At 37.2% G+C, this 72,089-nt stretch overlaps 3 protein-coding genes across 3 annotated transcripts; 1 reads left to right on the forward strand and 2 right to left on the reverse strand.

Moving 5' to 3' along the window:
- Window positions 1-37,726: 37,726 nt before the first annotated feature.
- Window positions 37,727-38,038, reverse strand: LOC137960096 (glutaredoxin-C1-like). Its single transcript, XM_068807576.1, has one exon. The coding sequence runs from the start codon at window positions 38,036-38,038 to the stop codon at window positions 37,727-37,729; it is 312 nt and encodes a 103-aa protein (XP_068663677.1).
- A 12,014-nt stretch (window positions 38,039-50,052) lies between these two features.
- LOC137960237 (glutaredoxin-C1-like) lies at window positions 50,053-50,495 on the reverse strand. Its single transcript, XM_068807794.1, has one exon. It carries the CDS (start codon window positions 50,362-50,364, stop codon window positions 50,053-50,055), a length of 312 nt encoding a protein of 103 aa, XP_068663895.1. The 5' UTR covers window positions 50,365-50,495.
- Window positions 50,496-53,647: 3,152 nt separating this feature from the next.
- On the forward strand, window positions 53,648-53,959 carry LOC137960188 (glutaredoxin-C1-like). Its single transcript, XM_068807715.1, has one exon. It carries the CDS (start codon window positions 53,648-53,650, stop codon window positions 53,957-53,959), a length of 312 nt encoding a protein of 103 aa, XP_068663816.1.
- The last annotated feature ends 18,130 nt before the right edge of the window (window positions 53,960-72,089 follow it).

Here is a 72,089-nt window from a genome sequence, read left to right on the forward strand (position 1 = left end):
CATAGATATTTGGTCAGACCATAGTTGGTAATTTTTTACCTTATGGGATGAACTACATTGACTCTAAGATTTCATTTGTGGTGCCATAGGAAAATAAAATGATGATTTTTTTTTCATTTGAATAAGTTTCCTGTGGAAATCTTTTCTTATGGGGAAAAATTCCTTTAAATAATTTTTCTATGTTAGTGTTGCCATAGAAAACAATAAGAAATTTAATTGTAGTGTTTAGGTTTACACTAGAAAATAAATAAAATATTTTGAAAATAATAACTTGGTGGAGGTTAGAGGTAAGAGGTCTTTAATGCTTCTTACCTTAGTTTTCCCATGGTTTCCAATAGGAAACTCATTTCCTTATCCACTTAACATTTTGAAGGACAAGAGCAATCAAGTAGAAAAAATTTCCATCCTAAAAAGTCAGCACATATACAAGAAAAAAAATTTAATCAAATAGATTTTTTTTTTTTTTTTGTAAGGTCTCACAGGGATAAACCCAAAGATATGTGTGTGTGAGTGTGGGTAGAGGGGGGGAGGGGGGGTGTTTGTGGGGATTAAGTTGCTTTATCAAAATTTTCTATGGGAGCACTTGGGACCTTTGAAATCCGTGTATACAAGGGCATCTTAAAGTTTGGAACAATTTTGATATATATAACACATTTTCTAACATTATAAAAACTAGTCATTATGAACGGATAAGGTTATTTTTGGCATTTTGTAAAAAATGGTAAAAACTAGGTAAAAAATTATGAAAAATTGATAAATCATTCTTTTCTATTGAACATGTTGGTAGGTCACTTAAATTTTTTTAAGACCAACAACATCTAGATTTGGGTCTAACATTCTGAAATTTTGAATTTGTGCTCCATGGGGTTGAATCTTGTCTGCTGGGTTTGACTCCATTTCTTTCAACTATATGATTTTATAGTTGAATCCTCCCCTGGGTTTAAGTCTTTTTGCTTCCTTAAAGGGGTTGAATCCTTTGTTTTGTGCCAAAACTTTTTGTTAGTTGGGCTCACTTCCTTTCTACTATTTTTACCTAGGTGATGAGCTTGACTCCTATAATGTGCTTCTTTAGTATAAGGGTTGAATCTACTTTTAATTTTAAAGGTTTTTGTAACTAGGGTTGGACTCTTTTTATCTTCTACTTGCCTTAAGGGTTCGATTCTTGTCACATTTTCTTCAGTCCTTGGATTCAAGTACTCCATGATGGGTTCAAATTCTAGGAAGCTTCAAAGCCACTTTTGAATTCTAAAGCTTATTGTATCTAGGCCATGACTTTTTCCCCCTATACAAATGGATTCAAATCCATGCATGGATTGGAATCCGTTTTCAAAAACTTCAGGAGGCTCTTTTATGTATGCAAAATTGTCATTCAAGAGTTAATGTAAAACAACGAAGTTTGTTGTCAACAAAATTTGGGTACTTAGAGGTGATTTGAGCCTCATTTTCCATATTCTTCCCCCTTTTTATGATGGCCAATACAATTCAAGTGCTAGATGCAAATGCCATGCCAACTAGATTTAAAATATCATTTGTTTTGAGACTAACTCCCCTTGAATTTATTTTTCTATGTTTCAATGTGTTTTGGCTCCCTTCACTAATCCTTTTAGTTCTCTTCCATTATTTGTGTTCTTTAAGGTTATTTAACTCCCTATACGTCTCTCCCCCCTTTGGCATCATCAAAATCCAAACATAACAGTGTTTTGAGGCAAAGTGAGTAGTGACAAAGTAAATCGATGTATTCATTAAACGTGATATGTTCAAATTACAATAGAAGTATAGGCAACAGTCTCTCAATGCATCTAAATAAATAAAGTGATTCCACCTAAAAAGGCATAGCTACTCGAAGGGAAAATCAAATGGTGGCTGGCAGATTTTGAAGACAAGCTCCTTGAAGATAGTCCGAAGGTGCGACTATCTTCGTCCATTGGTTCAGGCTCCCCAGGCCTATCTAACTGATGTTAAGGCAGATGACTGGCCTCACTTTGCTGGTCTTCTACACGAGGATGATATGAGGTCTCCTCTATCAGTGGGAGGAGCCCAAAGTGCTGCTGAAGAGAAGTCATTCAAGACTCAAGAGACTACTTTTTGGGTGATAGAGTCTGTGAGCTGTTTAAACTTGGAGGTGACCTGGGTAGGCAGCCTCACCACGCATACCTTGGTAGGAGCTTGGAACTCATCGATGGCGGCTTCATGAAGAAGAGAGTTAACTATATTCGAATTTCTTGATACTCTTCCTCAATGTCGTCTTCACTATCACTTCGACTATTGGTCCCATTTGGCTGAGTGGGTTGACGGCCACAGGTAGGGTGATGGGCAACTATACAACTCCATGTTACCATACTGACATACTCCATGCCCTCCCTGATGGAGTAGCTAGGAAGCATATGAGCTCTCCTCAATAGAGCTTTGATGATCCAGGTTCATATCCTTTCTCAGCCGACATCCATGGGTAGCATCTAAGAGATATGCTCCAAGGTCTAACTTATGAGCGTGCTTGAACAATAAATGAGGATGATGTCGAAAAAACTGATCTTTTTAGCTAATTTGCTCCTAATAATGTACCCCATCACGAGTGAGATCATCCTATCTTGTACTCACATGATATTGAGGTCAATGAGACAACCGGTCCATAAAGGTCTTCAATGATTTTTTGCTATGGTGAGTCTAATTGTATTATCATGGAGGTTGTCTAGATGTGGGGTTTTCCCACCATTTTCTCTACCAAGAAGCTCATTGATGACTGCACTCGAAATTTTAATAGATCTAGGGGAATCACTGAGTGTATATCCAATTCCTTAGGGTGGTTTTGAGTATTCTACCCACATATGGAGTAAAAATACTGGACTTCAACATTACTTATAGGGTATATTCTCTTTTCATAGAACACCTTCATTTCTTGAACCACTAACGTCTGTTTGAACTCAGGCACCTCTTCCAATGGTTCAGGCTCTATTAATCTTTCGCGGAAGTCCAAATTTTGCTGATAAAAGTTCTTCTACAGAAAAAATCACTGGTAGAATTCGCTTCATATCTTGGGGAGTAGAACTCCTGCCAATGAATTTGTAAATTCATTGCTAGAGATGTTCAACTGTAGTAAAGAATCTGTAAATTCACTACTAGAGAGTATAATTCTTCCCACATATAAATGTAGACTTAAATTCAAAGTAGGCATTTGAGAAAATAGACTTAATTGCTGGTTAGCCTAAGAGATGCCTCAATTTCTTTTAGAAGTCAAGTATTTTGGGTTCTCAACTTGTCCACTGAGTAGGATCAAAAAGTCAAACAGAGCCGGTGAATGACTAGAACCTTCGTAGTTGGAGGAGGTTGTCTAGGATGAGATGGGGGCATGCCATTTTTTTAGGAGCCTTGAGCTTGTGTAGTGGTGGTTGAGTATGTGGGGAATCTTCCTCTTCTGGACCACCAATTGGCTGGGATAGTGTGGTAGGGATTTTATCCTTTGAATGCTCAGAATTTGAGTTTGGCACTAGTTGTGTCTTGGCAAGGTGTGAAGATGGTTTTTTTTTAGAGGGAGAGGATGATATTTTAGCCTTCTTTGGTGCCATTGGACTCAGATTTGTGTTTGGGATGGAGATTAGAGTGAGAAATTTTTCTTTGGTCGAGGAAACATCATGCAAGGAGGGGAGATTTGAATTTTTTTTGGTTTTGGCTGCGTGCTAGTTAAACCTCGATAGGAGGGTTCAAATCCATATAGTGAATGTAGCTCTAATTTTGAATCCTCTAAGTGTTCTACAACTCAGTAGGAATCCATAGGGTTCGACTCCTTAGGTAGGATTCAACTCTTCATATAGGATTCAATTCCTTTCTTGAAAGGATTCGACTCCACATTCTTGGATTCGATTCCTCCCTACTGGATTTGACTCCATAAAGTGGAGTCAACTCCTTTCTCATCATTCTCAAGAAACCTAACATTCTTAGATTCGACAATTCTTGTCGAACGAGATGGTCAATAAAATCAGTATCCTATAGATTTTCTATATAGCCAATGAAATGTCCATTGACTATTCTAGAGTCTAACTTTGTCTCATGTAGATTGTAGATCCGAACTTCAACTGGACAACCCTAAAAATATATATACCTTAAACTAGGTTTCCACCCTTTCCATAACTCGAATGACATTTTATGAACCACCTTGGTTGGAACCCTATTCAGGACATAGATTACACTTTTGAGAGCTTCACTCCACAAAGACAATGGGAGATCGGAGTTACGAATCATACTCCTCACCATGTCCATTAATGTTCGATTTCTTCTTTCAACCACACCATTTCGAGACGGTGAGCCAGACATTGTGTATTGTGGCACAATACCTTATTCCTCAAGAAACCTTGCAAAAGGACCAGACAATTGTCCTCTTGGAGTGTACCTTCCATAACATTCACTACCTCTATCTCACCCACGATTTTGATTTATTTGCTTAATTGTTTCTCTACTTCTGGTTTATAGACTTTAAAAGTGCTTCACTTTTATCATAAAGCAGATAGAGATACATATATAGTGTATGATCATCAATAAAGGTAATGAAATACTTCTGACCAATGAAACATGCATCATAAGGACCTGAAATATCAATGTGTATGATTTCTAAGACATCAGAAGTCCTCCTAGCACATTTCTTGTACTTGTTGGTTTGCTTTCCTTTAATGAAATCCACACATGTACTAAAATCAGTAAAATCAAGAGCCTCAAAGACTCCATTAGTAACTAATCTTTTAATTCTATCAATGGAAATATGACCTAATCTCCTATACCACAACATGGAGGATTTCTCATTTATAACACTTCTCTTAATGCCAACATTAATACCATGCACAATGGTAAGACTGCAATCAAATGTAGGGTTTAAAAGAAGTTTGAACAATCCTTCTTCCAAAATGCAATTTCCATCAAGAACATGGTCTTTATACAATTGAAGGGAATTTCCAAGGATATTAAAATTGAATCCAAAAGGTGAAAGTCTGGAAACTGAGATAAGGTTTCTAGAAAAAAATGGAACATAGAATGTCCTTTCAAGTTCTAAGACAAAACCAATATTTAGGACAAGTCTGAAAGTTCTAACTGCCTCCACATGTGAGCCCATCTTGTTTCTTGAATAGATGGAGCATTCACTTGGCGTCGATTTTTGTTAGTTCAAGAAACCCTACATGGTGTTGGCAACATGGATTGTAGTACTGGAATCAATCCACCAAGTGTTATAAGAAGCATGGGTCATATTAGATTCAAAACACACTAGGGAACAAATTTGGGTTATCAAGGTGCTTGCTAATACCTTATGGGAATTCTCAAACTGTTCCTGAATAGCTTCAAGATAGTCCTTGGCTTTGGCACATTCAGGAATAGATCCACGAATACACTTCCCAATATGAGACTTAATAAACATCAAACTTAATCGATTGGATCTCTCCCAAAGTTCAAATGATGTTTTCTCAATTTGGGTTATGGATTCTGTGGGTTTCAAAGGTTCATCCACTCTAAGTGCCAAGTCAAGATCCATGCACCCTAAAAATAGGAGAAGTTTCTCCTTCCACTCAATATGATTTTTTCCATTTAGGTGAACAATAGAGGAATCATAGGTTGGGACAAACAAAGTTTGAAGAGCTACAAAAAGTAGACAACAAGCTTACTAAACATTTAATGAAGCTAAATTTTTTGAATCTTTACCCATGTAAATAATTCAAACAAATAAATCAGCGTGTCATTATAATCTTTCCTGTCGGATTAGATTATAACACATATGCGATTTATGTCTCTTTATGATGGGACCCAAAAATTTGTTCGTAAAGGAATATTCTAGGCCTATAGGCAATCTAGAATTTTTTATTTTTTATTTTTTAAAATATTTCTTTCCCATCTTGATTAATCACTTAAATAGAACATTTACCATGTAGGGTTAAATGATTATATCTCCATGATTAATCACAATTTTTTTATGTCATTAACTTTATGTGACTAAACTTAATGTCATTAGACATTTACATAATTAAGAATGTTGTAGCAATTACTCAATTATTCAAACGTATACAAAAAATATGACAAAAAATAATTGACTAAAATGAATGTCAATTAATAATCCTTATATTTAGGTCAACATAACATATGCATAAAAAAATGAAGAATGCATAGAACCTAAACAAAATTTGCACAATTATTGAAATTGAATAAAAACAAATTACTGTAATTTAAATATATATATTTTATGTGTATCCAACAATAACACATAAAGCTAATCGGGCTTAGTGGTTACGAGCACCAGAACTTATTTCCAGTGGACGGGTTCAAATCCCCGCTAGCGCAAAAAAATTGATTTTGAAAACCGAGTTAGCTTGAACTTCACTCGGGTGACTCGCTTCAACGAGTTGGAACGGGCGAGCCTATTCAAGTTGACCCAACCCATCTGACTTGTCGCAACCCTCTTGAACCAGTTCGATCCTGTTTAACCAGTCGAGTCGACTCTTAACCCATCTGAGTTGACTCGTTATTTAAATGAAACTTAACAATCTAAGTTTCAATTTTTTTTTATTTCTGCGCGTACTCGTCTTCAACCTCCAGCCGAGTTGCTCCACAACCACCGCCCCCCACCCACCCCCCCCCCCCCCCCCCTCTGGATGTCGGCCTCCGTTGTTCGATGGTGACACCGGCCAGCGGCTCTCCACAGAGGCCCAAGAATGGACACCAAAGAGTGTACACAGAGTGCCGCCCCCCCCCCCCCCCCCTCTGGATGTCGGCCTCCGTTGTTCGATGGTGACACCGGCCAGCGGCTCTCCACAGAGGCCCAAGAATGGACACCAAAGAGTGTACACAGAGTGTCGCTCTTCACGCAATGTCGCCAAATCATAGGGGAGCTCTGATACCACAAGTAGGATCTTTATATCATGAATTTCTCAATAAAAACATAAATGAAACTTATGAACATGCCTCCTGACATGATGTCAATTTCCGGCGTTCGACGTCTTCATCTTCGACGAACAGAGTGAACGACGTTGTCTCGTTTATCGTAGAGGCTCATCAATGGCAACGTTCAGGCATTCTTTTGCTAGACCGGACCCCCTCTTATAGTATCGTCTCCATCAAAGGAGACCACCATACCGATGGGAAACTGTAAGGTTGTAACCGGCGACCACCTTTATTAGAAAACAGACGACGGACGGGTCACTTAAGTGATGGTTCGTGAACCGTCTTACAGAGTCAACTCCTTTCTCCTTGAAATTTTCAATATCTACCAAAGTTCCATATTTACCATCTCCATTTCACTTTTAATTTTTGAGAAACTTTCAGAGAGAAGCGATTTTGTAAAAATATTAGCAATTTGGTCATTTGTAGCAATAAAATTTAAAATTATTACCCCTTTATTAACACAATCCCAAAGAAAATGATGCTTAATTTCTATATGCTTTCTCTACTATGGTGCACAAAATTCAAAGATAAAATTAATTGTAGATGTGTTATCACAATAGATAGGAAGGGAATCAAACCTTACATTGTAGTTTTGAAGAGTTTGCTTCATCCATAGAATTTGAGTGTAAATATAAAGCAGTTGATTATATTTAGCTTTGGTAGTCGGTTGAGAGTGCCACACAATTTTGCTTATTTGAAAACCAAAAGACTAGGCAACTCCCCAAAAAGTGCAATGTTAAGAAGTACTCTTCCTATCATCAAGACTTTTTGCAAAATTGAAATCCAAATAGCTGAAAAAAGAAAAAGCACCTGTTTGGGATAAATAAGCCTTAATGAAGAATTCCCCTTAGATATTTAAAAATCTTTTTTAAAATCACTACATGAGATTCCTTAGGCTATATGAAAAGAACATATTAAATGTTTTGTCTGCTTGTTGTCAAGTAAAAAAAACTTCCAATCATGTTTTGATCCACACTTTTACCAGCCACATTGTTGCATAATTTGGTTCTTGGTTTATAGGTTCAACACATAAACACAAGAGATCTCAAGGGAGGGAAATAAGAGAGGAACTCTAGCTCTCAGGAGAGAGGAGAGAAGAAATCAAGAGAGAGAAAGAATAGGAAAAGAAAGGTGTAAACACGAATTTTAGCCAAGAGGAAGAGGCTTGAATGCTCTACCCTGTTGAAGAGCAGGTATAAAAGAGCCTTACATGACTCACACAACAAGAAGTTTCATAGAGGCATAATTAATATGGTGGAGTCTAATACGAGTCTCATGAAAGGAGGTCTCATAGAAGAGTCTCAATTAAATGTGTTTTAGTTATGTTTGTCTTCTATTTATGTTCAATTATTCAATTGTTTTAGGACTTATATTTTAGTGTTTAACAGTGGATATGACTGGGACAAGGGTAGTTTAATTCTAATTGGATTCTACTTGTTTCCTCTATTATAAAAAGAAACTCATTCTACTCAAATTACAACATGTCAGTGGAGTATTTTTTTTTTCTAGAAATTTAACATGGTATCAGAGTGGGTTCTATGAGTTGACTAGGTCAACCCACAGAGATAATATGATCTTTTTCTGATTTATCATCTCTAATTGTTTAACTTTGTATTTGTTATGATCTTGGGGTTAATTACTTGGCTTTCCGCTACCTACCAGGTTAGTCTTTTGGGTAGTATTGGCTAGGTGCTTAACATTTGGTATCAGAGTTGTACCGCTATTGCGAGTTCGAATTCCGAAGGGGGCGACCTAGAGGGGGTGACCTAGAGACCTGTGTAGCACAAAAAGGTGGTCCGGGTCGCTAGAGTGGGCCACCATGGACGTCGGCTCATAACGGTGGGAGTATTGTTATGATCTTGGGGTTAGGTACTTGGCTTTTCGCTACCTACCAGGCCAATTTTTTGGGTAGTATAGGCTAGGTGCTTAACAGTATTCTACCTTTTTTCTTCATTTATTATCCATATAACCATTCTTTCCTTGTCATTTGTACCTTCAATATGAATTTTTTATATTTCAAATTATATGTTTATGGAAATATATTTGAGTCTACTTTTAAATTCAAGAAGAATTTTAGCAATCTGACTTTTTTACAAAGAGAAATTAATATTCGAAGTAGCAAAGGTTAGATAACAAGAGAGGATTGAGTACTACCAGAAGCTTCAAGTTTTTAAGCATTTTCTGCTATTAGCAATGACTTTATATGGAGAACTATATTATAAAAGGAATATCCACAAGTCTTTTTTTTTTTTATCTATCAAACCAATTTTCAATCTAAGTTTTCTAGATGGAAATATCATTCTTGAAAGAGTCAATGGTCATGCTGGACAAAGAAGAAAGAGTATTCAGTTCGACCAGATTACAAAGTTAGAAATCTATTAGATTCTTCCTATCAAAAGAAATATATTTTATGAAGAAGTATATCAGATCCATACTATTTTTATTCATGATTATCATGATCTTAGCTTGATGTTCTATCAGTTTTTGAATTGTTAAAATCGGTTATCCGTTGCTCCTCTTATTGCTTCATAAAGAGCTCGAAAGAGGGTTATTTTTGTAGAGGCTGCCGAGATCAAGTTTTTTTTGAAAGAGTTGCTGGTACTTGCAAAAATTTTTTTTCTTTCCATTGGCTTGTTACTCTCTTGGGAATCTTACATGAAAAAATCTAGAAACAAGGGGTAAGAATAAGTTGTGATTCAATCATAAAGTTGGCGCATGTTTATAGAAGGAAAATTTCCTTCTTCAAGAGCTTGCCGAGAGGATTTTTTTTAAAGAAAGAAAGTGCTAGATTTTACTTATTTGAAGCTTTCCTCTATTAGAATATTCTTTGAAATTTCTTTCGTAAATGATTTAAGGAAAGAAGGAAGCAAAGATTATGATATTTATTTGCTAAGGTGGCGCAAGTAACAAAGAAGGCAAGTTTCCTTCTTTAGAAGCTACTCGAGGTGTCCTCCTTTGAAAGTTTTCCTTGTTGGTATGATTAATCCATTGATGATTATTTACTTGCTTTAAAGCATGAGAAGCTAGGATATTTGCTGCGTTCAAGTTGCTTTTCTGGTTTTATATTCCCATGTTTGATCCTTCCTCATTTGAAGGTACTATTTTAAGACATTTGAGATTTGATGTCTTCAAGATCAACTCGGATTTGAGGAAGGTTATAAGACAACTTTGAAATATTTGGTAAATTTATATTCATATTGGGTAGATATATGTTTGATGATGAATGCCTATTTGGCTCGGGTTGGTCTATTCTCTCTTGGTTGGACTATGTTTAGTTGCCCTGGCTTGTTTGAAAATTGAGTCAATTTGCAATATTGCATATAAGTGAGTTTCTTGAGCATTACATGATAGTTGAAGATTACATGGAAAGTAAAAGTGATCTTCTTAAGATCACCACCATACTCTTAAGAGGGTTATCTAACTATCTGAGCTAGTCACAATCGGTTAGGAGGATTCTCATCACTTTAGACCTCTTAGGACATCTAACAAAACCAGCTCCACCAATTGATGAGGACGATACTTTTTATGTTAAATAACTCAAGAATGACACTTTGGTTATCAGTTGGTTAATTAATAGCATGGAGGAGCATGTAGCCAATAATGTTGTTCACCTTGAGAGTGCAAAGCAGATTTGGGACACTTGTGTCAAGTTGTACTCTAGTACAGAGAACTTACATAAGTTATATGTTATTTTTCAAAACATGTTTAATACCAAACAAGAGGAAAATCTACATTAGTTAGCTCAATTTAGAGGGCTGATTTAGGAATGAAAAATTGTTCAGCCTTCATCTATATATCAGTTCAAGAAAAGCAATGGGAGGCCTTATCAACTACTATTTGTTTGGCCAATATCAAGCTCATACCTAGAGGTAGCCAAATCTCAACTTCTCAGCTCCTCAACACTTCCATCCTTTGATGACATGAGTGCTACACTACTTAGGATACAAGATCCCTCTTCCACCTCCCAAATTGAGGTATCATCTGCTATGTACTCAGGTAATAGGGGTACAAAATTTTCCACCATAGGGTGCGGTAGAAATTATAGGGGAGGCTGATGAAGAGGTGGTAGGACTAGGTTTGGTCCTTCGAGGACTAATAACCAGGTATGCACTCACTGTGGTGGATTGAATCATCTAGTAGATACTTATTGGAAGCTTCATAACAAGACAGATTGAGCTATTGTCAATCAGGACAAGTTTAATAATGTCAAACGTCTAGCCAATACAACTCAACAGACTAGTCTGTTAAGTGCGGAAAGCCAAGTACCTAACCCAGGTGGACCAGGGGTGGACGGAACCTAACCCAGGTGGACTAGAACCACCTAGCTCCTGCACCCACTGTTCCCATTCCCCATCGCTTTTGCTGAGATTCGAACATGGAATGTGGTGCCCAGCTCTGATACCATGTCAAACGCCTAGCCAATACAACTCAACAAACCGGTCTTTTGGGTTGTATTGGCTAGGCGTTAAACATGGTATTAGAGCTGAGCACCGAGTTCCATGAACTACCTAGCTTTGACACCCACCATTCCCATTCCCTACCGCTTCCGCTGGGATTCGAACGTAGAATGTGGTGCCCAACTTTGATACCATGTCAAACGCCTAGCCAATGCAACCCAAAAGACTGGTTTGTTAAGTGCAGAAAGTCAAATACCTAACCCAGGTGGACCGGAACCACCTAGCACTGACACCCATCGTTCCCGTTCCCTACCGCTTCCGCCGGGATTCGAACGTTGAATGTGGTGCCCAATTCTGATACCATGTCAAACGCCTAGCCAATACAACTCAACAGACCGGTCTGTTAAGTGCGGAAAGCCAAGTACCTAAGCCAGGTGGACCAGAACCACCTAGCTCTGACACCCACTTTTCCCGTTCCCTACCGCTTCCACCGGGATTCGAACGTGGAACGTGGTACCCAAATCTGATACCATGTCAAACACCTAGCCAATACAACTCAACAGACTGGTCTTTTTGGCTAGGCGTTTGACAAATAGCAATGACAAAAATGAAGAAAAACCTGAGTTACAGAAAGGCAAGAAAACTATCTCAGATGATGATTATGAATTATTATAGAGAATGAAAACCTTGATGATATCTTCTCCTACATCTTCTACTACTACTGTTACCACCATTGCATCATGTATGATCTCTGCTACTTCTTATTCTTCATCCTGGATCATTGACTCAGAAGCCTCCGAGCACCTTACAGGCAATAAGAATCTATTACATTCTATGTCTCCATATTTACGAAACAAGTTTGTTATCATAACAAATGGATCCTAAACCAAAGTTCTTGGAAAAATATCCTCCTCTGCTACATGCACACTTCCACTTACTGGTGTTTTATTTGTTCCCTATTTCCCATTAAATTTGTTGTTTGTTAGCTAGTTAACAAGTAGGTTTAATTGCTCAATCACCTTCTCACCTTCTTCTCGTGTTTTCTAGGATCTAACAACAAAACAAGTGATTGGTGGAGGCTATGAATAGGGGGGCCTCTATTACTTAGACTTGCCTCTAGTGACTGCAGTTTCCACCTCTCCAACAGAGGCAAAATTATGGCACAATAGATTTGAACATCCGTCAGCAACATCACTTCAACACTTGTTTCCTTTTTTGAAACCCTTGTCTGGTCTAAATTGTGAAGTATGTTAGTTGAGCAAACACTAGAGATTACATATTCTCCTAGAGTTGAACTTAAAGGTGTTGCTCCCTTTTCATTGATTCACTCGGATGTATGGGGACCCTTGAGTGTCTTGAATATTTCTCAAGTTAAGTATTTCGTTGCATTTGTTCTTGACTGTACTCAAGTTACATGGTTATTTTTATTCAAAGATAGGACTGAAATCCTTTATATTTTTAAACCATTCTATGCTGAGGTTTCCACTCAATTTGGTAAAAAGATAAAAGTCATTCATTCTGATAATGTCAAAGAATACCTATCAGGAGACTTTCAATCATTTTGTAAGATAATAACATTATCCATCAGACATCTTATGCCTACATCCCTCAATAAAATGGTGTAGTCGTAATGAAAAATTGACATCTCCTTGAGATAGCATGTGCCCTACTCTGCTCTATGAATATGCCCTATGTTTACTGGCCTCATGCAATTTTTATACCTTGTTTCCTCATTAATAGGCTACCATATTCAATACTTAGTCATAAGTAGGGGTGTCTTCGAACCGAGCCGGCTTGAGCTCGGCTCGATTCCGACTTGGTTTGATTTGGTATACTCGAATCTCGAGCCGAGTTCGAGATCCGGGATCGGCTCATTCAAATTAACGAGCTGAGCTCAACCAAATCAAGGTTCAACTTGAAAGCTCGCGAACAGGCTCGTTTATTGAAAGTGCGACTCGGGATTCTGGGGAGTCGGGACCGGAGCACCGAGCGGAGCGGGAACAAGAGCGAGGTGGGAAAAATTCTTCCTCCCCTCGTCATCGCCGAGCCCCTCCGGCCACTACTGTGGCCGCCTTTGTCACCGTCAACAACTGCCTTGCAGGCCGCCTTCTGTCTTTCCGTCGCCGTTGATTCTCTAGCCGTCGCTTGATTTCTTCACCCACGTGCATCTTTCGCTCGTGCGAGATCATAAAGTGAAATTTTTTTTACTTAAACTCTCCTTCCTCATGTCTCTTGAAGAAATTGAAAATACCTTTTAGTAGAAATAAGTTTCTAGGGACTATTAGTGTCTCATGTTTTTGTAAACATTTTTCTAATTGAAAATTCTTATTAAAAATCATATAATTTTCTAAGTAAGATTTTCCTGCCAAGATGGGATAGAAAACCGTATAGAAAATTTTTGAATAAGTATTTGACAGTTGATGCTATAATACTTTTAGCACGAGGCAATTTTCATAGCAATTTTGTGTTTGACATTTTATTTGATTAAATTTTTATCTATAAGTATAGTAGTATATTAGATTGATTATTAATTTTTATTTATTTCCCTAAAAGAGGCAATAAGAGGTCCATTTAACTTTCCTAAGAAAATTTTAAAATATTTCTTGTAATTTTCTAATAAGTCACTAATAGTAATAAGATTTTATTTAAAGGTTTTTTTGGAAATATGTATTCTAGGAAAAACATTTCTAATTTTTCCTAGAATATAAATTTTCAACTAGGGGCACTAAGGAGGCCATAGTAAATTTATGACCAAATTAAAAAATTAAAAAATAAGTTAGACAACATTTTGAGTAAAAAAGATTAATATTGGTGCGTTCTAGTCCATTATTGAAATTCGATCCTGAACCTCCCCTATCATTCTTTTTTTAAAATGTATGTATAATTTTATATATAATTTATTTGACATATATTTTATATAGAATATTAAATGTAGGTTAAGCTCAAACTTAGCTAGAGCTCGAGCTCGATTAAAATTATTAGGCTTGAATTCGATTAAAATTTTAGGTTCGAGGCTAGGGTCGGCTGAGATTGAGTTCAAAATATTTAAATCAAGCTCTACTTGAACAAGGTTCAGACTTTGCTGGATTCGATGCCGCCCTTGTGCCCAATTTTAAGTAGAGGTTATTCCCAATTTTATGTAAAATGTATGCGTAATTTTATATACAATTTATTTGACAAGTTTTTTTTTGAAAAATTTTAAATGTATGTTGGAGCACGAACTCGAGACTTGTATTTTTTGAAAAAATTAAATGAATGTTGAAGCTTGAGCTCGGCTTGAACTCGGTTAAAATTATTAGGCTCGAGCTGGATAACAATTTTAGGCTCGAGCTTGAGTTTGAAATATTTAAATCAAGCTCGGCTCGAACATAGGTAGGTTCGGGCTCGGCTCGGCTCGATGCCACCCCTAGTCATAAGTGCCCATATTCAATGTTATTTCCAGATGAGGACTCCTTCTCCGTTCCTTTGAAGGTCTTTGGTTGCACATGTTTCGTTCATGTCACATCCCCACAAAAGAGTAAGTTGGACCCAAGGCTCTTAAGTGTATCTTTTCGGGTTACTCTAGTACCCAAAAAGGACATGTTTGCTATAATTCTTCTTTTTGAAGTTAGTTGTCTCCAAGGATATCAAGTTTTTAAGGACACATCATTTTATTCTTCAAATGATGCTCCTCTAGGACTTTCATCTATTCAGGAAGCTCTGAAGCCTGTTATGCTACTTGATGCAGATTTCTCTATTCAGCTCCCAGAAGTATCAATCGATACCACACCTATGGAGTTTACAAATCCCTCTGAGGTAAGTCCATCTGTCCCTATTGCATTTGGTCTACAATTTGATACTAGGCCCATAGCTTTTCGGAAGGAACCTAGAACTTGTACTAGGCCCTCTACTTCTCATCCTATATTCAATTTTGTTTCTCACCATCATTTGTCTTCTTCTTGACGACAATTTCTTGCATCTATTTCTTCCATCTCTGTCCCACTGTCATATCAGGAGGCTCTAAGGCATCCAGGATGGAAGACAACAATGGAAGAAGAAATGAATGCATTATATGAGAATCAGACTTGGGACCTAGTTCCACTTCCTCCTGACAAGAAATCTATGAGTTGTAAATGGGTTTTTACTATCAAACACAATCTAGATGGTTTAGTGGCTCTTATCAAGGTCCGTCTAGTTGCAAAAGGGGTATACTCAGTGATATGGAGTAGATTATGAGGAAAATTTCTCCCTAGTGGCTAAGTTAAACTTGGTAAGAATCTTATTATCACTTATTGCTAAATACTCTTGGCCAACATATCAATTGGATGTGAATAATGCAGTTTTGAATGCTAATATCAAGGAAGAAATATATATGCATCAATCACCTGGCTGTGTGGTTGAGGGGGAGTCAGTATGTACTTGGTTTGACAAATTTAATCAAGCATTATTGTGCTTTGGATTCAATCGATGCTTAATCGATCATTCTGTCTTTGTTAAGAATGCCTTAAAGGAAGAGTATTATTGGTGGTTTATGTGGATGATAGCATCTTAATTGGTAGTGATGCAGACAATATAAAAGAAGTAAAAGAGAAGATATGAAAAAAACTTAAAGATGTTGAACTTCTGAAATATTTCTTCGGTATTGAGGTCTTCCAATCAAAGTATGAGATTGAATTATCTCGGATATAGTATGTTCTTGATCTACTTGAGGACACGAGGATGATGGGATGTAGACCAACAGATAGTCCTATGGATGCTAACACAAAGCTATGTGCAAGCTCTGGTGAAGATGTTGATATAGGTAAATATCAAGGACTTGTGAAAAAGCTGACCAGACTAGAACTATCATAAGCAGTAAGTGTGGTTAGTCAATATATGCATAAACCAAAAATTACCCATTGGAAAACTCTGGAGAGGATACCGAGGTATTTAAAAGGAGCTCCAAGGAAGGGACTTCTCTATAAAAATCATGGTTACTTCAACATTGAAAGTTTTGCAGATGCAGATTGGGCTGGATCACCTGATGACAAGAAGACCATTTATGGGTATTGTACCTTAGTTGGAGGAAACCTAGTTAGATTGAGAAGCAAAAAATAGAATGTTGTTGCTAGATCCAGTGTAGAAGTAAAATATAGAGCTATGGCCCATGCAGTTAGTGGGCTTCTATGGGGATCTATAAACAAGCCTTTATGGAATTGTATTGGGACAACCAGGTAGCCATTCATATTGCTTCAAATCCAATCTTTCATGAGAGAACAAAACATATTAAGGTAGATTGCCATTTTATACGGGAGAAATTTTGAGTCGGTATCTTATCTCTAAGACATGTTTCATCTCCAGGACAAGTGTCAAACATACAAGACTAATCACATCTGCTGGGTATCTACAATGTTTTCTCCCCCTAGCTTGAAGGGGTGTGTTGGAAGCTATGATCAAAGTATACTGGCATGATGTAATCTACCTTTTCCTTTCTCTCCCTTCTTAGAGAAAAGAGTAATGATGTATTTATTGTTTCTCTCAGTAATATAAATAAATTGAGGGGGACGATTAGGAAGTCACTTAACCTAATCCTCTTTCCCTCCTCCTCTCTCAAACTCTCTCAACATCAGTTTCTCTCTTTTTCTCTCTTTCACTTTTCTTCTCTCGTTCTTCTTCTCCCTCTCCACTTCATCTTCGGTTTCTTCTCTCCCTTGTGTTGATTATCTATAATATTATCATGGGATCCTAAATCCAACATTGTGCATGTAGGCAAGGATGTGTTGAAGTTTGGCATGAATTTGAGATATATAACACAATTCTTAATGTTTTACAAACTAGCTGTTATGAATGGATAAAGTTATTTTTGGCATTTTATAAAAATAGGTGAAAAATAGGTCAAAAAATTATGAAAAATAATTAATTAATCCTATTTTTGTTGCTAAATATGTTGGTAGGTCAATTACAAAATTTGAAGACCTACAAAATCTGGATTTGGGGTTGACATTTTGAAAATCTAAATTTCTATAGCATGGGTTTGAATCCTATGCCATGAGTTTGACTCTTTCTTCCAATAGTACTGATTTTGTAGTCGAATCATCCCCTGAGTTTGACTCTTTTAACTTCTCTTTCCTATAGGGGTCGAATCCTTTGTTTGTGGCAAAGTTTTCTTCTAGCTGGATTTGCATCCTTTTTTATGTTTTTTATCCAAATGGGGTCAAATTCTCCCATGTGTATGATTCTTACATTGTGCTACTTTTGTAGAGGTGTCGAATCCACTTTTAATTCCAAAAGTTTTTGTAGCTAGGATGCTACTCCTTTTTCTCTTTGGCTTGCATTAAGTGCTCGACTCTTGTCAATTGTGGTCAAATAGTTCCTTCTTTTCACAATACCCATGGTTCTTGGATTCAAGTCCTGCTCCTTGATAGGTTCGAATCCTACGGAGGGTTTGACACAATTTTTAATTTTGAAACTTACTATAACTGATGTTTGACTATTTTTTTCCTTTTTTTTTCAATGCTGATAGATACAAATCCATGCATGTATTTTTGAATCCTTTTTCAAAAACTTCTAGAGGCTCTCTCTTTTTGAAAAATTCTCATTCAAGAGCCAATGCAAAGTACCAGAGTTTGTCATCATAAAAATTAAGGTACTTAGAGGTGTCTTGAGCCTCATTTTCACATTTCCATGGTTTCCTATTGTATAAATAACTTAATTATATGCCAGAGAATGAGAATCAAGGCAAACCAAGAGGCAAAATGAATCTCTGAGTGCATCTTTCACTTCCATATATAAAAGGAAAAAGGGCAGAGAATTTCATTGAGAAATTGTTCATCAACAAGGAGAGAGAGCTTGTTATAAGTCAAGTAGGACATTTTTGATCCTTAATGGAGGATACAAGATTCAAATCAATTTCTAGTTAGCTTTGACTTACCAATAAATAATTTACATATTTCCTTTTAGGTAATACTGTCATTTGGTGTTTGACCCCTAAATTGTTTCAAATCAATCCAATGAGATTGAATATGACTTGGTTGATTCATGATTCGATACTTAGTACAAGCCACCAACTTTGAAATGGTGTTATAATGAAACACACTTATGTGATAAGGGATATATAATGATGGATAGTAATAGGTAATGGACAAAACCGATAAACGATATTTTATTACTTCAATTATCCAAAGCCTCCTCTATTACCCACTTTATTTGGAATAGGTGAAAGAGGTTTTATTATTGATTTATTTACCTAATTACTCAAGGGTAATAGAATAAATAGAAAAATAAAACTTCTAAATTAATATAAAAACATGATATAATTACAAAAGCTATTAAAAAAACATAAGATAATACAAAACATATAAAAATAGTAATTAAATATATAATTATGTTACTTTTAATGAAACATTAATCTCTGAATAATTAATTCAATCTCCTTGTAAAAATATTTTTTTTTTACTACAATTAGGGGTTAGAATTTACAAAGTTCCCTCTCTCTCTAAATTGGATATGAAAACAGTAATGAGTCATTTATACTGGAATAACATATGCTTAGCCTGAAATTGCTATGAGATATGGTTGATGTTGATCATGAAATAAGCTTATGTGACTCTACATAATTGAATATAGTATCAAAGATGTAGCATGATTCTTACAAAAAGGCCAAACCAAAGTCCACTAAGAACACCTTTGAAATTATAATAGGTAGAAAGTCAGATTCATTTGTTCATAGATAATGATTGTGTACCTTGGAAAAATGAAACTCCATGATGTGGAGATTGATCTCACCATTATTTGTCAAGTTGTTAAATATCCAAAGACAAGCTTAACTTCAACTCAAATTGCACAAATTTGAAGGCTTATCCCAAGATACGGAACTCAGTAGCTTATAACAGCTAAATGATTTGTGATAAATTAGAGATGTTGGAAGGGTTTTTCTTATGGACCAACTCTCACCATTGATACCCTGGAAACCGAGAAAAGATAAATATTCCTGGTTCCTCTGTACCAAAAGCATCTCATACTGATCGGTGAATATCCAGGTGAACAAGTCTTACTTAGATGATCAATCAGGTGCATTTGGTACAGAGGAAAATTTTGACTCTGAAAACGAGTTAACTGGTCAGTCTACACTTCTAAACCCTAATCGAGTTGAAACTATTAAACCAGTCTGGTTTCGTAAATAGAGATGCATTCAGGCCTGACGCCATAGTTTTTCAAGGTGCCAGACAAATGCTACTAACAAGTAATAAAGACGCATTCAAGAAAAAGACGACGGTTGAGGGAGGAGCTCGGGAGCTTCGTCTTGATCAAAGATTTCGAACTATAGAGACCTATAAGGGGTACACATATAGCTTCAAAAAAACCCTCTTACGTACGAATCCTAATTCCGGGAGAGTTCAGTGGCATCCTTGATCATAGGGATGAGGGAGCCCCTGAGATGGAGAGTCATGACTTTGTCCATGGTGCCTACGAGTTGGCCGTTGATGAAGACCACTGGCACAGGCGGACTCCGGTCACCCAGAAGCTTGATGAGCGCCGTCTCCATCTCTCTTCCGTTGGGGTCTTCATCCAGTTCGTGAATCCCAGGATTAGCTCCCAGCTCGATGAACAGTCTCTTCATTACATGGCACATGCAACAAGACGTCGTGCTGAAAATCAGTATCGGATATGTCGAAGCCAATGACATCACCCTCTCCATCCTCTCTGCGCAGAAATGAGTTAGACAAAGAGCTCTTCTCTCTGCGAGATAAAAATTAAGAAACGAGATGGATAAAGAAGCCGACCTGCTTCTCTTTGGATTTTCCTTTTCTGATCTACAGCAGTTGTGGCGGCCGCGATCTACGGCCGCCAACCAGGAACGGAAACAGTCGGGTACCAGCCTTGATTTGTCGGATCTGGGTTTGTTGGATTTGAGGAAATTGCTGTAAAAGGAGATAAAGATGGGGAAGAAGAGAGATGCTTTGGTGGCGATGAACTTGAGCTCGCCATGTGACTCATTTATACGCGCATCGAAGGTGGAACGGAATGACTTTTCGTAGTGGAATATGTAGAAAGATAACGATGTTTCTCCCATATTTCAATGGAGGAGCAATTACAGTCGTTATCGTTTCTTCATTCCTTTATTCCTTATTCTTCTTTGATCGTGACAAAAAAAGCTTCCTATTCGATCAAAGAGGAATTCCGCCAACTTGTTAGAGATTATTAGATAACCTCCAGTCTCCACCAAGCCCTGCTCAGGGGATTTGCCACACGAAGCCAAACGTGCCCTCAACAGGGATTCAGAGCCATCTCTAAGTTTGGAATCAAATAAAAGCAACTGGGACGGAATGGCTGATGCTGTAATGCAGCATGGAATTTCAGGTAACAGGGAATCCCGTCTCTAATGGAGGGGAACAGAAATGTTATGTGTTATGGGGAACGGAAATGTGCTGCACAATCATTCATGGAAAGGAAAATTGAGTTTCACCAAAAGTGCACATGGAATAAAGGCTGAGCCTGTGAACGGCCATGATAGCAGGTTCATCGATCATATGAGAGTAGAAAACTGAAAAAGAAGAATAGGGAAATCGAATCCTAGGGACGTGAGATTTTGGCCACAGGGAAAAGGATTCCGACTTTGTCAAAGGGAAAGGAGATTGATCCTCTGGCTTGAGGTGACATCCACTTATCTTCCCACTTTGCACTGTGGAGGACCATCCATCCTTTACTAAACGTGTGAACGTTGGAACTCAATCGAGTGAGTTTCATTATGATAAACACTTACAGCCGTTACAAAGATTTCGTTGCTTGTCTTAAGATACTTATTCCATATTCAGAGAATTTTCTTCACAATCCCTGTTCAAGAGAATCACTGATCTCTCCTATCTTGAAGAAGCATTGTTCAGGTAAATTAAAACCAGGTAAGGTGGCCTAACTTTGACGAATATTATGAACTTTGCACTTGCTATGTGGACAGATAACCTGATACAAGGTTCATATCCTAACTTGGATGAATATTATGAACTTTGACTTGAAATATACAACACACGCACAAGGACAGATAAACTGAAACAATTTTTCTACTGGTAAAAATTAAATGGTTCAGTTTTTACTTTTTCTTATGGTTTCTTACTAGAACAAATACACCTTAGATTGCATTATTTAATGCCATATCTCACTCAATAGGGTAAGAGGTAATCACAAGTTCCTGTGCAAATAGACCCAATAGAATAGGCTGAAGATAAGTTAACCAAAGTTACCAAAAATAAAAGAACCAATTGAGTTAGCCAAAAAAGAAAGAAGAGCTTATAGCTTAACAAAGTCTTATTTGATTCAATAACCATATAGACAACCACACTCATATCCAACTTTTAGAGAAATTTGGATTAATCTTTTTTGTGAATTTATGTTAACTCTCACAAGGTTAATTGCTCATGGAGTATCCAACTATGAGAAACAGCATTTCCTTGCCTTCTAATTTGATACCAATTTTTTTTTTTTTTGTTAAAGAGTTAATATCTTGTTTGGTTTTGAGGAAGAAGAAGCTTAATATTTCTCTTACCCAGATTTTGATGATAACAAATGTAGGAATTTGATTATTTTGCTCTTGAGTGGTTTATGTACAAAGAGCAGGTTTTTTTAGCTGAACTTGGAAAAGGAGTCGAGTCCATATTATAGGAGTTGAGAACATATGCAAGAAGAGGCCAGTCGAATTGCAAATTTCAATATCTACCACTTTAAGAAGCAAAAGGAATCTAGCACAAATGCAAGAGGCAAGAAAAAGAGTTTGAAAATTTAATAGTTAAGCACAAGTCATAAGGAGTCGTGCACAAATGCAAGAGGCAACAAATAGAATTGAAAATTGTTACAAACAACTACTGAAAGAAAAGGAGTCAAGTTCATGCACATGGAGTCCAACTAAAAAAATAAGAATTTTAAATCGAATCCATGCTGAATAGTAAAAGAAGTTGACCTCATAGAGAAGGAGGTGACCCCATACAAACAAGCATCAAGGAACAAAGAGCCTAATCCAAGAAACTATAAGGTTAGACTTATTTAAGGAGGAAATAGCAGTGTATAAGAGTTGACTACATCAAGAGGAAACGACCCAAGTTGAAGATAAAGAACATGGAGGATTCAACTCCTATAGAAAGGAGCCAGCCCCTTTATAAAGTTGAAGACAAATGATTCCAGTTATACAAAGAATTTGACCCCATGTAAAGGATTCAACCCCAAGTTGTAGATATAGAAATCTAAGATTTTCCAACAACCATAACTTTGGTTGAAGGTCTTCAATTTGTGTAAGTGACCTACCAAAATGATAAGCAACACAAGAAGAATTCAATAAGTATTTTTTAAAAAAAAAATTGGAATATTTTCACTGATTTTTTACAAGAGTTGAAAACATGCCTAATATTGTGTAATAGCTAGTTTTTGAAACTGAAAGTCTTTTCTAGCCTAAAATAATTCCCTACATGAATTTTTCAAAGTTATCTAGTCAATTTTAGTGTGATTCAAGTTCTTGATTTTTAAAACCCTAGGAGGAAGCACCTACTCAAATTTTTGGTTTCCAAAAAGTTTATTCTTGTATTGAGTTTTACACCTATAGAATACTTATCTATTGACAAAAAAATTTCTGCTTTTAATTGTCTACACTATTATATCTATAAGAACTTTTCTTTAGCTAACCTATTCAAATTTAGTTTTAATTAACCTATGAACTTAGTGTAACTAAACTTTATTTTTATTTTGACATCGGCCTATTAAAAGACACACATAATTTTCATTGTAAAGCAAATAATCCTTGCTCATGGGTCAATCTGATTAAATTGATAAATTGTTTTAAAAAATCCCTACTGGGTTTAGGTGCATGTACTTAGCAATGCTGACCGTAAGTCCTGAGGTATTTGGATGGGTGCTGTATTGAACCAATTTTGGTTCTATGTTGTAGATGTCGTTTGATAAGCTATAGTGGAATCTTTAAATCTAGGGCAAGGGTTCCCTGGGAGTATAGTTATATGAAATAATAATTATGAACCACTATTAAAATTGATGTGTAGTAGATGTTCTATTTGAACAATTTTTTATTGTTACAATGTGGGACCCACCATGGCTACACGAGCTGGTGGGACCCACCATGAGGTCGAGAGATGTCAACAAGGGCCCTCATACAAGTTGGCTCGAGCTAGGAGATAAGGAACATGAGCTGGAATTAAATAGAAGATTTGAAGATCAAATGGGACCCACAAAGATACCACGACCTGGTATCTCTATCAACATGAGCTGGAAGATCATATGGGACCCACAAAGATAAGACCACGAACTAGCTTTCTACCTTGGTTCACATGATTAAAGAAGAGTTAGAAGTTGAGTTAAATTAGTCTCTTAAATAGATAATGTAATCTTATCATGATAGGCTTATCTTAGAGAGTTCTAGTTGGAATGTAATTAAGAGCCCTAAGATTACTTGTATATAAACTCTATCACCTCCTCAACTATAAATAGAGGTGATTTTAACTCTTAAATTAATCAAGCAAGCCTCTTGGTTTCTCTTCTCTCGTGTGAAGCTCTCTCTCTCTAAACCTCTTGTATTTTTTCTTCTTCTCTCTCAACCCGAGAGTCTTTCTTATTTTTTTTATTTTCTTTCTCTCTCCCCTTGCTCGAGGTATAATTCATGGGGTCCTAAATTAAACATGGTATCAGAGCTACCAATTTAGGATCCCCATATTCTCTTTGAAGATATGATTAAAAGTTGCTCATAGAAGGTTCCTTATGAAGCAAGATTGAAGCTCATGAGATAAGTATTTATTTATGATATTATTGATTTTATGCTACTGGTTTTCGGTATTAGGAGGTGGTTTAGAGAGGTCCTTATGCATGTTTTCATCTTATGAAAATATATGCATCTCGGATTATCTTTGATTATCAGAAAGTATCAAGGCAATTTTTTGTCGTTTTGCACAAGACTTTGACCGAGACCAGAGCATATTGATTTTTTTTATGAATCTGTGGGAACAAGATTCCTGGATAAAGAAGGATGATGTTGAGTCTTTTATGAGTCATTGCCCATGAAAATTAATTACTTAGCTTTTATGCTAAGCATCTCCATTAACCGAGTTGGTTAAAGCCTTCCACTTGATCATATTTTGATTACTTGATTGGAGAACTATTTTACAAATCGATTTGCCTACTATGGCTGAAGATAATATGCGTCACAAGAGTGACATACTCAGAATCACCACTGTACCCTTACGGGGGAATCAAATTTTATGAACTGGTCCACATCAGTTTCTTATCACAAAGGACCTACTTGGTCATCTCACCTACCGTGGACCACATATTGATGAAGATGATATATTATATACCAAATGGTTAAAGGAGGATACGTTGGTTATTAGTTGGCTTTTCAACAGTATGGAAGAACATGTCTCCAATAATTTCATTCACCTAGAGACAATTTGGGAGACATGCGCCAAGTTGTATTCAAGCTCCAACAACTTACAAAGGCCATATAATATTTTACAACGGATGCTTACCACAAAAAAAAGGAGACAATATACATGAATATTTGGCCTATTTTGAGGCTTTCTTAGAGAATGGAAGCTTGCCCAGCCAACCTCTACAAATATCTTTGTCCAAGATAAACAGAAAAAGGCCTTGATAACTGCCATATGCCTTGCTAACATTAAACCGTATTTTGATGTTTCTAAGACTCACCTTCTTGGCTCTTCCGCGGTTCCCACTTTTGATAATGTATGTGCTACACTTCTCTGTATTCCAAATGCTTCTCCCTCTACTACTGAAATACTATCCACTATGTACTCTGGACATAGGGGAACACCATCTGACCAAGGTCGAGGCCGAGGTAGATTTTATAGAGGAAGAGGAAGAGGTAGAAGGACTGGTTTTGACCGAATAGATGGGAAGGAATGCACCCATTGTAAGGGATATGGCCACATTAGAGACACATGCTTTCACCTGAAGGAATGCTCTATATGTGGTAGATTGGACCACTCTCGAGAAAGATGTTATAAGGCTAATGAGAATAATGCTAACCAAGCCTTAGTAAGTGATACAAAAGTGGAGTAGTCTACCACAACAATTGCAAAGAATACATTTACTGATGAAGACTATGAACTGCTCCAGAAAATGAAGACTATGATGGGGTCCTCCCCAAGTACTTCTTCACTGACCGCTGCCACCACCGCTTCAGGTATGCTCTTTGCCTCCTCTTCATCCTACTTTTCCTTTGAATCTTTTATCGATTAGTCAGCTCACCAAACATTTTAATTGCTCTATCACTTTCTCACCAACTTCATATGTGTTTCAGGATCTTACAACGAAGTGGGTGATTGGTGGAGGCCGTGAACAAGGGGGGCTCTCCTACCTAGATGTACCACAAATAAATACTACATCCACCTATGACACTGAAACCAAGTTATGGCACATTTGGTTGGGACATCCGTTTGCCCAATCTCTTCATCATAGTTTTCCTAAAGCGAGGTCGGACCTTCATTGGGAAGCATGTCAAATGAGTAAACATCATAGGTCTACATACTCACATCGTCCAAAAATTAAAAGTGTCTCTCCTCTTTCATTAATTCATACTGATATATGGGGACCCTTGAGTGTCTCCAACATTTCTCAAGTGAAATAGTTTATTACATTTATTGATGACTTCACTTGTACCACTTGGTTATTTTTGTTTAAAGAGCGTTCTGAAATACCATTGATATTTAAATCTTTTCATGTAATGGTACTCACATAGTTTGGGCAGACAATTAAAGTCCTTCAGTCGGATAATGCCAAAGAATATGCATCCAAAGATCTTGACTCGTTTTGTAGCATTATTCATCAGACATCATGTGCCTACACCCCTCAACAAAATGGTGTAGTCGAACGGAAGAACCGTCATATTCTTGAGGTAGCTCATGAATTACTATATGTCATGGAAGTTCCATACTTTTAATTGTCACATGCAATCCTTACCGTATGTTTTCTTATAAACCGGTTACCCTCTTCCGTTCTTGGAAAAAATCTCCCTACTCTCTATTATTACCTGATGATGATCCTTTTTCACTGCCCTTGAGAGTCTTCGGTTGTCTTTTGTCCATATTTTCTCCTCAAGGCACAGTAAACTTGATCCAAAATCTATCAAGTGTAACTTCTTAGAATACTCTCGTATACAAAGGGGTTATGTTTGCTATAATCCCACTCTTTAACATTTACTTGTGTCTAGGGATGTCACATTCTTTGAAGGCTCTCCATATTATTCTGATAATGCACCTCTAGGTTTATCTTCCGTATTAGGTTCTCCTTGACCGATTGTTCCCTGTGCTACATAAACTACTTAGCCCTTAGAAACACTAGCTAACACCACACCTACTGAGTTTTTGGATCCTATCGAGGTAAGTCCATCTTCTCCAGTTATTTTTTGCCCACAATATGATACTCGTCCTATTGCAATTAGGAAAGATCCCAGATCATGAACCATGCCCTCTACTTCTCATCCCATAACAAACTTTGTGTCTCATCATCGTCTATCCCCTGTTTGTTGTCAATTTCTGTCCACAATTTCCTCCATACCTATTCCACAGTCCTATCAGGAGGCTCTCAAACATCAGGGTGGAAGGCGGCTATGGATGAAGAAATGCAGGCCCTTTATGAAAATCAAACATGGACTCTAATCCCACTTCCACCAGATAAGAAACCTGTAGGTTCCAAATGGGTGTTTACTATGAACACAATCCAGATGGGTTCGTAGCTCGGTTGAAAGTTCGTCTTGTTGCTAAAGGCTACACACAATGTTATGGCATTGATTATGAAGAAACGTTCTCTCCAGTGGCTAAATTGAAATCTGTACGTATGTTATTATCTCTGGTAGCTAACTCTTCCTTGTAGGTATATCAACTTGATGTCAAAAATGCTTTTCTGAATGGGTATATCAAGGAGAAAATTTATATGTAGCAACCACCTGGGTATGTGGTTGATGGGGAGTCCATATGTCAATTACAAAAATCTCTTTATGCTCTCAAACAGTCACCTCATACTTGGTTTGAAAATTTTAGCCAAGCACTCATACGGGCCGGATTTCACAGATGCTCTGGAGATCACTCCATATTTATTAAAGACACACCTGTTGCAAGATGGACCCAAACCCACACGACCAAGGAAGACCCACATATCTAAGAGTGGTTGAATATGGGCTTAAGCCTATAAGATATGGATCTACAGAAGATGGGCTCAAGCCCACACGACCAAGGAAAGCCCCCATACCTAAGAATGTTCAAAGATGGGCCCAAGCCCATAAGATATGGACCCATAGAAGAGTTTTAGTTTAAAGGTGTTTTATTTATGTTAATCTTCTATTTATTTTGGGTCATTTAATTATGCTAGGATTTATCTTTAAGTGTTAGAGTTTGGATTAATTGGGACAAAGGTAGTTTTATTGTAATTGGACTCTACTACCTTCCTCTATTATAAATAAAGGTTCATGTACTCTGCTTATAATAAGTCAATGAAGTATTTTTCTTTTTCATAAATTCAACATGGTATCAGAGCAGGTTCTGTGAGTTGATTTGGTCAACCCACAGAGATACCGAGATCGTTTTTCTCTAAACCCTAAACCCTAAGTCTAGGTTCATATTTTTTTCAATTCCTACACCCGTTTGTTTTCTTTACGTTTTCACCTCTATATTGAGCTTTTCATATTGAAATTATATATTGACAAAAATATATTCGAATCTACTTTCCAAGAATTTTTTTTTTCCAATCGGAGTTATCTACAAAGAGAAATCGAGCAACAACAAAAAGCTCCAACTTCCGAGGTATTTTATGCTATAAAAAAATAGACTTTATATTGATAATTATATATCAAAAGAAATATATGTAAGTCTAATTTCTTACCTATTCAACCAATTCTCGATATGATCTTGGAAGAATCAATGGTCATTCTGGCAAAAGGAGAAAGGGTACTTAGCTCAGCCAGATGACAGAGACCGAAATATATTAGATTATTATTCTTATTATAATTATATTTTATGAAGATAAGTTATACTTGGATGAAAGGTATTTAAGTATAGTTTCAAAAGGAGAAAATTTCATGTTATTCTGATCTATATTTAAAGATATATTCGTATTGGAAGAATCAAAGGTCATGCTGGTATTCTGTTGCCTTGGAAAATCAAAATTTCCATTGTTTTGCGTCACTTTTGAGTTGCTATATCAGGAAAATATCTTACTTCTCCGTAGTTTGAAGGTTTATTTATAAATTTATGTTAGTTTGGCTTATTGCTACATCTATGATATTTGGTTCAAGCTGGGATCACTGCCATTACCTCCCAGCTTGAGGGGGAGAAGTAGAAGAAGTAGAAGAAAGAGGTATTTTATTCCATATGATGTGGATAAGTGTTATGTATGTTGTGGATAAGTTTTATGTGACCAAAATATTCAAGAAATGGGGAGCACAAATGAAGCTTGTGCATCTAAGAAGAAATTTTTATATCGGATTATTTCATGGGTCCTTTTATAAGGTTTATTATTTTAGTTCGTGTTATATGTTGGAAAATGGTCATGTTATATTCAGTTGTTGCTATTATGTCTCTTTGGATGAGACATTATTATTGAAGAAGAGATGGCCTCAGTATATGTTACATCACTGTGACAGAGGAGCTGATTACTACATCCACTACCCGTAAGGATATCTATGTTATTTCACTGTGACGGAAGAGTTTATTACTAACTCTATGTTGTACCCCCATGAATTGGCATTTATTACTTCTACCACTTGAAAATCGTTGTCCTATGGAGGGCCACGGTTAGGGGTGGCATCGAGTCGAGCCGAGCCCGAACCTGCCTATGTTCAAGCCGAGTTTGATTTAAATATTTCGAACTAGAGCTCGAGCCGAGCCCAACCTCGAGCCTAAAATTTTTATCGTGCTCGAGCCCAATAATTTTAACCGAGTTCGAGCCGAGCTTGAGCTTCAACATTCATTTAACATTCATTTAAAACTTTTCAAAAAATACATGTATCGAGTTTGAGCTCCAACATACATTTAAAATATTTCAAAAAATACATGTTAAATAAATTGTATATATAATTATGCATACATTTTACATAAATTTGGGCATGTCCACTACTTAAAATTTGGCATAAGGGTGGCGGCGAATTGAGCTGAGCCCGAACCTTCCTATGTTCGAATCGAGCTTGATTTAAATATTTCGAACTCGAGCTCAAGCCGACCCTAGCCTCAAGCCTAAAATTGTAATCGAGCTCGAGCCTAATAATTTTAACCGAGTTCAAGCTCGAGCTCTAGCCGAGTTCGAGCCTAACCTACATTTAATAATCTACATAAAATATATGTCAAATAAATTATATATAAAATTATGCATACATTTTATAAAAAGAATGATAGGGGAGGTTCGGGATTGAATCCCAAATGTTGTCTAGCTTATTTTGTAATTTTTGAAAAAGCCATAAATTTACTATGGCCTCCTTAGTGCTCCTGGTTGAAAATTTATATTCTAGGAAAAACTAGAAATATTTTTCCAAGGATACATATTTAAAAAAAAAATCTTTAAATAAAATCCTATTACTATTAGTGACTTACTAGAAAATTACCAGAAATATTTTAAAATTTTCTTAGGAAAGTTAAATGGACATCTTATTGCCTTTTCTAGGGAAATAAATAAAAATTAATAATCAATCTAATATATTACTATACTTATCGATAAATTTTTAATCAAATAAAATGTCAAACACAAAATTGCTATGAAAATTGCCTCATGCTTAAAGTATTACAACATCAATTGTCAAATACTTATTCAAAAATTTTCTATACGGTTTTCTAGCCCATCTTGGCAAGGAAATCTTACTTAGAAAATTATATGATTTTTTAATAAGAATTTCCAATTAGAATTTTTTTTCAAAAAAATGAGGCACTTATAGTCCCTAGATTTTTTTTTTAATTTTTTTCACTTGTTTATGATCTCGCATGTGTTAAATTGTCTTCTCGAGGGGGGGGGGGGGGGGGGGGGGGGGGGGGGGGGGGGGGGGCTGGAATGGGTGGGTGGCATATTATTTTTTCCTTCTAACTTAGGTCCTTTGGTTTTGGCCGAGGACAACGCGGAGGGAAAAGCTCCAGCAAGAAACTTTCGTCGGGGATGACGGCTGGGATAGAAGCGACGACGACGGAAACAAAGGCGAAGGCAGATGAGGGGGAAGAAATCGAGCAATGGCGAAGGCGGCCCGCAATGCAATTGTCGATGGCGACAAAGGCGGCCACAACAATGGATGGGAGGGGCTCGACGGTGACGAGAGGAGGAAGAATTGCCCCCTCTCTCACTCCTCTCTTGGTCCCGACTATCGAGCCCATTAACGAGCCGACTTGTGAGCTTTCAAACCGAACCATGGTTTGGTCGAGCTCGGCTCATTAACTCAAACGAGCCATATCTGGATCTCGAACTCGGTTCGAGATCCAGATAAATCCAATCAAACTGAGCCGAGCTTGAGCATCTCGCGAACCGGCTCGGTTCGATGCCACCCCTAGACACGGTGATGGAGGAGTTTTTTTTTTTTATACTTCCAAACAACGTATAGACCCACTACCTACATTAATAGGAGTGGCACTACCTACAAAAGATAGGAGTGTGCCGAATATCCAGCATGAGTTATTTGACTGGATTATGGAGTAATGTCATACGATTTGAAGTAATTTTACTTTCACTTATCTTATACTAGTTGGGCCTCATGAACGAGAGTACCAGCATGAGGGGGAGTGTTGGAAGATATGGAGGACTGCCATTTTATACATCATTTGCAGAAAGCTGGGAGTTCATGATGTTCTCTCACCCCCAACTTGAGGGGGAGTGTTGCAAGATGGGCCCAAGCCCACACGACTAAGGAAGGTCCACATATCTAAGAGTGGTTGAAGATGGGCCCAAACGCATAAGATATGGATCCACAGAAGATGGGTTCAAGCCCACACGACCAAGGAAGGCCCCCATACCTAAGAATATTCGAAGATGGGACCAAGCCCATAAGATATGGACCCACAGAAGAGTTTCAATTTAAAAGTGTTTTTGTCTTGTTAATCTTCTATTTATTTTGTGTTATTTAATTATGCTAGGACTTATGTTTAAGTGTTAGAGTTTGGGTGTAATTGGGAAAAAGGTAGTTTTATTATAATTGGACTCTACTACCTTCCTCTATTATAAATAGAGGTTCATGTACTCTGATTATAATAAGTCAATGAAGTATTTTTCTTTTTCATAAATTCAACAACACCAAAGGGCAAGGTGATTCTAGCCATATATGTTGATGATATTATTATAACCGACAGTGATCCCAAGGGTATCCAGAAGACAAAAGAACGGACATGTGCTGAATTCAAGACAAAGGATCTAGGATTACTCAAATATTTTTTGGGCATTGAAATACTACAATCCAGACATGGAATCATATTATCTCAAAGGAAGTATGTCCTTGAACTACTGAAGGAGACCGAAATGCTGGGATGCAGACCAGTAGAAAATCCCATAGACTCGAAAACAAAATTATGTGCAAGTACCGGAGAAAAGGTAGATGTCAGAAAATTATCAAAGATTGGTGGGAAGCCTTATTTACGTCTGCGTAATGAGGCCAGATATTTCATATGCAGTCAGTGTGGTAAGTCAATATATGCACAATCCACAACTTAATCATTGGCAAGCACTAGAACGAATATTATGATATCTCAAAGGAGCACTAAGAAGAGAGTTTCTCTATAAAAATCATGGACACTTTAACATCGAAGGTTTTTCATATGCAAACTGGGCCGGATCCCCAGATGATAGGAAATCTACTTCAGGATATTTTACGATGGTTGGAGGAAACTTGGTTACATGGAGGAGTAAGAAACAGAATGTAGTTGCACGATCTAGTGTAGAAGCAGAGTACAGAGCCATGACACACACAGTTAGTGAACTTCTATGGATCAGATCTCTCCTTACTGAACTGGGATTTTACAAAGAAGGTCCTATGAACCTATATTGCAATAATCAGGCTGCAATACACATCATACAAGAAAAATTCACTGCAGGCATCTTATCTCTTAAGCATGTATATTCACAGAACCAGGTTGCAGACATTTTCACCAAACTAGTCACTCATAAAGCTTTGTCCACTGTCTACAGCAAGTTGGGTATCTACGATGTTTTCTCACCCCCAGCTTGAGGGGGAGTGTTACAATGTGGGACCCACCATGGCTACACGAGCTGGTGGGACCCACCATGAGGTTGAGAGATGTCAACAAGGGCCCTCATACAAGTTGGCTCGAGCTAGGAGATGTTAGAAGATAAGGCCCAAGCCCACACGACCAAGGAAGGCTCACATATCCAAGTGTGTTAGAAGATGGGCCCAAGCCCATAAGACCAAGGAAGACCCATGAATCCAAGAGATATAGAAGACGGGCTCAAGGCCCACAGATCAAGGAGAAGGCTTTTAAGCCCACATACAATGATGGGAGGATGGTAAATAAAGGGTCATCTCATAGAGATGGCATTGATGTAATTAGATTAAAGTTCCAGGGTTAAAACCCTAAACCCGAAACCCTAAGTTTAGGGGTGTTATTGTAATACAGTAGTTTCATTAATCTATAAATATAGCTTCAGGGGGAGGGTTAGGATCATCGACTCCATAACCTCTTCTTCCTCTTCTCCTACAATTTTCTCCCAAAATTTTTTCCATCATGGTGATGTAACATAGATGTGGTAATAAGCTCATTCATTACGGTGTCCCAACCCGGGCATTGACTCTCACTGGTAGTAGATGTAGTAATAAGCTCCTTCGTCACGGTAATGTAACATAGATACTGAGACCACCTCTTCTTCAATAATAATGTCTCATCCAAAGAGATACAATAGTTGTAGCTAAAATGGGTTTAGTCCCATATATCACATCTTCCAACACATATAACACGAACCAAAATAATAAACCTTGTAAAAGGACCCATGAAATAATCCGATATAAAAATTTCTTCTAAGTTGTGCAAGCTTCATTTGTGCTCCCCCTTTCTTGAATATTTTGGTCATATAAAACTTATCCACAATATATGTAATAAAATACTTCTTTCTTGTACTTCTTCCTCAACCAAGGAGGAAATGGCAGTGATCTCAGCTTGAACCCAATATCATAGATGTAGCAATAAGACCAAATAACATAGATTAGTAATAAACCCTCAAACCAGGGAGAAGTGAGATATTTTCCTGATTTAGCAACTCAAAAAGTGACACAAAAAAATTGGCTTAAATTCGGAATTTTCAATGCAACAGGGTACCAACATAACCTATGATTCTTCCAATGCGAATATATCTCTAAATATAAATCAGATTGACATGAAATATTTTCCATATGAAACTAGATATTTATTTTGATATATAATTCTCCATATAAAGTATCGTTCTTGATAGCATAAAATACTTTGGAAGTTGAAGCTTTCTGCTGCTGCTCGAACCTCTTTCGCAATCAAACCTTCTTTGCTTCAAATATCTATTTCTCTTTGTAGATAATTCAGATAAAGAATTTTTTGAATAGGTAAGAAAATAGACTTACAGATATTTCATTTTATATATAATTCTCCATATCAATTCTCGTTCTTGATATCATAAAACACCTCTGAATTTTATTCTTTCTACTACTGCTCGAACCCTTTTTTTCCCAATATGACCTTTGCTGCTTCAAATATCATTTTCTCTTTGTATATAACTCCAATTGGAAAAAATCATTTTTCCTTGGAAAGTAGACTTGAATATATTTCCGTCAATATATAATTTGTAATATTAAAAGCTCATTATAGAGGTGAAAAACATAAAACAACTAATGGGTGTAGGGACTGAAAAAAGAGAAAAAATAAATACGAACCCTAACTTCTAGAGATAATAGATCAGAAAAGGATCACATTGCCTCTATGGGTTGATCGAGTCAACTCACAGAACATGCTTTGATACTATATTAAATTTATGGAAAAGAAAAATGCTTCATTAACTTATTATAATCAGAACCTCTATTTATAATAGAGGAAGGTAATTGAGTCCAATTACAATAAAACTATTTATGTCCTAATTACACCCAAAATCTAACGCTTCAAGATAAGTCCTAGCATAATTAAATAACTCAATATAAATAGAAGATAAACATAACTCAAACTAGAACTCTTCTACGAGGACATGACCATAAGATAAAGATGCCAGCTCATGACTATCTTTTTGGGTCCCACTTGATCTTCTAACCATCTCGTGGATATCTTTGTGATTCCTTCTTGATCTTCCAACCGACTTTTGGTTATCTTTGTGAGTCCTTCTTGATCTTCCAACTTATGTGATAAGAATGACAGCTCGTGGTAATCTTGGCGGGTCCTACTTCTTATGTGCTTGGGCCCATCTTACAATACTCTTAGATATGTGGGTCTTTCTTGGTCGTGTGACCTATTTTACAATACTCTTAGAAATGTGGGTCTTCCTTGGTCGTGTGACCCATCTTACAATACTCTTAGATATGTGGGCTCTTCCAACAATTTAGTCAGGTAAAACTAAAGCAATAAATCATGATCAATAAGAAGTTTTGTTGAGGTGAAAGTTGGGAGTGATCAGAAGGTAATTCTACTTGTAGTCTTAGATTGAGAAGAAGGTAATTGGATCTTCTTTTACTGTTGAAAGTAATCACAATAATGAAAGATAAGAAGCCCCTTTTTTCTTGACTTACAAGCTTCATGTCTAGAGGCAACCGACTCCTTTCTGCCTCTTACCTTGGATCATTTGTTACTATTGAAAGTAATCACAATAATGAAAGATAAGAATCCCCTTTTTGTTGGCTAATAAGCTTCATTTCTAGAGGCAACTGACTCTTTTCTGCCTCTTACCTTGGATCTTTTGTTACTGCTGGAAGTAATCACAATAATGAAAGATAAGAAACCCCTTTTTATTGACTTATAAGCTTCATGTCCAGAGGCAACGGACTCCTTTCTACCTCTTACCTTTTCCTTTTGTTGATAGGTATGTTTTTTCTATATGAAAACTATAGCAACAGGACATCAACGTTTGCAACTACAAACAACGAGAATAAAGAAAGAAGACAAGAAAGAGAAAAACTAAGAAATTGGGATAGTGGGAATAAAATGGGGCCAAAGTCATAATCAAAGTACATATGTCACTAGCTTTCTTGAGGTTTCTTTTCTTTTATATTGTCTTAGCGTAGCTTTGATGCAAAGACTAAGTCTTCTTCTTCCCACTGGTGGTTTCTCTAGTTGACATCTTATAAATCCATTAAACAATCTTTTTTCTTTTTCATTGGTATGAGTTGATATCAGTTAATGTAACATTTTACCTATTCTAGATACACAATTAATGGAAAAAATTCCTGCCAACAAGTAATCTTTTCTTCTTGAGCCATGTATGTAAGCATGAGTTAAAATGAGGGTCCATCTCATGGAGAAAAGGCTAAACTACTAACCCTTTTTGTATTCAAATTTTCAGTTCTCTTGAGCCTCAATTCTTTTTGAGGTGGGTGAGGTGAGAAAAACCAATTGTAATGATAGGTCACGTTGGAAGAGGACACAACACTTGCAGATTTGAAGTAAAGGCCAATACTACCAAGACCGGATTACGCTCATAATTTTTGTCACATAATTTTCTTGCTGCCCACGAAGCCATCATCTCAGCAATGTCAAACATGGCAACTTCTGTATTGGTTTAATTAGTGATAGTGGTGATGATTTTGAGGATGATGTGGACACTCAAAGAAGTACTCAGAGGGAGTCTGCAGTACAATTTGCAAGAGCATCATATTTTCGAGATATATTAGCAATTTAGATGTGGCAAAATTATTGACTATTATGTTTTAATGACATTAAATATTTTTTTGGTTGTATTTTTTATGTAAAATTGTAGGCTTTTTATATTAAATAGGTGATTGAGTTATATTTGTGTTATTTTTATTTTTATTTTTATTATTACGTTGTTTACGTAGTGCGCTGGATAATGAATAGTTTAAGAGTGAGAATTTAAACACTTTTAATATAATAATTGTATTAAATTTTCTTATATTATAAAATTAAGTATTTGTGTAAAAATTTTACTTTTTATATATTAAGTTAATAAATTAATATTATTTTGATATTACTAATAGATATTAAGTTAATAAATATTTTACAATATCCTTTTTATATAACTATTTCATATTTAGATATTAAAAAATTAAAATTTTATTACAATTTTAATAGTATAAAAGTAAGCATTTTTTTAATCATTGTATTTAATATATTTAATTAATAAACTAATATTAATTTAAATTTCTAAAAGTCAGATATATCAAAATATTTTATTATTAAATAATCTTTCTGCACTTTACACCGCACTTTCCATTGTGCACACTAACACAACAAGTGATTCATTTTCACTTTCACTTTTACTAGATAATACACATTCACCCTTACTTTCACTTTCCCCAACACTTACAAAGTGCCCTGACCCCCCTTAAGGTGCAAACACCTATGGAGCAGATTACCAATCAAAGGAGAGGGTTGTGAACGACTATGAAAATCACTATGTAGTTGTGCTTGCATGGTTCTACTGGTGTTTGCTTGTTTGATATGATTTAAGAGATAAATTTAAAAATTAACCATAAAATTTGATAAACCTATTGAAATTGTCTTCAAATAACTTGTCTCTCTAACTTGCCACAATAACTCCTCTACTCAATCCTAACCGATATGTGGCCTACCAGTATAGACTAAAGGTGTTCATGAGCCTTATAGTTATGTTCAGTCATTAAATGTAAACTCTTACACCTGAATATAAGTATCGTTTTAGGGACTCTCACTCCTTTGTCTAAAAAAAATCTAATCTTTAGTAGTATTTATTGACAAGTCCAGTGACCTTTGGGTGTATGGAAATTATCAAGTAGTGCAGCTCTGAATGGGCGCTTACCAGCGATGGTATTATTAAATATGAGATTTGCTAGTCCATAGAATACCTTTGGGGTGGTCTTTTTCAATTACTTTGTAAAAAGTGACTGAGAACTAGCTCTATGTGAATGGGTCTCATTTGCCCTTCAAAAATGATTATAAGGTACTAGCACTCACGAACAATCAATTCCTTGCACACTTCAAAACATACATTCAACATTGTAAAGTCTCCAATGAGAAATTAAACTCCCAGCTGAAGGATCTATCTGAAAAACAAGACGAATACTTGCTTAACTTCATTGTTGCTTCAGTAGACGGACTCAGAAGGAATGGAAACACTTGCAGGTATCTTTCCTGTATTACGTCGCCCAGCGAAGATTATCTGCTGTACCAGACCAAATATTCAATTTCAAATTCTACAATTACGGAGACTTCATTGAGAAAAATGAAGAAGATTACAAGAACCAACGGGGATTGGGAAGCTGAATCTTAATATTCTCAAGTCATAATCATAAATTGAAAATGATCTCAATTAGCTTTCTTTTATAACCACAGAGCTCCCTCTCGTTTGAGCAGCGGCACTAGGGATCCACTCAGGTGCAGAGACATGACTTTGTCTGTGGAACCGACCAGACGACCACCAATGAAAATAGCCGGGACCGACGGCCTGTGACCCAGTAAAGTGGCGAGAGCCTTTTCCATCTCCCGCCCCTTGGGTTGCTGGTCGAGCTCATGAATCGCAGGACTAACGCCCAGTTCGTAAAACAATCTCTTCACTGTGTGACACATACAACAAGAGCTCACAGTGAATATGACTACGGCATTTTGAGACGCCAACTTCGTCACTCGATCCATTTATGGCGATTCAACCCAGGAAAGATGAATGGCACACGACAAGAATTGCAGAATACTGAAGATCGCATGACCTTTCTTTGAAGAAGAAGAAGAAGCTTATTTATACCGTAGGGTGGCTTTTCGAAATGAAAAAAATAAAAATAAAAATTATATGTTCTTCAGAACATTCTATGCAGAGTGCAGCCCCTCTTGTCGTTTTGGGACAGTGACAACAGCTTGGGTCAAGTTTAAGATTTGGACGTCCACGGAACTTTTTCTTTTTCCCATTACTGTTTCTATTCTATCCATTAACCATTACCAGCAACTTCTATCTAATATGTTTGTTGGAAGATCAATATAAGATCAATATAAGCAACAGGCCGCTCTCTTACCGATTAGGTTTGACATGTTTGATCAGTCTACCACTTGTAATCACTATTCAGCCGCAAGTTCCTGCAGATAAGGAATCGAATTGTTTAGATAAGCCAACTGTTGCCAATTAAGGCGACTAAGGGTATCTAAGATAGCGATTTGCAGCTTCGCTCAGAATATATAGAAGAAAAGTAGAAAACTCTCGGGCCATTAAGAGAATCAAGAGAGAAATGGAGTACAATCCATCGGTACGGGGTCAATGATTCTTCTGACGTTTATGCCAAAGCTCCCTTTCACCGGAAAATTTCCCCTGAGCAAAATTGATCATCTTGCGCCTCTCGTCGGTGGATTGATCATCTTTCGAAATTGTTCTAGAGCCCCAAATGGTTCGAAGAACCTAGAACCTGTGCGTTCTTTTTGTGTCAATCTTCTATATAATCAATCGATTCTGCCAGGTAAGGAGATTTGGAATCTAAAAACTGTTGGAAAAGACAAGAGGGAGATCGAGTCGTCAGCTTTTTGAGAGAAAGAAAGCAATCGTGACATCTTTTTCGTCCTTTAATTGTTGGCTTTATTCTTTGCATATGAACATATATATCACAAACTAATTCCATATGTGATGCTACGATCCGAGCCCGCACTTCTAAAATAGTATTCGACTTCTGTAGATCTAAGCTGACATTCCTCATCCGCTCGCCCATATGCACTTCACCATGTTTAATAGCTTGCATGTTGTTCTATTAGAACAACCAGACTAATGAGTTTCACGAGAGGGAAACAGAGCTAATTCCCTCATGTAATAACTCCCATGCTTTTACTCACATCTCAGCATACAATAGAATCAGATCCATTCATGCATGTGGGTCACACATGAATGGATGGATCTGATTCTCTTTTATGATCAGAGTCGCATGGAAGCTGAGTCGAGATTGGAGAGGATTTAAGCCTATGCTATTATTCCATCAGAGGACAAGCCTAAAGCTTCTATCCTCGAATTAGAAAGTTTTAGGTGAAGTACGATGCAATTTATATTCTTCTTTTAAGGGACCAGCCTATGAGAATTATGGGCTTCAGAAATTCACATAGGCATTAATCAATAGCATAAAAGATATCAGAGATACTGTCCGTTTCTCTTATATTAGACCTTCCACTTTGATATTGTTGATATGGAACTATATATGTCAAATGACCATTAGTTGTTGGATCACAAAATTGAGAGAAGATTTTCTGAAACAAAGAAAGACATAGTTCCTCCGACATAAGAGCTCAATGCCAATTTAGGCTCGAAGTCGTGTTCAAAGTATTTAAATCAAACCCAACTCGAAAATAAGCATGTTTGAGTTCGGCTCATCTAGATGCCACCCCTCGACACGATTAATGAATCAAACAAGGACAAATACATGGTTTTGTTCCAGATGTCAAACACGAATATATCTTGATTAAGAAGAAAAGTATTTAAATGACCATTGACTATATCTCCTTTTACACTCGTTTCTTTTACCCCTTTCTTCCCAAATTTTAAAAAAACAATGTTTAATATATTATGCTAATTAACTTTGTTGGAAGATGGGCCCAAGCCCACATGACCAAGGAAAGCTCACATATCTAAGAGTGTTGGAATATGGGCACAAGCCCATAAGATATGGACCCACCATGACCACACGAGTTGGTGAGACCCACCATGATCAGGTGAGGTGGCATGATGAGTCATCACACGAACTGGAATCCTTATCACATGAGTTGGAAGATTTGGCAAATCTTCCTAGATTAATGTAATTGATTTATCTTCCCTTTATTTAAGTAGATTTCGATAATCATGATTGATGTAATTATGTTAAGTTCTAAGGGCATAATTCTAATATTGTAGTTTGATTAATCTCTAAATTGAACTTCAGAGGAAAGGTTAAGAAATAAGTCCATAACTTCTTCTTCCTCCTTTTTTTTCTCTCACATGAGCTAAATCATGGAGTCTTGAAAATCAACAAACTTTAAATGACTTTAATAAAATGTCTAAAAAAATTTATTTTTTAGTTTTAAGACATTTGTCTAGAAAATAATTATTGATTTATGCTTTGTTCACTTATGGCATGTTTTGGGCCCACAAAAAAGAAAAGAAAAGGGAAGAGAACATTATTTTCTATTATTTGGCAGCAGAGAATCATTGAGAGAAAATAAAATAAGAGGGAAAATCACTTTCTCTCTTAGTTAATAATTTTTTTCTCAAAAAATGATGGAATTTGGCGAGAAAAGAAAAGAAATAGAAACTTGATAGAAATTTTTAATCGTCAAAATTTTAAAATATTTCTAATTTTATTTTTTTTCCATTTTCTACGTGTATCAAAACAAGAGAAACTATATTTCTCTACCATTTTCTCTCTCATTTTCCATGGGCATCCAAACAAGAAAAAAAACCTCTTTTCTTTTTTTTTTCTTTTTCTTTCTCTTCTCTTCCTTTTCTTTTCTCTCCTCTTCCTGTGTTCCAAACACAGCCTTAGGGCTATTTTGCAACCCACAAAAAGAAAAAAAAAAAGAAAAAAAAGGGATAGTAAGTTATTTTCTGTTGTTTGGCGGTCGAGAATCATTGAGAGAAAATAAAACATGAGAGAAATTCTTAGTTAAATTATTTTTCTCTCACAAAAAAATAGAATCTAAAGTGTTGAATTTATGGAAAAGAGAAATACTTCATTGACTTATTATAATCAAATTACATGAACCTAAATTTATAATAGAGGAAGGTAATAGAGTCTAATTACAATAAAACTACCTTTGTCCCAATTACACCCAAACTCTAACACTTCAAAATAAGTCCTAGAATTATTAAATAACCCAAAATAAAAAAAAAGATTAACATCACTAAAACACCTTTAAACTGAAACTCTTCTGTGGGTCCATATCTTATGGGCTTGGGCCCATCTTCCAACATTCTTAGGTATGTGGGCCTTCTTTGGTCATGTGGGCTTGAGTTCATCTTCTGTGGATCCATATCTTATGGGTTTAGGCCCATCTTCCAATACTCTTAGATATGTAGGCCTTCCTTGGTCGTGTAGGCTTGGGCCCATATTCCAATACTCCCCCTCTAGCTAGAGATGAAAAAATATCATGAACTCCCAGCTTGTTGCAAATGATGTATAAATTTTTTTTGTATAAAATGGCAGTCCTCCATATCTTCCTACACTCCCCCTCACACTGGTGCTCTCGTTCATGAGCCCAGCTGACATAAGATAAGTGAGAGTAAAATCACTTCAAGTCGTATGACATTATTCTATAATCCAGTCAAATAACTCATGTTGGATGTTTGACACACTCCTATCTTCTATAGGTAGTGTCACTCCTATTAATGTAGGTCGAGGGTCTATACGTTGTTTGGAAGTGTAATAAAAAAAAACTCCATCACTGTGTCCCTCCACAGGACGACGACTCTCAAGTGGTAGGAATAATAAATGCCAATTCATGGGGGTATAACATAAAGTTAGTAATAAACTCTTCCATCATGTTGAAATAACATAGATGTCCTTACGGGTAGTGGATGTTGTAATAAACTCCTCCGCCACGATGATGTAACATATACTGAGGCCACCTCTTCTTCAATAACAATGTCTCATCCAAGGAAACACAATAGTTGCAGCTGAAATGGGCTTGGGCTCATATAACATGACCATCATCCAATACAGGACACGAACCAAAATAATAAACCTTGTAAAATGACCCATGAAATACTCCAATGCAAGTATTTCTACCAAATAATATATTGATCAAGGAATAAACTGCCAATACTTCAAAATAATAATCCAGCTAAAGAAAATAAATACAAAGTCCCGTCGAGTTAAATAATAGACCAATATATCCGAATCATGGAAGAAATATGTATAAAACTTTGGATTCAGACACGTATATTGAGGCAAAAACATAAGTGGCCAAGTTGGGTTGACCCAGTCGCAGTTGACCCGGACCGGTTGATTCGGTCCGAGTTGGTCCGAGTTAACTCGGAATACTGGTGCAGAAGAAGTAGGCTCGGATTGCTTGATTAACTCGGCTCAGTCCAAGTTGGGCAGGAACAAGCGCGGGCCGACGCTCGATTAAATTTTCCTAACTTAGGAAAAATTTAATCGCAGTCTTCTTCTTCTTCTTCGGCAACGGCAACAAACAAAGCAGACTCAAGAAAATTTAATTGCACAGTCTTCTTCTTCTTTTTCTTCTTCGGCAACAGCACTAAACAGAGCGGACTCGAAACTGGAGAGCATAGCTGGTGATGAACCAGCGAGAGAGAAGGAGATGAAATAGCAGTTCAAGCCATAGCCTGATGTAGTCGTCCTTGGTGCACTGAACAGCTCGGGACAACAGTGAAATAGTAATCGCAGAGCACTGGAGATTCTTTCGAATAGAGCGGTTCAACAAAAACCAGAGAGCAGAGAGTCGTGCGAAGTCCGTTGTCTACGGAAATGGCAGAAAATAAACCCAAGCAAACACGTCTTTGTAAGATACAATGATATCCGAGTGATAGCAGTAAGAAGATCTCTCGAAGAGCAGTGATATCCGAGCTGAAACTTTCCAGAGATAAGTGACACTCCAGCGTGAGTCCAACGAGTTACGAAATTTTCGGCAGAGGAAATAATCCAGTGAAATAATTTTGGAATGACAGCAAGACAGAAATAGCAATGAAGATATGATTTTGATGAAGAAACCTTTGGCTTGACAACCATCGGGACCTTCTAAAATAAACAGAGCATCGTCAGATGGCAACCTTCTAGACAGCAACGCAAAATCATTTTTCAAATATACGTGGCAGCAGCAACTCGGAAGTCGGATTACATTATTTGAGGCAGATAGATCTTCCAGAAATAAACCTTCCGATGATAGGAGCACCCTCCAAAGGACTTCTGACGATTAACAGTCATCTTTTTATGTCTCTGCAAAAAAAATGGAACTAGAGAAGTTTCTTCCCAGACGCCGAAGGTAGGAGAGCAACTTCAGAGACAGAGAGATCATCATGGTCACCGATCATGAACCAGGATTAGAATAGCAGTAAATAGGTGAAAAACATAAATAATGGGTGTAGGGACTGGAAAAAAATAAACACAAACCTAAACTATTTAAGGTAATAGATTAGGGAAATGATATCATTATCTTTGTGGATTGACCATATCAACTCACAGAACATGCTCTGATACCATGTTGAATTTACGAAAAAGAGAAATACTTCATTGACTTATAATAATCAAAGTACATGAACCTCTATTTATGATAGAGGAAGGTAGTATAGTCCAATTACAATAAAATTACATTTGTCCCAATTACACCCAAACTCTAATACTTAAAGATAAGTCCTAGTATAATTAAATTACCCAAAATAAATAGAAGATTAATATGACTAAAACACATTTAAATTGAAACTCTTATGTGGGTCTATATCTTATGGGTTGGGCTCATCTTCCAACATTCTCAGGTATATGGGTTTTCCTTGGTTGTGTGGGCTTGAACCCATCTTTTGTGGATTCATATCTTATGGGTTTGGGCCCATCTTCCAACACTCTTAGATACATGGGTCTTCCTTGGTCGTGTGGGCTTGTGCCCATCTTCCAACATAATAATTAACTCCAACAAAAGTTTATGAGATTTGATTTGTTGCTTCGACATAAAATTTGGCATGGGTCTCGTTCAAGTTCCCACAATCAACCATATTTATATACCTTTGTGTTTCAAGGATGCGTCAAAATTGGAATTATAAGGTAATAATTCTCTCTTAATAGAAGAATGGCACCGATCTTGACGAGAAAAGGAATATGTTCATGTGCGGAAACATGTCAAATAACATAACAAAAGAAGTGAAAGAACTTACAAGCTTGTAGTTAGTCATTTCAGAACATTCAAAAGTGTTGTGTGTGCATCAAAAGTATCAAAAGTCGGAAGATAGGGTAAGATGTGTCTATTCCCAGATAAGCATCTGAATTATTGAAACATCTTAGCAACAAAGGTAGAACGTTAATGGAGTTTAAAAGATCTCATGGGATTAAAGTAAGTTCAGATTTTCTTTCTTATGGTTACAATTAATAGACGTGTCTTCTTTTGATTGAGGGGATTCATTATCTTGTTCAGTCAATAACCTCGTATTTGTTTCTCCCGTGATTGATTTTGATCATCTTTTGCCACTTCATTTCATGTTGCAGCAAATGTAATTAGTTTTTTTTTAAAAAAAAAGGTAGATTTGCACTCAAAAGTGAGACTTGACATGGATCTTTTTTCATTATAGCATCAAAACTTACCAAGTTCAGATTTGCTAGCGTGATTTTGTTTCCATTTCATGTTAAAACGCACCTCATGATACTCGAGCGTCTGTCTCATATCAAATCATTTTTTTAGTTCAACAATACAAACTTATCAACCTGCATTATAGAGAAAACATAATCCCAAACTCCTCTTTCGGTTCTATCTCCTTAGCATGTTAAAAACATCTGGTTTGCTGTGTAAGCTTTGCTGAGTGAGAATTGACTGAAATTGGGTTTCTTTATAGAAGTACGTGGAAGAGAATGGTCTCCAAAATGGAGCCCTTGTGCCTTGGAATTTGTAGATAAAGAGCATGTCTAGATGTGACCATTAAGGAATCACTGTTAGAATCCGTAATAGTAAATTCTAATCCAGAATTTACAACATGCTAAAATATTAGGATTGAAAACATACCTGGATCTATTCCGTGACTTTCGTCTTCTGATGCGGAATTTACTGTGACAAATGATAACAACGGATATTGATGTTGTGGTCTTCCTCAACTAAATCACCTTATTCCTCAATGGGACCTTCGTCTCTCTTTCGAATGGGGAGAAGAGAAACTGTGTGTGATTTAGTATATTGGGGATCATAACCATGTTGTCTCCTTATATAGGGTTCCCATAATTCCCTATGGTATCTACTCAATTGGCCCATATCCATGGCCCATTCCTTAATGGGCTTAACAAAATTAGATCACTTAATTTCAGCCCATTCCATTAATGATAGAAAATATAATTGCATAATAAATATGTTACCCAAATTAGAATAGGAAATGTGAATTTCCTAACAATCTCCCATTTGGGTTACCTATCATTCCATAAACAATTATATCACAAATTCTTGAGGCGCGCATCTATATACTATCAGTAATGAAACCATCTTATATATTAAAAATGGAACCACCGCGACTTTCATCACATTACAGTCGTGACTAAACCACGATGATCACCATACTAATACACTCAATGACATAGATCAAATATGGATGAGTAGCATGGAAATTACATGCAATGTGATCTCAAACATGCCTATTTCCAACTGGTCCTTCTTTAGTCTTTAGTGAGATCTTTCCAAAGTCCTTAATGCAATGTGAACATTGCACATAGAAAAACACGAGCAAGTTCATAAATAGAATAATAAGTAATCAATTTTATTACAAAAAAAAAAATGAATAACTCAATGTCTTAAGCAAACATATGTAATGTGATGAAAGACTTGAAGACGTCCAGGGATTGTGACTTCTCATGTATTAAACATAGGTAACCGAATCTAGAGTAATCATCTATGAACGTAATGAAGTATTGTTGGCCATTCTATGAAGCTGTAGGGAATGGATCACAGATATTTGTATGTATAAGTTCTAAGACATCTTTAGCGCATTCGGCACCTAATTTTCTAACGTTTGTTTGTGTCCCCTTGATGTACTCAACACAAACTTGGAAGTTTGTAGTATCTAGGGGTTCAAGAATTACATCCGACACAAGCCTTTGAATTCTCTGTTTAGAGATGTATCCTAAACGTTTGTGCCATAATGTGGCAAAATTCTCACTGAATTTTTGCTTCATATCACGTGAACTAATTTGCAATATTTCTCTATAGGAACTAACAACATCAAGCATATATAGATTATCAATTAAGGGACCGGAACCAACAAAATTTGAATTTTGGTAGAGACTAACTTTATTATTTCCAAAAGAACAAGAAAAACCTGATTTGTCCAAAATGGAAATAGAAATTAAATTCTGTCTAAAAGACGGTGCAACAAATGTCTCAAATAAATCCAAATAAAATCCAGTGTTTAATTATAATATGAAAGTTCCTATAGCCTCTACTGCAATTTTATTGTCGTCGCCCACAAAGATGAATTTTTTCAGCATCACTTGGCGGTCGGCTCCACAGGCAACCCTGCAAAGACATACTAATGTGAATGGTAGCACCAAAATCCACCCACCAAGTGTCTTTTGGTACAGAAGCTAAATTAACTTCAGAACAAACTAAAGTTAGAGGCATGCCCTTCTTTACATGCCAGGCGGCGTACTTGGGACAATCCTTCTTCATATGTCCCGACTTCTTACAGAAGTAGCAGGTAAACTCCTCAGCCTGCTTCTTTTGTTTCTTAGTCTGAGAAGAACCTACCTTAGTGCCTTCCCTCTCTTATTCTTCTTGTACTGAGAGGTTGAGGCCAAGTGAGCACTTTCAATCTTATCCCTCTGCTGCCTCTCTTCCTCTTGCACACAGTGAGATATAAGCTCATTTAGGGACCATTTGTCCTTCTGAGTGTTATAACTCACTTTGAATTGGCCAAAGTGTGCAGGAAGAGAGATCAGAACCAAGTGCACGAGCAAGTCATCAGACAGCTCTAACTTAAGTGACTTGAGTTTTGACATGAGATGAGACATTTCCATGATGTACACTCTTATGTTCCCTTTGCCTTTATACTTCATCGAAATGAGTTTAGCCAAAAGGCTACTCGCATCCGATTTTTCATTCTTGGCAAAATATTGTTCAATTTCTTCTAGAAACTTCATGGCGCTCTTGCTCTCTGTCATAAAGCCCTGAAACACCTCCGAAATGGAGTGTTTCATGATCATCAAGCACATGCGGTTAGAGCGCTCCCACTTCTCAATTTTAACCTCATTGAGGTTATCCGGAGTAGAAATGGGTTGCTCTGCCCGAAGTGCAAGATCCAAATCCATACAACTGAGGACAATTTCCACGGTATATTTCCAAGCCTTAAAATTCGTCTCGTTTAACATTGGAATACTGCTTATTTGAGTAGTAACATTTGAAGCAGTAGCAACATAAACTGTATAAAGACCAAAATCAACAAGCATACTCACATTAACTAGCATGTCAGATAAAGAAAAATAGACAAGTGCAAAATAAAATCCAAATTGGGGACCCATCTCAAGATACCTAGTACAACATTAATTCCTTGTCTTTGGACAAAGAAATTAATTATAAGTGGCACTCTCAATACAATGATCAAATACTGACAATCAGTTCAGTCAAACAATAGTCTTTCTTTGGATCGATTATTGTTCACATGAAAAGTCTTTATAATTGTCACGCATTTATCATCACAGGTACGTGTTGATTTGGCCAAATTGTGTCTTCCTTTGGGCCGAGCACAATTTGCATAAATAACTCCGTACAAATATCTATGTATTTCTAGTCAAATTATTCTACACTACAGATGTTACTTTGGCAACATGTAGCTTCAAACAATTTGATTAAAAATACTAGACCAACTGAACAAAATAATTTTTTTTTTTATTTAGTTGCCCAACACTGTGGCACCACCCCATTGGTGTCGCGGCGTTGACCTTTATTTCCTTGGAACTGCAATGAATGTTCTGTAATTTAATATATATATATATAAACAAAACATTTATCCAAATGTAACAAACAAATACGAGCAGCCTTATTGGGCATATGCGCCAAACGCAAGAGTCAGCTTGGTCGAGCCAGCTCAGCCCGAGTCGACCCGATCTGCAGCAACCGGTTCGAGTTGACTCACCCGAGTCAATCTCGTTAGGTAAATCTTACAAAACTTACAAACCCAGAGTAGTTTTATTTTTATTTTTTTTATTTTTTTTATTTTTTTTATTTTTTTGTGGTGACGCTACATTTTGTCCAATGGACATAGCAGCGTGCCCATTGCTTTGAACAGGCACACCAGTTGCCCAACGGCATGGTAGCGCACCCAGTGGAGTGAACCCACGTTGTTGTCGCCCAAGGGCAACGACAGCGCTCCCGACGGGCACTGTTGTCGCCCAAAGGCCACGCCAGCGCTCCCGATGGGCACTGTTGTGGCCCAACGGCCACGGCAGTGCTCCCGACGGGTGCTGTTGTCGCCCAAAGGCCATGACAACTCTCCCGACGGGCACTGCTGTCACCCAAGGGCCACGTCAGCGCTCCCGACGGGCACTGCGGTCGCCCAACGGCCACAGTAGCGCTCCCGACAGGCACTACTAGCACCAACGGCAAGACAGCGCTCTCGACGGGCACTGTTGTCGCCCAACGGCACGACAGAGCTCCCCACGGGCGCTGTTGTCGCCCATTCTTTCAGACGGGCGTTGTAGTGCCAAACTTTTTGTTTTCGGCTTTGTCGTTCGCTAGACGGCTCTGGCCCGCCGATCACTATTCGGATTCTTTCGACGATGGAAAACATGATACCCAATGGAGATCGTTTCGCCAAATGCCCAGGTTTCCTCCGTCGTCGCCCCCTTTTCCTATCGGACGTCGTTGCAGCGTCTGACAATGCGGATGCCGTAGCAAGCGTCCCACCCTTTTTTTTTTTTTTTTTTTTGCTCTTTCTTCATTTCTGCGTACACTAGAGGTCGTCTTCAACCTCCAGCCACGCGCAGTTGAGGGTTCGGCTTCCACCGGTGGCCCTCTGGCGGACGTCACCACAGCGTTTCCCAATGGACGCTGCAGCGCGAGCCGCCACCGTCGAACGTCGGCCTCCGTCTTCTGACGGCGATATTGGTCGACGCACAGCCCAGACGACTTCCATGGAGAAATTCAACTTTCCACGAGAGTGCCGGTGCCGGTTTTGGACAGAGTCGGCGCTCAGTGTCGATCTCCACATAATTAATCTAAAAATCCTAATAATCTAACAGTATTGCTCTGATACCACTTGTTAGAATCCGTAATAGTAAATTCTAATCCAGAATTTACAACATGCTAGAATATTAGGATTGAAAACATACTTGGATCCATTCCATGACTTTCGTCTTCTGATGCGGAATTTACTGTGATGAACGATAAGAACGGATATTGATATTGTGGTCTTCCTCAACTAAATTGCCTTATTCCTCAATGGGACCTTCGTCTCTCTTCCGGATAGGGAGAAGATAAACTGTGTGTGATTTAGTATATTGGGGACCATAACCATGTTGTCTCCTTATATAGGGTTCCCATAATTCCCTATGGTATCTACTCAATTGGCACATTCCTTAATGGGCTTAACAAAATTAGATCACTTAATTTCAGCTCATTCCATTAATGATAGAAAATATAATTGTATAATAAATATGTTACCCAAATTAGAATAGTAAATATGAATTTCCTAACAATCACGTCATGTTAGTTGACTGTACAAGATAGCTTACCGTGAAACTTTATGACTTTTGTTCTTAGATTCAGAGATTAGATATCAATATGTTTGTTCTTCCTGTTCTATCAATGGTGATGAGCAAGAATCCAAGAGACTCCACGGGCATGTCGATATTGAACGGAAGAACCGAAGCAAATTACAGAAAATTTTGTGACTTTTTTTCTGAACGTAGAGATTACAAGAGGAAATACTGCAAGTGTACATTGAAACTCTCTGGTGCAACGTCGTTATGCTGCTTTACCATTCTGAAACATGCACCAGAGAGCAGCTTGTTTATCTACAACCACAGAGCCCCTTCTCGTTTGAGGAGAGGCACTAGAGATCCACCGAGGTGGAGAGACATAACCTGGTCGATGGAGCCGACCAGGCGACCGCCGATGAAAATGGCGGGAACGGATGGTCTACGACCCAGAAGATTGCCGAGAGCCTTCTCCATTTCCTTGCCTCTGGGTTCTTGGTCGAGCTCGTGAACAGCCGGACTCACTCCGAGATCATAAAAGAGCCTCTTGATCGAGAGACACATGAAACAGGAGCTGACACTGAAGATCACCACGACATTTTGGGAAGCCAATCTGGTTATTGCCTCCATCTAAGCAACTCCCTTTTTTCTAGACGAAAAAGGTGCGGCAAATATGGCTGAAAGCCAAGTAAATTTCTCCAAATGTTAACTCAGCCGGATAATAAGTGCTCAGCAGGTGGGAGAGCTTTCAGAAACAGAAAAAACGGTTCTCCATAACAGGCTTGAAGAAGATTACAACTTTGGAAACAACACAAACAGTCAAAATGGTACTGGATCTATGACTCAGATATTAGGAAAGGGCAAACGGAAGAACTGAAGAGATGAACGGAAGTTCCAGTGGACTCAAACAAGCAGCGGAGAAATGTATGTCCGCGTAGAAGGTGGCCTTGTTTTGTTGAGGATAAGAACCTTAGTGTCCTTATTTATATAATCCTTCCGGGACTGTAGATTATTTTTTATAACGGAAAAGCTAAAACCGAAAGTTCCATAGATATTCTGGGTAATGCCCGTGAAGTCCGAGATTTAAATAAAGTTTCGTGATGGAACTTGATAGCTATCCATGGACCTATTGGCTCCATGATACAGAATGAAGCACACGTGGTTGGATCAGAAGGCAGAGATGATACTATTCATCCTTTAACTAAATATAATTTACAAAAGGCAGAGGACAAACCTAAATTTTATTTGTTCATTGATTCACTCTCCTTTGGCACTAACAAAAGCTACCCAGGGACATCAATTCCTATCACGGCAAGATGAGCTTCTCGTCACAGGTTGATCTGCTGATGCTCATGCCACTTGGGGGTTGACAAATTCAAAAGGAAATTTTATCTGGAGCAACCGTTTCCCGAATATGTATTCGTGGATAAAAGAGTGAGAAGACGATCCAGAGTCAGAAGCCAGTGAAGCAGTACCTCGTGTAATGTCTCTAGAGTCAAGAACTCTTGAGACATTAATGGTGCTTGTACAGTACATACAGGAGGCATTATGGAATGAAATGCTCACGGTTGACATACTGTGGAACCTGCCTCTGCAATCTCAAAAAGGCTCTTGGTGAAAGGTTTTGAGGAATATGGAATCTGGGGTCTTTTTATATATTATATATCTACTTAGATCCCAATCCTCTCTCATTAATTCATCCTCCACAAGTCGGTAAAACAGTTGCTGGAACTTCTTTTTTCCTTTGTGGCCCTCGTTCTCTTTTCAGTATTCTTTTCTATCCGTGAGAGGGGTAGGCCTCTGCGTTTGTTTTACGATATTGGAGGAATAAGATCGATCAGCCATTTTACGAATGAAGTTGGTACATAACCAATATATCTCAACCAACCACGTCCTCCATGATCATGTGCAGTCACATTCAAGCATTCAAGCATTCAGCCCAGAGATAGTGAAAAGATGCCGTTCAAAAGTTTTATTCGCCTAAAGTTCTGTACCATAAATGGCAAGAGAGAATTCTAATTATAGCAAAATGAATTTCGAGTTTCGTAAACAGAAATGCGATACGATCTGATTCAGCAAGTGCTCACAATCTGGGGATGGGAATTCGTGAAAGAAATATTAAAAAAAAATCAGTTGGGAGACTAAAGAATTCGCCAGACGAAATCTTTCAATTCATGATGAGCGACGGGGAAAAAGAAACCTTCGAGTGGGTCGTCTTTTAATTCACTCTCTTGCATACGTTCTCATGACGCGGAAAGCCACTAGTGATGTGATAAACGATTCTTTTCTGGTAATGAATTCCGGAGAGGTTGAGTTCGAATAACGGATAATCCTTTCGGAGGAGGAGGAGACAAGGGTATTGCCGTTATTACAGTCGAGCTTAGTTCTTGGTTGCCATGAAAATTCCTGTGCAGAGTCTCCTATTTTTCAACTCGAATTGGAAGTAAGAAACTCGTCCCAACCTCCCAGAAATAGATCTTCTCATGATTTAGTCCTTTTCACCCTCTTCTTCTCTATTAATTGCATGGTTAAGGTGTAGAAAAAGGGTTCATTCATGCTAATATGATATGATTAGGCATTGCATGGAGTAATTTAGACTAACCAGGCCACATTCTCTTTTGGTTCAGGTGTGGATAAGGCCACACTACAGGAAGTACCTCGTGTGAGGGCACTCTTGAGAGTTTGCCTCCCATTTGCAGTCCACTCAGGCTTTCTTCCCCACTTTTCTCTGGTTTCTGACATTAACCAGGAAAATTTATCCATGGCTTCGCTTGTGGACAGCACTTATGGCTACTTCCTCATTCTAAGAAAATCTCAAAGGCTGTCACACACGACAATCCCAGATTGCCTGTGATGCATCTCAGGACTGGAACTATTAGTGCTAGAAGACTGACATTTCATCGGAGCCACCGGTGAAAATCAAGCGTCATTATCTTTTCCTGTAATTGTTATTTCCTTGTTTATCGTTCAATCGTACAAATTATTATACTTCTAACTACTAATAATTCATTTTAGGGTGACCCAGGAGAGAAAAGAGAAAATCGGATCACCAAGAAAAAGAAGGAAAACCACTTACGTATCCAAAATGTCATAAAGAAACGAGAATTCAGGCTAGCTCCTTATATTTTCCAGACTGTGACTATATCAAAGACGTGATTATTGACTAACTCTGATGGGTTTTAAGTTCAAAAGCTTACTACGGAAATCCGTACTGTCCATGGTAGTTGGCGGATAAGTTTTTATTGCGTCAGATCCTTGTTGTGATAAAGCCTTTTTATCTTCCAATCTTTCTTCCGTGTTGTTGCTTTCAGTGCCCTGCGAATCTCACTACACAAAAGTGAGGGCAATGGATAGACTCGTATGTTTTATCGGTTCAACTGATCTCTCATGGCGCTACGAAACTCAGTACGTGCTTATTCTGCCGACTAGACTTGCATCCATGGACGTAAACACTCGGTTAGGTCTTCATATAGTCCTCCATGAGCAGGTTCTAATTCCTCTATCAGAATAGGTAATCAGAGGCGATCTGTTACATTTGTGCTTTATTGTGCTAGAACTTCTTTCCAAATGGATTCTAGTTCTGCACACGCCCACACCCGCATGGATTCTTTTGTTGATGTTATCCAAAAAGGAAGTCGCTGTCTATTGATGATCAGAAATAGAAGTGGAAATTCCACACGAATACGTCATCGTCATTCCCTTCTCATTTTTCTGCAAATCGAAAATACGAAACACAAGTCCTACGGCAACCCCCTTTGTGTATAAATAAAAGGAGTGCGGAGCTCAACCTAAATCACCACAGCAAATTAGTAAAGGCCTTCTGCTTATATAACCCCGCTCCCATCTTCCTATCTTCTTGTTCGAGCTTGATTTCACTTATTTCTTCAGACTATCTCAAACATTAATTGGTCAGATGGAGAGAGTGTTGAGATTGGCCTCACAAAATGCGGCAGTGATCTTCAGCATCAGTTCTTGTTGCATGTGCCACACCATCAAAACACTCTTGAGCGACCGTGGAGTTAATGCTACGGTGTACGAGCTGGACGAGGAGCCAAATGGAAGGGAGATGGAGAAAGCCCTCCTGACACTACTGGGTCGAGACACTCCAGTTCCGGCCGTTTTCATCGGCGGCCAGCTTGTGGGTTCTACGGACGAGGTCATGTCTCTCCATCTTAGTGGCTCTCTGCTTCCATTGCTTAGACGAGCCGGGGCCATTTGGGTGTAGACAGACTACAAATCAAACTCTGTTCTCAGCTTTTCGCATCGTGGATATTAATAAATAAACCTAGTTTGTAGAGTTGATGATGCGGAATTTATCTCTGGAGCTCCATTTAGTCATGCTGTGCTGATGTGAAGCAGAAAAAATGACTTCTGGAGTGATCTGTATCAAGCTTCTTGGAAATCTAACGATCCATCTTTCTAATTAATGGATCTATTGACATCCTGCATGGCACATGTAGTGATTCTCGTTAGTCAAATATGGCTTCTCTTTGCTTTTATCGTTAGACGATTGAAATGATCTTCATCGGGCTCTATGGAACGCATTCGAAACTGCAGCAAGCATCGATTAGTAAGTAAATTAGATTTAGGCTTGGTTAGATCATTGTCTGCAGTTTCAGACAATTTTTTTTCAGAAGATTTCGCTCACTCTCCATTTTTTCTCAAAAAAAAAAACTCTCAACCAAGGCTATAACTTAATTATTCAGTATTTGTAAAACTTTATACGTAAACTCCAAGTAAAAACTGTCTACTTAGGACTGGCATGTATGGTGAAATGATAACTAGTTAAAAATTCAATTAGGTAAAACACCAAAAGCTATATAGTATACCCATTGCTTAAACTCTGACTATAACTATAATATTTATCCTTTCAAACTATCTTTCAGTGTTTTTCAAATTTACAGAACATAAGAGGAATATTAGATGTGATTTTGCAATAAAGAAAACTATTAACTGTTACAGAACTGCTTCAACCTAAAATGTTTGTAAAAATCATTTCTGAACGTTGCCTTCCAGTTTTCAATTAAGAGCCTTGTAAATTGGGCCTTAGTGTGAAGTACAACTGATCTCTCTCTCTCTCTCTCTCTCTCTCTCTCTCTCTCTTTCTTACTCACTTACTCAATTCTTCTCTACTAATTGTTCAAAGCTTCTCACAAATATTTCTCTTGTTTGAAATCCTAATGCTAAAATTTTTAATTTTATGGTGCCACTTCCCACAATTTTCTAATTTCAATCAAGAGCCATAGAAAATATCCTACAAGGGAAAAAAGTGTTAAAAAATAGTCCCACATAGATTCATGAGTACAAATATCTTCGACTTATTACTTTTTAAAGAGGCTTCTTAACATGGTTAGCCAAGTTAAAAAATAAATTTCTAAACTAATAAAACCAAGATCTTTGTACCCATTAATCCATCTGGGACTATTCTTTAACACTGCCCCTCATGTGTATACTCTATTTTTGTGGCTCTACACGTGGACAGTTTAAGTGGAGGTCCACGTATGAGCACCTACTCCAATACTATATTAGAAGGTGGGTGAAAGGTTCATCACAAAATGGCTAGCTAAGTTAGGAAATCTCTTTCCAAACTAATAAACTAATAGACCCATTAATTCCAAAACTTTGTATTCACTAATCCATATGGGACTAATCTTTAACAAAATATACCATGGAGTTTCAGATGTGCTTCTATTACAATGTACATTTAGAACAAATATGAAACATAGTACCTTAAGAAATGATCACCAAAACCCTCAACAGTACAAAAAGATGTTTTTCTCTTTCAAGGACATGATGCCTTGGATCAGCCGAATTATTCATTATTTTAGGTTTTTTTAACTTTATTAAACTTTTTGTAGGTGATACTATTAAGAGAGAATTTTTTTCGTTAATTCTTATAAATTCATAATTAATTTATGTAATAATTGGTAAATCAATCAAGAGATTGATTTGTCTTGATTTCCAAAAATCATGAGAAAAATATCTTAATGTGCCTGATTAAAGAAGTCACATAATTAATTGTCTTAATTGAAGAAAATGGAAATTCAAGGGTTCAGATTATCTATTAGGATCCTATAAATAGTCATGGAATTACTATAAGAAATCATTTTTTATTCAATGAAAATTTCTCCTTCTCTCTTTCCTTTTTTGGATTAGCTTCCAAGGGCCAAACCACTAAAATCTCTGTCTTTTGTTTTGTAAATCTCCCTGATTTCAAAGAGGTTTTTCAGTATATTCAAAACTCTCGCTCCTGATTTTACAGTTTCCGTCGGGTTTTAGAAACCCTATTCGAAAAGGAAGAGGAAGGCAGAAATTACAAGTATGCCCTTGGACCAGAATTTACAAGTATGCCCTTGGACCAAAGAAAAAGACACATATGCCCCTTTACATATACATATTTACATTAACACCCCCCCTCAAACTTATGAAGGGGCAAGTAACATAAGTTTGCCTATGAGATGATGAAAATGAGCAACTGGATGCGATTTGGTGAAGACGTCCGCAAGTTGAGATGTGGAGGAAACATGGGGCAAGGTGAGAGAGCCTTGTAAGTAGTGATGTCGTACAAAGTGACAATCAATCTCAATATGTTTCGTACGCTCATGAAAAACCGGATTCTTGGCAATCTGAATGGCACTTTGATTATCACAAAACATAGGGGTAGCAGACAGTTGAGGAAAGCCAAGTTCTTCAAGTAAGCGGCGAAACCAAATTAACTCAGCAGCAGTGGTGGCCATAGCCCGATATTCTGCCTCGGCAGAAGAGCGAGAGACTACAGATTGTTTCTTACTTTTCCAAGCCACCAAAGAATTCCCAAGAAAGATACAATACCCAGTAGTAGATTTGCGATCTGTCGGATCACCAGCCCAATCAGCATCAGAATAACCAGAGAGAACCAAATCAGAGGTGGAAGACATAAGTAAGTCATGATGCACAGTGCCACGTAAGTAGCGTAAGATACGGAGAACTGCTGTCCAATGAGTGGTACGGGGGGCGGAAGCAAACTGACTAACCACATGAACAGCATAGGTAATATCAGGACGAGTTACCGTCAAGTAAACTAGAGACCCAACTACCTCTCTGTATCGGGTAACATCTGACAACAAGTCACCATCTGTAGGGCTAAGGCGATGATTGAGTTCAATGGGAGAATCCACAATCCGATCATCTGTCAATCCTGCTCGACTGATCACTTCAGAGATGTATTTGGATTGAGACAAAATATAACCTTCAGGAGAATAGGCAACCTCAATACCCAAAAAATACCGTAAATACCCAAGATCCTTCATTTCAAAGAGAGAGTGAAGGTGTCGTTTAAGGTCGGCAATGCCAGCTTCATCATCACCAGTCACAATCATATCATCAACATAGAGAAGGACCACAATATGCCCCACAACAGTTTTACAAATGAACATGGCAGAATCATAGTTGGAAGCAACAAAGCCAAGCCGGATCAAAGAGGAACTGAACTTCGCAAACCAAGCACGGGGAGCTTGTTTGAGACCATATAAAGCTCGTCGAAGGCAGCAAACATAACCAGCAGGATGAGGAAGACCTGGTGGTGGTCGCATATATACCTCCTCGGTCAAATCACCATTTAAAAAAGCATTTTTAACATCCATTTGATGAAGATGCCATTTTTGAACCGCTACAATAGAAATCAAGGTGCGAATAGTCTTCATTTGAGCAACTGGAGCAAAAGTCTCATCATAATCAAGTCCTTCTGTTTGGGAGAATCCTTTTGCAACTAACCGAGCTTTGTAGCGCTCAAGTGTACCATCAGATTGAGTTTTGATTTTGAAAATCCATTTACAACCAATAGCATGCTTACCGGGAGGAAGTTGAACCAACTCCCAGGTACCTGTTTGGTGCAGGGCTGTGAGCTCATCATTAATAGCTTGTCGCCAATTTGCATCGGATACAGCTTCCTTGTATGACTTAGGCTCAACAAAAGAATGAATCTTAGACAAAAAGGTTAGATAGGGTGAAGAGAGCACATAGGAAGAGGGACTATACCTCTGAGGGGGACGGCGAACACGAGTGGAAACTCGAGGGGTGGCAAGATGCGGATCACCAGAGTCCAGAGAGTCGAGAGAGAGAGGCGCCATAGGAGAAGGTAGGTCAGTACCTGCATGTGACTGTTGTGAAGGCATAGTAGAGGAGACCTCCGGATGGAGGGGTGAGTCAGTGGACGGATGGTGAATGAGTAACTGGTCATCATGGGGCTCATCAGGCACAAATGGATCAATGTGTAACAATTCTGTATTATTCAAACCAGGAGTAGACAACGGAATCCGAAAGTAACAGAACTGTTCCAAAAACTTAACATTGCGAGAAACAAAAAGTCTACCAGACTCAGGATGATAACATCGGTATCTTTTTTTACCAAAACCATAACCTAGAAACACACACAATGCAGATTTGGTAGACAATTTAGTGCGATAGGAAGGGGGTAATAAAACAAAGCAGGCACAACCAAAAACTCGCAAGTGATCATAGGTAGGACGAACACCATACAACCGTTCAAAAGGAGCGATACTGCTAGAAACAAATGATGGAATTCGATTTATCAAATAAGTGGCAGTATGAAGGGCTTCCCCCCAAAATTCAGAAGGGACAGAGGCATGGAGCAGTAAAGAGCGAGCAGTTTCAATAAGATGACGATGTTTACGTTCTGCAACACCATTCTGTTGAGGTGTATAAGGACAAGACAACTGATGAATAGTGCCCTCAGACTTCAGAAAATCATTCAATAAAGATGACATATATTCACCACCCGAATCAGAGCGAAAAAATTTTATGTGAGTGGAAAAATGGGTTCGCACCATAGCACAAAATTGAACATAAATAGAATAGAAGTCTGATTTCCTATGCATAAGAAATATCCAAGAGAAACGAGTAAAATCATCGACAAGCAATGCATAATAGCGAGCCCCACCTTTTGTGGATACAGGTGTGGGTCCCCAAACATCAGAGTGATCAAGATCAAAGGGAGAGGAGGTAACTGAGTGACTCAATGTAAAGGGTAAATGACATTGTTTGCCAAGATTACAACCAACACAATCACGAAGAGGGGAAGATTTAATAGTAGAGTCTAACATATTGTGTTTGATCATAAACTGTAAACGAGAAGCAGAGACATGTCCTAAACGAGTATGCCATAAGTAAAAAGAGTTATCTACAAAAAGTAAATCTTGCAACATGGATTGAACTGAAAAACTAGACACCTGCAAAGATACTGGCAATTTCAAATCATCAAGCAAGTAAAGACCACCTTCTCTATGGCCTATCCCAATCTGCCTCTCGGACTGGCGATCTTGTATAAGACAATGATCAGAAGCAAAGGTAATGGTGAGACCCAAATCAGTAAGTTTGCCAATTGAAAGAAGGTTAACAGCTAGATGGGGAACATAGAAAACATTAGATAAAGACCAAGTAGGGTGAGTGACAGTTCCAACCGAGGCTAGTGGCATGGGAGAGCCATTAGCCGCTTGGATGTTAACTGGGTGAGAAGGCTTAACACAATCATGTAAAAGAGACAAGTGGGGTGTCATATGGTGTGTGGCTCCAGAATCTAAGATCCATTTAGAATATATGTCATCTCATGGTATCAGAATCGAAGAACTTATTTTGGCTTTATTTGATCTTTCAATAATTTTCCACAATTGTTTTCATATCAATTATGTTGTTCTTGATTCAAATTGATTCATCTATTAGATATGTCGGTTCATTATGAATATTTTGCATCTTATTTCATCGAAAAATATTTACTAATAGTTAATAATTTTAAGCTTTTCATCACCAATAGACGAAAAAAATTTAGAAAAAAATATTTTTATTTAAAATTGAAGCAACCATTTGAAAGAAATTCAAAATTTGATCATTTCCTTATTATTTTGTCAAAAACCATAAAAAAAGACATTGCAACAACAACTTTTCTCTCAACGTTATATGGTTTGTCAAGAGGTAGATGAGGAGCTAGCATGGCTAACCAAAATCGTCATGTTGGCTTGCACATTTGGTTTCAAAAATCGGCTATGGCACAAGAACTACAAGTGCTCAATCACTTCTCGATTCGGCACTCGAGTTTCAATCCAACACGTCGATTCACTACACAATCTAATGCGTAGTTCTAGCACCACATCAATAATCTCCTTTTTACCCCATATCCACCTCCACTATCCGTGACGAATACCACATCACAAATCTGGTTCCGATGTGCAACTCCGACACGTGATCCACATGATAGATCGAACCTGATTTGCCTATCCAATTATCATTTGATTTGGTTCTTTATCATTTTTTTAACTAAAACCAGCCTAGTTTTGGTTCAAAAGAAACTAGTATGTTCACCTTATTTTACATTCATTGTTTATAAAAAATTTATTACTTTATTTTTTAATTAAATATTTATTATTTAAAATAGAGGTAAGATTGAAAAGGGGCTTCTAGCTTGAATCTAAAAAGCAACAAAGATATATGAACATATAGAGACAAGTACAAGAAGATGCACTATTCCAAGATATACCAAAGCCCTACACTACGAAGGAAGACCATATTCATTTAAAGGTGGCACAAGAGGCAAAGAGGGACAAATCACCCATGCAAAACCATGCAAGGGTGATGTCCACCTCATCCACTCAAAAGAGGGTGTCCCCATGCATAGTTCTAGAGAATTCAATCACTTCAATCTCTCACATGTGGGTCCGACTACATCCAACTCAAGGATCTTTTACAAATCATGAGTAAATCAATCAAAGAAACAAATTATCTCAAATTACTCAATCAAAGGAAGAAGATCAAGGCAATCTCATTTTTTGACTAAAAACAGACTAGTTTTGGTTCAAAAGAAACCAGTCTGTTCACCTTATTTTTTAATTAAATATTTAATTAAATATTTAATATTTAAAATAAGGGAAGGATTGAGAAGGGCCTTCTAGCTTAAATCTGAAAGAAACAAAGAAATATGAACATACAAAGACAAGTACAAGACGATGCATTATTCCAAGCTATACCAAAACCCTTCACTACAAAGGAAGACCGTGTTTATTTAAATGTGGCACAGGAGACAAAGAGGGACAAATCACCCACGCAAAACCATGCAAGGGTGATGTACACCTCATCCACTCAAAAGAGGACATCCCCATGAATGGTTCTAGATAATTCAATCTCTTCAATCTCTCACGTGTGGGTCCCATTACATCCAACTCAAGGATCTTCTATAAATCATGATTAAATCAATCAAAGAGACAAATTATCTCAAATTGTTCAATCAAAGGAAGAAGATCAAGGGAAAATCAAACAAGGAAATCAAGATCCAAAATCAAGGAAGAAGAAAGGAATGATTGAACTTTATTTTGAATTGATTTATGTAATTATGTAAAGACACCTAGATTACGACTTGAGAGAAAGTCCTTGTGACTTATTTCTCCATTAAGGTTTTTGAAAAACCTATATAAACCCCCGTAATCCATCTACAATTCATTCAATACATATAAATAATTCACCCCTCGCCTTATCTCTCTCTCTCTCTCTCTTGGGTTTTGGTCTTGAATGTCTTGAAGCTATCTCATTCTTGTACTCGTTCATTCACTCATTCGTGGTGGCTTAAATTTTTTTATGGTATCAGAGCTATTTGATCCTAAGGAGGGTGATCTCATTCAAACAAATGGGTACTCTTCCATTAATTCCATATCATATTTTTCATAAACATTGTCACTACATTATTATTTTTCTTTTTGATTTCATCCTCTTCTTAACCCTTCACTCAATTCTCAGTCTTCTTACCCCCTTCTCTTATTATAATCATCATGAGTACCGATGCCATATCAAAACATTCAAATCCGCCTCTAATGTCAGTTACATCTATTACTACATTCATTCCAATTAAACTCACCTCTAACATGTATGTGTTATGGATAAGTCAATGGATTCCGATTTTGAAATCTCAATGCCTCATGGGATTCATTGATGGATCTATTACACCACCTTGACAATTTGCTAGTGAAAATCCATCCATGATAAATCCATCATTTGAAGAATGGGAGCTTAGAGATCAATATGTTTGTTGGTTCAATGCTACAATGATTGAAGAAGCCCTATGCCCTGTGGTGGGACTCAATACTACAATGGATGCATGGCAAAAATGTGAAATCACTTTTAAAAATCACTCAAAGGTATGAGAGATACACCTGTCAACCTTTACAAACAATGAAACAGACGGAAGATCAAACTTTGAATGACTATGTCACAAAATTCAAAGGAATATGTGATGCTTTAATAGCCATACAAAATCCTATTTAAGAAGAGGACAAATCTTTTTGGCTTCCCCATGGGTTAAATGTCACGTATGAATCCTTGGTCACAACAATGGTAGCTCTACCTCGATTGCCAACTTATGAAGAAATTGTACCGATACTCCAGAGTCATGACCTTCGGATAAGTCAAACACTTCGAAATTCATTTTCAGCCACGATGGTGAACAAAAATTTTGCCAACAAGTCATCAAATGCAAAAAGCAACAACCGATTTTTCAACCAAAATTCAAGTGAGTCCCCTAGACATAACAACTTCACCCAATCAAGAACTAATACTTTCAGTCAATTCCACAATAAGAAACAGTCATCATCCACTGCCTCATCAAATGGGATTTAGTGTCAAATTTGTCATAAACCCAATCAAATTGATGATACATGCAAGCATCAGTTCACTCAAAATTACCATGCTGAAATATTCCAAGTACTTTAACAAATCTCACCATCTTCGAACCGAAAGAAGACTCATAGTGGTTGATACTAGTGCTACAACACATATTACTAATAATCCAAGTATGTTCTCAAACCTATCTCCTTGTAAAGGATAAAAAAGAGTACAAGTAGGAGATGGTAATGCTCTCTCTATTGAAGGAAAAGGACAAGTTAAACTAATATCCTCTGCCTGTTCCTTTTACCTTAAAAATGTTCATTTAGTTCCACAGATAAAATAAAATAAAACTCATTTTGGTTTCAAAGTTTACAAAAGAAAATAATTGTTTGACAGAGTTTCATCCAAATTGATTTCATGTGAAGGACAAACAGAATGGAATAATTCAGGCCAATGGGACAATGTTTGATGGTCTATAACTCTTTCGTCAAGAAGAAAAATCTTTTGTAGTTACAACAGAATGACAATCTATGTTGTGGCATAGAAGACTTGGTCATCCGTCTTCAACTTTGATTTCATCTTTAATTAGACAAAAACTACTCCATAATTTAAGTTCTTTTTTAGACACTTGTGTTAGTTGTCGAATGGCAAAACAAACTAAATTGCCTTTTGATTGCATTGAACATAAAGCTATTAAGCCACTTTAAGTGGTTCATTCTGATTTGTGGGAACCTTCACCATTAATTTCTAAATTTGGGTTCAAATATCATATTATTTTCTTGATGATTATAGTAGATTTGTGTGGATGTATCCTTTAAAGGCTAATAATAAAGCCTTTGGAACATTTGTTAAATTAAATATGGTGGAAAATCAATTTTCTTGCAGGATCAAGGTATTTCATTTAGATGGAGGAGGTACGTACATAAACTCTCTTTGTAAAAATTATTTGATTCAATATGGAATTCTTCATCATCTCTCTTGTCCTTTTACTCTAGAACAAAATGGAATAGCTGAAAGAAAACATAGACACATAGTTGAAACAGGATTAGCATTGTTATATGAAAGTAATGTTCCAACTAATTTTTAGGTTGAGGCTTTTCAAAGTACAATACATTTGATTAATCGGCTTCCTACTACTCCTTTACAAGATAAAGCACCATTTCTCTTTGCTTCTAAATGCCTCTCCTACTTACAATCATATTCATGTTTTTGGATGTCTATGTTTTCCTTGTTTATGACCTTATAACAAAACCAAGTTTGAACCATGGTCTATACCCTATGTTTTTATTGGATTTCATGATTCTTATAAAGGTTATCAATGTTTTTATCCATCTTTAAACAAAGTCTTTATCATTAGGCATGTTGCTTTTTATGAGTTATTTTTCCTTATTCATAAAAAAAAAAACTCATTCCTTAACTTGCTCTTAGTGTATAAATTTTTTTTGAGAAATTACAAAAACCACCTACCACTTCACCTCCTCTTTCAACCTCTAACGACATTTATGTTCAACTCCTCCAAACTTATCCTCTGATTCTGCCACAGCACCTCCAACCTTGTCCTCTACTTCCTCATAATCTTCGTTAGATAATGGTCAAATTAGAATTATTCCAACTACTCCCCATCCTTCTCGCATTAATACCTAGCCCATGATGACTAGAGAAAAGAGTAAGGCAGTTGCCTCAACACTTCAAGCTCATATGATCACACATATATCTGAGCCTATTTCCTATAAACTTTCTCTTACACCCTCAATGGTATGATGTTATGCAAAATGAGTACAATGCTCTTCAACAAAACAATACTTGAGAACTTGTCCCTGAAAATTCTAATATGCATGTCATAGGGTATCGATGGAATTTTAGAACCAAGTTCAATACTAATGGATCTGTCCAAAAAATACAAAGCTCGTCTTGTTCTCAAGCACATTGTCAACTTCATAGGATCGACTATGATCATATATTTAGTCCTGTTGTCCGACCTCAAACAATTCGAGTGGTACTCACCCTAGCCCTTCATTATAACTCAACATTGCTTCAATTAGATGCTAATAATGCCTTTCTTCATGGCTCTGTCAATGAGGAAGTGTTTATGAGACAATCACCAGGTTTTGAAAGTTTCACCTTTCCAAACCATGTATGTAGGCTCAAAAAAACTATACATGGCCTCAAACAAGCCCATCGTACATGGTATGTTAAATTTTGAAACTTCCTACTTCACTTTGGTTTTCAAATCAGTAAGTAGATCCCTAAATATTTTTTTATCATTCTTCATCTAACCATCTATATCTACTTCTTTATATTGATGAAATTATTCTCAATTGGAATAACCCCTCGTTTCTTCAAACTTTTGAAACAACATTAAGTGATACTTTCTCAGTAAAAAGTCTAGGCCCTCCAGATATTTTCATAGGCATTCAAGAACGTAGAAGTCCCACCAATCTTTTTCTTTATCAAACTCAATACCTCAAAGATATATTAACTTGAGCAAGATGGAATCATGTACACCTGTGACAACTCTTCTTGCCACCAATACAACTTGATTTTCAAAGTTCCCCTTATTCTAACCCTACTCACTATAGAAGTCTTATAGGAGTCCTTCAATATTTAACATTAACATGACTTGATATACCTTACACCGTCAATCTTGTAGCCCAATATATGAACTCCCCACTACTTTTGACTTTACACTAGTTAAAAGAATTCTTCAATATCATAAAGGTACCATAGACTATGGCTCTGTCATTTCAAAACTTTCATCACTAGATATTCTTGCCTTTTTTATGCACATTGGGTTGGTTGCCCACTTATAGGGCAATCTACTATTGGTTATGCAGTCTTCTTAGGACCAAACATTGTCTCTTGGTCTGCGAAAATCAACCCGCAATATCTCGCTCCAATACTGAAGCCGAATACAGAGCCATGGCTTCTACATGTGTTGAAATCACTTGGCTTCAGTATCTTCTAAAATATTTTCACATATACTCAACTCGATCTCCATCTCTTCTAAGTGATAATTTAAGAACTACTTGGTTCACAACCCTATTTTTCAATCTCGCAGTAAACATATTGGCATAGACTATAATTTTATTCTTGAGAAAGTCATAATGGGATGTCTTCAAGTTCATCATATTATGTCTGTCAACTAGCTCACAGACATTTTCACCAAACCGTTCTCTTCCAACCAACTTCGACAACTTATCACCAACCTAAATGTTCGACCAAAGGAAGATGCATTACTCCAAGCTATACCAAAGCCTTACACTACAAAGGACGACCATGTTCATTTAAAGGTGCCATAAGAGGCAAAGAAGGACAAAGCACCCATGCAAAACCATGCAAGGGTGATGTCCACCTCATCCACTCAAAAGAGGACGTCCCCATGTTTGGTTCTAGAGAATTCATCCCTTTCAATCTCTGATATGCATATCCCACTACTCTAGGATCTTCTACAAATCATGATAAAATCAATCAAAGATACAAATTATCTCAAATTACTCAATCAAAAGAAGAAGATCAAGTCAAAATCAGACAAGGAAATCAAGATCCAAAATCAAAGGAAGAAGAAAGGAATGATTGAACTCTATTTTGAATTGATTTATGTAATTAAGTGAAGACACCTAGATTACAACTTGTAAGAGGAAGTCCTAGTGATTTATTTCTCCTTTTAAGGTTTTTGCAAAACCTATATAAACCCTTGTAATCCTTCTACAATTCATTCAATACAAATCAAAATTTGGTCCCTTGTCGTGGGTCTCTCTCTCTCTTGGGTTTTGGTCTTAAATGTGTTGAAGCTCTCTCATTCATGCAATCATTCATTCACTCATTCGTGGTGGCTTAAATTTTCTCAAAATCTGTAAGGAGATATTTTCTTTATAGTATTAAGCATATTGGTTGTGTGATGGACACAATCTATTTATACTTTTTACAACAATAATATGTTTAGAACATTCTTCCATTATTAGCTCACTTCACCTCTTCCATCGATTTTCCATTTTATGTCACCATTTATTTGCATCATTTACTTGTATATGTACATTTTTGTAGGATAGAGATAGGATGTGCTAATCAAAAGGGCCACCTTTCACCGTCACACCGTATCCTCATGAATTCCAACATACCACACTATAGTTCCTTGTGTCATCAACAATACCAAGAATAAGAAGCCCCCTCTCCCAAAATGGAGGTTCTATTCTAAAGAGCTTGAAGGATGATGTTAAGAGAAAACTATTTTTTTTTCTAAATTCTTGTCAATTAGTAATTAATTTTTTTAATAGTTTGGTAAATAAATGGAAAATCAATCAAGAGATTGATTTGTCTTGATTTTCAAAAATCAAGAGAAAATCTCTTTATGTGCTTGATTAATGAAAATCACATAATTAATTGCATTAATTAAGAAAATTTTAATTTTGGTTTTAATGATTCAGATTATCTCTTATTTCCCTATTGATACACATTGCTTTAAAAATCACTTTGACTCAATGAAAATCTCTCCCTCTCTCTTTTCGATCGTGGATTAGGCTCCTAGGGTCACATCACATAAAATCTTTCTTTTTTTTGTATATTCAATTTCATTTTTGCATAGTTTTCTCTTAGATACTACAAGGAAAAAACTTTTAGCAATAGAAATTTTGCAATGAAATTAAATTTTCCTAGAACACCTCAAGTTTTTGCCACTCAGACATCACATCTTGAGGATAAGTTTAGCCAGACTCGGGAGGAGATGCAATCTCTAAGACAAGAGCGAGATGAGTATGCTAGTCAGTTATAGATTAAGAAGTCTAAGTGTAATGAGATGCATGAGTTATATATATACACAACATGAAGTTCTTTGGTACAAACCAAACTCTAACTATCTAATTAGTAGGAGGAGGAGCTGAAGTAGAGGGTTGCTTTGTAGGAGGCTGTCCCAAAGCTTTCCCAAATTCTTCAAAGGTATTCCTGAAAGCTTGACTATCTACCTCCATTGGGGCTGATGTCTCGGCCCTCTGATGCTCTCCATCGACCGGATCTCTGGTCTCTCTTAGATGCCCATCCATCTAAGAATGATAGGGAACCTCCTAAGTCTATGGATGGACCCCAAAAATGATTAATCCATGCTACCCTCCCATCTGTACGATCTAGCCTCTAAAAACTGGAATCTTTGAACTACTTGAATTTAGAGATGAGCTGAGTGAGAACTCCCTAAATCCCATTCTCATATGATGCTAGATCCCCACAGTCTTCTTCTTATTATTATTCTTCAGAGCTTTCTTCATTTACTGGCTCAAGAGGTTGAGAACTTGACCTTCGTGCCATGATCCCCCTCCATGTTATCTTGCTTACAATCTCCCCTCCTTGCCTAATGGGATAGCCTGGAATTAATTATGTATACTCTCTTCAGTAAATTGGTTATTATCCACCCATGCACCAAATTCATGTATTTTATGAGTTTGCTTCCATAAATAGCATCAAGGAGATAAACTCCTATGTTCAACTTCTAACCATGCATGATGCAATAGATCAGTATGTTGTCGACAAAACTAATCTTCTTCACTACTTTACTCCCTATGGAGTACATCACTATCAATGAAATCATCCAATCTTGTACAGTCATAGCATTGGGGTCATTGTGCTTGCCATTCCCATAGAGGTCTTGATTAGTTTGAGTCATTGTCAATCCTATGGAATTCTCAAAACAATTATAAGGATGTAAGAATTCATCATCATTTTCCCTTCTAAGGAGATCATTAACACTTCTAATTGTAATAGTTATGGATTATGGAGGAAAGGCTGAGTGGCTTGTCATCTCTTTGGATCTATGGAGTGCTTTACCCACATCTGAGAGTGAAAATGCTGCATAGCCAAGTCACTCGTTGGGTTAGGTTGTGACTCCAAGAAGGCTTGCATTTGTTGGAATTCCAGTATTCTTCTCAATTCTAGTAGCTCATCCAACAAGGCATGCTCCACTAATCTACCTAGATTGAATTTATTTTTTCTTATATTCAGAATTAAAACTAAAGAATAAGACTTAAATTTCTTTAATATTTTCTCATTCACATTGTCGGCTTAAATAGCCATTTTAAAAATTATACATGGAGAGTTTAAGAGTGATTAACGGAAATCACGTAATTACAAAGATTACAAAATATGTACTGAGAAGGTAAGAGTATTTTTATTCGTAAGGAAATAAATCTCAACACATAGATATCACTCATGCCCAACTTGTCGAGACAATTATTAAAAGCTCAATAAGACACTGCCTTGGTCAGCACATCGGCAGGCTGATCTTAAGACCGAACAAGAGAGACTTCAATGATTCTTGCATCTAGCTTTTCCTTAATAAAGTGTTTATCAACTTCAACGTGTTTAGTTCTATCATGTTGGACTGGGTTGTGGGCAATATCACATGATGCCTTACTATCACAGTATAATTTCATAAGACTTGTCTACTCAATGTGTAGTTCTTGTATGATATTTTTTATCCATAATAATTCACATATTGTCTTGGCCATTCCCCGATATTCGGCTTCAGCTAACGATCTAGCCACCACCTCTTGTTTCTTACTTCTCCAAGTAATCAAATTTCCACCTACAAATGTGAAGTATCCATATGTAGATTGTTCATCCTTTATTGACCCAACCCAATCAGCATCGGTATAACTTCAATTTTCAAGTCACCTCCTTTTTTAAACAAAATTCCTTTTCCTAGATATGATTTCAAGTAGCGCAAGATACGGTTGACGGCATTCATATGTTCTTCACTTAGAGAATGCATAAACTGATTAACCACGCTTAGTACATAAGCCAAATCTGGTCTGGTATGTGCAAGATACATTAACCTCCCAACTAGTCTCTGATAACATTCCTTGTTAGCAGGAACTTAATATGAATGTGTTCCCAGTGTCAATTTTTCTTCCATGGGAGTACTAACTGGACTACATGTTGTCATACCAGTTTCCTTCAATAAATCCAAAGCATATTTTCGTTGAGATAGAAAAATCCCTTCCTTGGATCTTGACACTTCAAGACCAAGAAAATATTTCAAGTAGCCAAGATCTTTCATTTCAAACTTTCTAGCAAGATGACTTTCGAATGCTTTCTTTTCTTCTGGATCATTCCCAGTTACTATCATATCATCAACATACACAATAAGAGTTGTGATGGCCTCCTTGTTATATTTCAAGAAGAGAGTATGATCAGAGTTGCTTTGTTTGTATCCGATAGATTTCATAAAATTTGTGAACCTTCCAAACCATGCCCTCGGGGACTGCTTTAAACCATATAGGGATTTCCTCAGTTTACATACTTTTTTGCATCCTTTATTATGCATAATACATCCAGGAGGTAATTCCATATATACTTCTTCTTGGAAATCTCCGTGTAAAAATGCATTTTTAACATCAAACAGATATAAGGGTCAGTTAAGATTCACAACCAGAGAGTAGAATCCGAACAGTATTGATTTTGGCCACTTGTGCGAAAGTCTCCATATAATCGATCCCGTAGGTTTGAGTATATCCTTTGGCGAAAAGCCTTGCTTTGAACCTTTCAATGGTGCCATCGGCTTTATATTTAATGGTAAATACCCACCTACATCTGACTGGTGTCTTTCCTACAGGTAGGTCAACCACTTCCCATGTTGAATTCTTTTGGAGGGACCTCATTTCTTCATTCATAGCTTCTTTCCACTTAGGATCTTTCAAGGCTTCCTGCACACTATTAGGAATAGATATAGTAGATAATTGATTCACAAATACTTCATTTTCCTTTGACAATCTATGATAAGACACAAAATTATGCATGGGATACTGAGATTTAGAGGTGAGAAGAAGTTCATAATTGACTCTAGGTTTTCCTCTTATGGTTCGATGAGGTAGCACTCTTAGTTGAGTTTCGGAACTTTTGAAACTTACCTGAGGCTCAAACATGGACTTGGACTCAGAAAGCAATTGATCTACTAGTACATTATGAAGGGTGGGGGAAGGGTGGGGGGGGGGGGAGAAGTTTCGGAACTTACCTGAGGCTCAGATATGGACTCGGACTCAGAAAGCAATTGATCCACTGGTACATTATGAAGGAGGGAAGATGTCGACAGAGACTCTGGTTGCATCACTTCCATCTAGTCTTGTATGTCTCCATCCTGTGAATCATGCTCATTTGTATCATTTTGATGTTCACTGCTGTAATCTAAATACTTACCACTTCTAGTATCCAAGATATCCAAATGATGATTAAGGGTCTGCAATTCAATCATGTCCCCCCCCCCCCCCCCCCCCTCCCTGAATTGAAGATTCAGGAGTAGAACAATACATGTTATCTTTGTGAAATACCACATCAAAAGTAACATACAATTTGCTAGAGGGAGGATGATAACAACGATAATCTTTTCTGATGTTGAGCATCACTAACAAAGGCACACTTGAGAGCTTGAGGTTTCAATTTATTTCTCAATGGCTTATGGAGATGAACAAAGGCTACACACCCAAAAATTCTAGGTGGCAGATTCGGCATAGCAGGTGACTTATAGTTTCATGAAGAACACTCAAGGGAGTCTGAAATTGTAACACACTCGAGGGTATTCGGTTGATAAGATAAGTTGCAGTTGTGATGGCTTCACCCCCAATAACTATCTGAAATATGAGCTTCAAATAAGGAAGCACGAACGACCTCAAGAAGGTGGAGGTTCTTTTGCTCTGCAACCCCATTTTGCTGAGGGTTGTACGGACAAGTAGTTTGATGACTAATACCATGATCATCTAGATATTCTTTCAAACCTTGATTAACAAATTCTGCATCATTATCACTGAGTTTGTATTGTAGAATGGTACTGAGTGGCTATCATTTTATGAAATTGTTTGAACAACGAATTAACTTCACTTTTTTATTTCATTAAGCCAATCCAAGTCATCCGGGTGTGGTTATCAATAAAGAAAATAAACCACCGTTTATCACTCAGAGAGGCTATATTTGTTGGACCCCATACATTAGAGTAGATAATCATAAAGGGTGTTGGACTCCTATTCATGCTTATTTGAACTGGAACACGATGGCTTTTAGCCAATTCACATACCTCACACTTAAAATCTAAAACGTGTAATCTAGCAAAGAGTTTTGTAAACAGTTTCTTTAAATAACCAAAGGATGAGTGACCCAACCTTTTATGCCATAACCAAATCTCATATTCTACATATTTATTCACGGAGAATGCTTAAGCTAACCAATGAGAACTCTTTGGCTTTAGATCAAGGTAATATAGTTTCCCCCTTCTAGTACCATAACCAATTTTCTTCCGAGTTCGAATGTCCTTATACACACAACAGTTAGGCCAAAAAATCACAATACAATGCAAAGTGCGAGTTGTTTAAGCCACTGATAATAAATTATGACTGAGGGTTAGAACAACTAATATATAATCAAGACTCATATTTTCAGTGAGGGTGATGGAACCTTCTCCAATAACGTGAGAGGGAGTACCATTTATTGTAGATAAGATATGTTGTTCAGATGGTTTCATAATTTTAACATGATGATTGTCAAAGGTCATATGATCAGTAGCACCAGAATCAATTATCCATTCACAATTTCTACTATGAGTGAAAGTATTAAGAACCTTACCGGATGTAGCAGAGGTAGAGGGTTCTGCTACTGCAACGGAAGCATGATTATTTTGTTTAGTTTTCCATTTTTGAGGCGTTTTAGTAGGATCCCACCATTTTGGATACCCAATAAGTTCA

The sequence above is a fragment of the Aristolochia californica genome, unplaced genomic scaffold, assembly GCF_029961685.1.
Source record: "Aristolochia californica isolate CCGP_79_NKW_82.1479 unplaced genomic scaffold, dmAriCali1.0.hap1 SCAF_3, whole genome shotgun sequence".
In the NCBI taxonomy this organism is placed as follows: Eukaryota; Viridiplantae; Streptophyta; class Magnoliopsida; order Piperales; family Aristolochiaceae; genus Aristolochia; species Aristolochia californica.

Excerpts from the sequence above, each read along its gene's own strand:
- LOC137960096 (XM_068807576.1), bottom strand. The coding sequence starts at position 38,038 with ATGGATCGAGTGACGAAGTTGGCGTCTCAAAATGCCGTAGTCATATTC.
- LOC137960237 (XM_068807794.1), bottom strand. The coding sequence starts at position 50,364 with ATGGAGGCAATAACCAGATTGGCTTCCCAAAATGTCGTGGTGATCTTC.
- LOC137960188 (XM_068807715.1), top strand. The coding sequence starts at position 53,648 with ATGGAGAGAGTGTTGAGATTGGCCTCACAAAATGCGGCAGTGATCTTC.